Raw genomic sequence first — 70,610 nt, forward strand, 5'->3', positions numbered from 1 at the left:
CAGTTCAATCCTTTGTCTATGACCTAGACTCAATTCTTTCTTTTAGCTTATACTGGAGTCTTCTATGACTGTATGATTATCAACATATATGTATACTCCAAAATCGCAAGTGCGTTCATAACGTAACTAACTATGGATTATTGATCGAAGAATTCCTTTCATTCCTTCTCAACTTCTTTAAACGTAAGCTATTACTTTTCCTGGTCTTTTTGCCTCCTTGCTGCGTGCATACTAAGCTTATATTAGTACCCACACATATTGGAATTCCATACAACTCATATGATCTTGAATATTACTTTTAATTTTACTTCCCGTTCATTAGCCACGGTAAGTGCCACATTCTTTTAGAGTGCTTATAATGTTGTTTTGAGACTGTTGTTATACGACCATTTCCTCTTTAGGTCATTGTACTTAGATTGAAGCCTCCTTCCTTATTTCCTTAGCTAGTCTTTCGTTGTAGTACTTAGGGAAAACCCTTGACTTTTGTAAAGTTGTGAGCTTATTACGGACTTTTGGATGTCCTTACTTGCCTATAATCATCTGTAGTTGCTCACCTCCGTGCCCTTGTGCTTGTAGGGTTGCTTCTGAACTAATATTTTGACTGCCTTCCCAATGGCACTTTATTTCATCCCCGTAACACTCATACGCTACCTTTAACTACCCCAACTCCTATTTGAATATATCTCAAGTATTATAATGATATTACTGCGAGGCTGAATTCTCCATGTTGGGGTTTACTACATTTATCTTGCATGATATGCTGATTTGTCTTTATCCTCTTGTCTAGCTATAACTGGGATCTTCCTGAATCAACTACTAACTACTCGTTGGCCCATTTTCATATCGATATTCTGCGTAATCTTTCTTGGGTTATTCCTTTTGTCTTAACTTACCTCTCGCATTGGCTCCTTATTTCAAAAACAACCCGGTTTGGAACCCTTACTTCATTTCCTTGATGTCATGCTTGCATAATGTTCTGGAATCATAGTATATCTATAGGATTTGGATAAGTGCAATCTCATCCCTTTCTCATTTTTATCGCATTCTTCGTTTATCATTGCATATTCCCCCCTTTAGAGGAGTACTAAGACTTGGAGCTATGACGACCTGCCTATAAATATTTTTCCTCTTCATCTTTGACATCCTTTCACATCATCAATGACCTTTACTCGCATTGCGGTAATCCTTTTGTACCAAGGATAACAAAGTTCCTCACTCGCAATGGTGAGGAACTTTGTTATCCCTTAAGCTTAACTTTGCTAATATTTCTTGCTTTAGGGAAGCGTCTCCCTGAATGACCATTCTCTAAATTTCTCATGAATCTTCTTCTATTGTCCATTCTATTATCGCCGGAATGAAATATGAAATTCTCATGATGTTGACCATTATCAAATCATTCAGTCCCTAATTCATGTTTAGTTTATCTTGTTCACCAGTCCATACTGATTGCTATTACTCCGAGGTCTAACTTTTCCTTCTGTTAACCATGTTAGAGTTGCGAACGTATTTCTCGAAATGAGGATGTAACTGTATGGCCTATACTTTTTTGTTGTCTTAAGGCCCATCACCTCTCGTCTCTTTCTTCATTTAACTATAGATTCTATAACACTCTACCGTTGCCATCAATGTATCACATCTCACTCATAATGCTTCATTATCCCTCTTCGTACTTCCCTGTTAATATTTCTACCTATCATTTTATTCTGAAAACTTTAACAAGACATTCTTTCGCTTTTGCCTCCCCTTGCTCCATCTACTGCCTTTTCGGGCTGCCTAACATTCTCCCTTTACTAGGGACGGGATCCATATTAAGATAATATTTATCCCTTCCAGGCTTCCCGTGCCTATCTTTGTAGTATTCATATCAAGCTGTACTATTTTAGAGGGCACCATCTGGGTGTCTCACAAGGTGATCTATTAGCACCTTTGTAATATCCTTCGGAAATGTCAACTAACGCAACTAATTCATCAACATTTTGGGTTACTCTAACCCCATCCAGATCATGATATCTTCTCCTTCTCTTATACTACTTTTGTTGACCCCCTTGGGGCATAACTGGAATGGGTGTGACCAATTGTACATACCTCTGTTACTATTGAAGGTAACTCAAAATGCTTATATCTCTCCGCCTGAGTTGAAAATACCGACAATTTTCATTATCTGGGTACCTCGTACCCTTTTTCACCTTGCTTCTTTTACTTTCTGGAACTTATGTCTACTTTTCGATTCTCTTATTCCTTTTTACCATAAGAGTGAATAGATATTCCTGCCTTAGGGATCCTTATCAAGAAGTTTACACATCTTAGTATCCACATGTTCTGCTGGTGAATATATATTTACTCATTATAAGCATAATGCAAAATCGAGTTCCTCTGACTCAACTCATCAACAACCATATTCAATCCCCTACCAACCGTCTTTCTAGATGTAAGTATCATTGTATTAGGAATATAATAGAATTTAGGAATCTGAATTCTTACAAGTGAGCCCTACCGCACGATCTAGATTAAGAAGAAAGAGTGACAGTCCTAAATGCCTTGTAGCCTCCTGCTTATAAGTGTGGTGCACGGCACACCCATAAAAAAGAATTTTAACGGAAATGTCGAATTCTGATGTAAAGCCTGATGACCCTATTTATACTATGGTTATCGACGGCTTCTGTAAGAAGGGAGATGTTAAGATGGGTTTTAAGTTGCTAAGGCAGATGCAAAGTAATAGACATGTGCCTAATGTTATAACTTACAACGCGCTTTTAAGTGGTCTATGCAGACAAGGACAGATGAGAAATGCTGAAATGTTATTACAAGCCATGCTTAATCTTGGTTTGAATCCAGATGACATTATAACATACTATTGGATGGGCATTGCAAGTATGGAAATCCTGATGATTATGATAAGCTACGTGGTGAAATGGGGCTTGTTCATGACTATGCTACTTATACTTCACTAGTTGGTAGCTTAAGTAGGAGCTCGAAACGTCAGGCCAGGAAGTGATGCATTTAATCAGAGAGCCAAAGACTACCATCTGTAACTGCCTTTTAGTAGGCGGATTTCATTCCATAAGTTAATTACCCTGTGAATAGTATTGAATGGATTGGCGGAAGTTTCTCCTGGCTTGTGAATGATGCTGTAAGATGGATTCGAACTAATACAATTTTGGATAAACTGATGAAGATGATGTTAGGTGAATTTTCATTACCTCACAGAACTGCTAGAAAGAGAGTAACTTCCCTTTATTTCTTCTTGTTGTTAAACCATTCTTTGTCTATAACACCAAAAAAGATTTAGTCAAAAGTTTTTATGAACCGTTGTATGCATACAAGTTTTATCTTATCACAAACGAGTCAGTTGATTCAAAGAGGCAACAATAAAACAAGGAAGATCTTTTGCAATGTAGACCATGAACTATCTTTGGTGACATATTTTTGTTTGTTTTGTTAGTACTATTCATCCGGTCTGGTTTTTCATAACTAGTGGTGGTAAAATGGTTAAAAAAAAAGCAGTTAACCACTCATATTATTCATTAAAAAGTGGATTGGATAATGAACTTTTTAAAAATGGGTCAAATATGGATAAGAACCATATTATTCATTTAGAAAATGGGTAACCAATGGATAATCAATAGTTTAACTTTTACATTTATAAAGGCTCAAATTGGGAGTTTCTCAAGTTTGGGAGACTAGGAATTCTCCCAAAAGTAGTCATATTTACCCATATTATCAATCGGTTGACCCATTTTTTACCCTTCCTTTCCTTTGTAGCTTCATATATCGGCTTGTACGTTTAGTTGTCCCTAATGTACATATTATTGTGGAATTTTGGAGCAGGGGTGGGTGGGTGGTTTTTGAAGGAATTTCCTGCTTCGTTCTATTAAATTTCAAAGACAAGAGGGGTTGTTTTGATGATAAACAACCTCCACTTCCAACCAAGAGGTTGTGAGTTCGAGTCTCCCCAAGAGCAAGGTGGGAAGTTCTTGGAGGGAAGGATGTCGGGGGTCTATATGGAAACAGTCTCTCTACCCCAAGGTAGGGGTAAGGTCTGCGGACACATTACCCTCCCCAAACCCCACTAAGTAAGATTATACTGGGTTGTTGTTGTTGTTCAATTAAATTTCAAAGAAGAATTTTCCTACCACATTTAATGTTACAATAGAATCCTATAAAGTGGGGTTTGAAAAGGGTTGTGTGTAGGTATATCTTACCCCTATCCCGATGGGGTAAAGAAGTTGTTTCCGATAGACCCTCGGCTGAGAAAGACGGAAATAAAACAAGAAGAGACAATTCGTCAGTATTGTCTACAGAAACCATAGAAATAGTAACAACATCATGAAAATCATATAATAGATGACATGTAGTAACAATAATCAATAATTAAGGCCTGAGGCTATGAAAAACAGAAAGAATAGTGTGGACTCAACATTAACCACAAGCCGTGTAAGATCAAGCCTATCTAACCCGCCTCACCTCCGGTATGAAGTAGAAAGAGCTCGACTACCCCTAGCCTATAACCTTAATGCTCGACTTCCAGACCATCATGTCAAGGATCATATCCTCGAAAATCTGCCGCAATTAATGACATCCAAATTACAATCAACAAGCACCATGAAAATCGATTAGAAAAGGTAAATTATTTTTAAAATATTACATATCCTTGTTCACATGTAAGGTTAATATATACAAGTAATTTAAATTTCAAGACTTAACTGTTAGTAAAACTATTGAGATTTTACTTTCTTGGCATGGGAAAAAGATAAAATTAAAGCCAAACCCATAAGGGCCACCTAAAGTTGGCTTCACTTTTTATTTTGACACTTTTACTTAGACCTTTTTCATTTTGACACTTCAACTTATAGTCTTATGTGTCACTTAAACACAAAATGCACATCAGTCAAAAATATGAAGAGAGTGTAATTCACAGCTTATGTGGCAAAGTAATCAATGGAACGATGACATGTGACTTTTGTTACCAAATAATTTTAAAATGGATTTTGAGCAAAAAAAAAACGAAAAAGAACTATTTTCAATCAGCCCTCCGTCATCTTCTCCGGCCACCCCACCCTCTGGTTCCATCATCATTTTCCCACAATCACCAGATCTCTCACAACTAAAATCTTCAGTGGCTTTAATAGCATTAAAATCTAGTATAGTATTAAAACGAGTATAACTCTTTAACCAAAAGAATGACTCACTACAAAGTTCTAATTAATTTGCACCCACGTGATTTTGCTCGCATAAGAGTTAACCAAAAATCAGTTTAACTCTTGATGATGTAAGGAGAATTCTTCTGGCGAAGGATGGACATTTTACGAAGTATTTGACGGCAAATCTCTGGGTCTCTGTTGCCGTTGACGGCTTTGAAAGTGTAGATTGCAGAAGTGCACTGGTGTTGTTGGCAGCGGAATTGGTAGTGGAGGAAGCAGAAAGATAAAAAATTAAAAAGCAAAAAATCTCAAAATTTGCCTAAAGGCCGCATCGCATACAATAAGATCTCAAAATTTTGTAGTGAATTATGTTTTAGTATAACCTAAAGCATGATCGTTCGGAATATCTGAGGCATCAAAATTGGGAAGGATACCAGACTTGACCTGGTGAAACATTGTAAGTTTTTGGCAAAACTATATACAATGATGACTGCATAGAACATTTGTCTGAATTAAAAAGAGATCTTGATATGCATACACTCTCAAATGTTTGCCTCTATTTTCTGGTACTTGCCTCATTCGCAAGGGTTTGTAGAAGGCCTTCTAAAGAATAATAAGAAGAAAGCAACACCAAACAACCATGACTTTTCCTTCTGTGGAAAAAATGGTGTTGGCGGCGAAATTGGTAGTGGAGATGGAAGGAGGAAGCAGAAAGATAAAAAAACTAAAAAGCTAAAAATATTGGAGTGTATGAGATGATGAATTGGAGTGTCAAAATAAAAAAGATTGTAAAAGTGTCAAAAATGAAAAGCGAAGCCAACTTTAGGGACCGGTTTGGCCTAAAATTAAAGAGCCTTTATGAAACCTTATCGAACGTCTAAAATTTTTCACTTTCGATTCTCCTGTTTTCCATACACCTTTATTTCTAGGCCCACTTTTGTTTTCACTGTATGCACAAAGAAAATGTAAGGTAGTGCTTTTGATTGGTTATTATATTCAATTATAATGAATTCAAGTCGTCGTGGGTTGTTAGTGACAAAGAAATAACGCGAATATTATCTTGCTTTTCGTCATTAACCTATTTTACTATTCAAATAAACAGGTTTATAATTTGTTGAGTAACACATTTTATTTAGGTTATTTTTATTAATCGAGTATGTTGAAGACTCGTGATGTGTGTCTAATGATCAATAAAGTAAGATGAAAGCTATGAAATTTTATGTTCAAATTACACTAGAGGCAAAAACATTAGTTGATTAATTTTTATCTACCTTAATATCCAATAAAATAGTTGAGATGGAGGGAGTTAACTCGGACAATATAATCATATATAAAAAACTGAGAAATATTTTGCTAGAGGAAGAAATTCAATCAATGGTGTGCTTTTTCTTTTGTAGAGAAGAGAGAGAGGGACATTTGTGTTTGTGCTTTGGAGCAATAATTCAATTCAATGCATCCACTTGTACTTTTAGCTGACCATTGCGTATATACAGTGATCTTTGTAGGAGTTTCCTACTTCCTTCTATTAAAGTTCAAGGAAAGCAAAACAACAATAATTCAAATCAACTACAGTAAAGCATTAAGAAGAAGCTTCACAATAATTTCCTACCGCATTAAATCTTACAGTATGCATCAGTTGACAAATTTCCTACTTACTTCTATTAAAGTTCAAAGAAAACCCAGTACCAATAATTCTATCGAGTAGAGCCATAGCTATTTCTTATTTGAAGTGCCAATAGCTAGTTGTCTCTCCAATTATCATCAGCTGATCTCTTACCACAACTACAACTTATCCACATACATGTTATTTTCTTTTCAGATAATTAACTGAATCAATGGCATTATCTTCTGCTTCTACAACTACTTCACAGTTTCGGTGGAACTACAAAGTCTTTCTAAGCTTTAGAGGTAAAGATACTCGAAGCAAATTTACAAGTCACCTCTTCAAAGGCTTGGAAAGCAGTGGAATATTCACGTTTCAAGATGATAAAAGGCTAGAGCATGGTGCATCAATATCAGATGAACTCCTGAAAGCTATCGAACAGTCTCAAGTTGCCCTTGTCGTTTTCTCACAGAATTATGCAACATCGAGGTGGTGCTTAGATGAGTTAGTAAAGATCATGGAATGCAAGGCTCAATGTGGACATACTGTCATACCAGTCTTCTATGATGTGGATCCAGCACATGTTCGATACCAGAGGAAGAGCTTTGCCAAAGCCTTTAAGAAACACGAAACAAGATATAAGGATGATGATGAAGGAATGCAGAAGGTCCAAAGATGGAGGAATGCTCTAACTGCTGCCGCAAATCTAAAAGGATATGATATCCGTGCCGGGTGAGTTAAGAACATATAGTAATTTCTTACAATGAAAAAAAATGGAATACTACAAAGAGAGGTTTGCTCAAGTGCTGAGGAATAATTTAGGTTGCTTATGTGAAGAGTACATATTTTACTATAGAAAAAGAATCTATACCTCAAAAAATGAATTAAACAGAAAAGACACTAAATAAATTTATCATATTTACAAAATAAAAATTAAAAGGTGGAACCTTAATCAATTTATTTTTGTTAAGAATACTGCTTACACAATCTAATTTCATTGATTGTCATTTAAGACGTTAAAAATGTTTTTATCTTTATTTTCCTGAAAAAAAGGAATGATGGTTGTTATATATGTCTCTATCAATAAGAAGGTATTGTTCCTATCAATATAATTAGAGAGAATAAATAAAAAGCATCTTAAGCTATTCACGTTTTGATATTACTCCAGAAGACACTATAGTTCCTATCACTACATTTCCTCAATAACACTCTTGCACGTATAATATTTTGATTGCTCCTTCAAGCGTTTGTTTTATGTGTGGTGTCTTTTAATCATTTCTATGTAAATTAACAATATTTAGTAGCTCAGCTTGTTGGCTATTTACCTAGTTGATGAGAGTTAATTTGATTCCTAACCTAGCAATCTTCTCTCCCTTTCCCCTACCCCTATGTAATAAAAAAATTAATTATGAAATGCTTACTAATACTTGACTTTCTTACATTTATCCACAATTAATCCTCTTATTTTCGTAGGATTGAGGCAGAGAATATTCAGCACATTGTCGACCAAATTTCCAAATTGTGCAATAGTGCTAGTTTATCTTCTTTGCGAGATGTTGTCGGGATAGATACTCATCTGGAGAAATTAAAGTCCCTACTTAAGGTAGGAACCAATGATGTTCGGATCATATTGGGGATCTGGGGCATGGGGGGTCTAGGGAAGACGACAATAGCAAGAGCCATTTTTGACACTTTATCTCATCAATTTGAAGCTGTTTGTTTCCTTGCGGATATTAAAGAAAATGAAAAAAGACATCAACTGTATTCTTTGCAAAACACCCTTCTCTCTGAATTGTTAAGAAGAAAAGATGATTACGTCAATAATAAGCATGATGGGAAGCGGATGATTCCGGATAGACTTTGCTCTAAGAAGGTGCTAATTGTGCTTGATGATATAGATCATAAAGATCATTTAGAGTATTTAGCGGGTGATATTGGTTGGTTTGATAATGGCAGTAGAGTTGTTGTCACAACTAGAAACAAGCATTTGATAGAGAAGAATGATGTCATTTATGAAGTGACTGGACTAGCTGACCATGAAGCTATGCAGTTATTCAGTCAACATGCTTTCAGAAAAGAAGATCCAGATGAGTGTTTTAAGGAGCTCTCATTGGAGGTAGTAAATTATGCTAAAGGTCTTCCTTTAGCCCTCAAAGTGTGGGGTTCTTTGCTGCATAACTTAGGCTTAACTGAATGGAAAAGTGCTATAAAGCACATGAAAATTAATTCTAATTCGGAAATTGTTGAAAAGCTCAAAATCAGTTATGACGGATTGGAGCCCATCCACCAAGAGATGTTTCTAGATATAGCATGCTTCTTGCGAGGGGAAAAAAACGATTACGCCGTGCAAATTCTTGAGAGTTGTCATTCTGGAGTTGAATACGGATTGCGTATTTTAATTGACAAATCCCTTGTGTCTATCTCTGAAAATGATCGAATTCAAATGCATGACTTAATACATGATATGGGTAAATATATAGTGAATTTTAAAAAAGATCCTGGAGAACGTAGCAGGCTATGGCTCGCCGAGGAAGTCGAAGAAGTGATGAGCAACAATGCAGTAAGTAGCATAAGCAATGCAATAATTTTTAATATCTAATGTTTATATTCCAAAGACACATAGGACAGTCAATTCCAATTATTTGTTCATCTTGCTTCATATTTAGTTGTTTATTTTAGTTAGTAGGAAAAGCAAAAGTAATATCAATTGCCTAATTAGTTAAAAAAAGATATTAATTGCCTAATTCGTTAAGTAACCTCTTTATGTTGCCTAATTAGTTTTTCTTATATTTTTTTAGTGATTGATTAGTCTAGCTAGTAGCCACTTAATCTGTTTGATCCAATTTCATTCTTTGGATTAACTTGAAAATTTTATGACATGTTATTACATAATAACTCAATCAGAGATTCACTTTATCATTGTTTATTTTTATTTTGTTTTAAAAAGTTACTACAATTTATTGGTATTGTTTCAATTGCAGTTTCTTTCTATCGCAACATGAAAAGCTTATAAACTTAACTCTAATGAACTTCTAAGAGAAATGTAATATTAGAAATAGAACTATAGAATTAATTGCGAAAAGTATTTCTATGAAGTAACATCAGTATATCCTAATGATCTTCTTACCAGGGGACCATGGCAGTGGAAGCAATTTGGCTTCATGGTAATTTTAGTACACTACGCTTTAACAATGAGGCCATGAAAAATATGAAAAGGCTTAGGATATTATACATAGACAAAGAGTTCTATGATTTCAATATTTGGGATGATGGCTCCATTGAGTATCTGTCCAACAACTTGCGTTGGTTAGTCTTGGATGGCTATCCTTGTGAAACATTGCCATCTACATTTGATCCCAAAATGCTTGTTAAGCTTCAACTCCACCTTAGTTCACTGCGTTATTTATGGACGGAAACAAAGGTACAATAGTTGAGTTTTATTTTTATTTTATTTTTCTCTCTAACTATCTTTGTCTTTTTATTTAGTGATAATGAACAAATATTATTGCTTTTGTCACGTATTATTTGAGGTACTTTCTATTTTTGCTAGAATTACAATGCTTGTCTTTAAATGAACAAAAGTTATTAATTCCATAAGCTCAAGTTAATGTATTTCCATCTCAAAAAAATTATTGTAATTTATATTATTTGGGGTTGTTCCAAGTATTATTGTAAGATCTTGTTGTCTTTTTTTTTTCTCCAAGTCTTCCCATCATCATTTTAACTAATTCAGTTATTTCTCATAGTAAAATTAGATTCATATGAATCTCATCCTAGGGCTGTACATAGTGAGACGGAAGGAATACCTATTAGTAAAACAAAAGGAATTTATTGTGTACAACTATTTTCTTGAATGACATATATGCTTTCATACATTGCTTCTGGATTTAACATTTGGGTTTTCCCATTTTATATTACACTTTTTTAAAGAGAGAAACACTTTTCTCTTTGCTACAGTTTTTTTCAATCATGTTAAATTACAATTAACAATATTTTATTTAATTTATAGTTTACTTTTATTCAGTTTCTTAACAAGTATTTTTTCATAGATAAAAAATAAATTTCTAATTTCGCACAAAAATAATGTGTTGTCCCTCATAAATCAAATGCTATCATTCATTTCTTGTCGATGGAGTAATAAATACTTTTAGGAAAGCTAGCAATAAGTCATTAAGAAAACAGAGGTCATTTGATGTCCAAAAATACAAATGAAACAAACAAGGTTTCTACATTCATAGATAGCCAAATATTTTATTATTGGAATCCAGTGGAGGAGCAAAATAGGTTCTTTTTTTCTTCTCTATCTCATTCTGTTTGTATTCTGAACAGCAATTGTCGTCTCTACGGACGCTAGATCTCAGATACTCTAAAAGCTTGGTGCGAACACCAGATTTCACGGGGATGCCAAATTTGGAGTATTTGGATCTGTTTTGGTGTTATAATCTTGAAGAGGTTCACCATTCCCTGGGATGTTGCAGCAAACTCATTTGGTTAGATTTGAGTTGGTGTCAAAGCCTTAAGAGATTTCCATGTGTTAGCGTGGATTCTCTTGAATATCTGAGTTTAGATGGTTGCTTTAGGTTAGAGAAATTTCCAGAAATCCACGGGAGAATGAAGCCGGAGATACATATTCGCATGGGAGCCTCTGGGATAAGGGAAATACCATCATCTATTTTTCAGTACCAGACTCATATTACCAAGCTAGATTTCAGCGGTATGAGATGAAGGATTGCGTATAGTGTTGGGATATATACTATTAACCATGGATTTTGGTTTGGATATAGTATTTATTATAGAATAATTATTTATTTAAGTTTAACAAAGTTTTAAATAGATCATATATTGGTTTGTGTCCTTTACTTATATAGTAGATGATTTAGTGTATAGAGTTTAGCTTAGTATAGAGAGACTAAAACAACATCATAAATATTGTGTTCTCTTTTTCCATTAAATGTTCCTGAAAAGGAAAAATCTGTTTCGTTTGGAACTTCAATCGTAGAAGTACATAAGAGTTGTTTTTCCATTTGCAATGTTATCTAAATATGCATAGGGAAAACAGTTCCAGGTGTTTGCATTTCATCAGTTAGTTTTTGTGGGGTTCGGTAGGGCGACTCTTTGACGCATAATAGTTGCAACAAAACTCAGGCTGCTTCGAGTTTTGACTGACAAGTGCAGATGAAAAGCTTATTTGAAAAAGCATGTGTACATGTAAAAGAAAACTCAGGTCGCAGCCAAAATACATAAAGAAAGGAGACTTTTTTCAAAGTGGTTAAGGTAGCTCAATTAGACTGAAAATCATCGCGTGGTTTAAATTCACAACGAAGAAAGAGAATACGAGGTAGAGGAATTTGTCAACTCATCAGCCTCACGACCTAAAAGGCCATTTTATCGTCTACACAATTGATCAAAGGCGCTTTGTGATTCCCTTGGCTTACCTTTAAAATTAGGTCATTAGGCAACTTTTAAACATGTATGAAGAAGAGTTCGGGCTACCAAGTAATGGCGCTATTACATTACCCTCTAAGTCGGTCTTCATGGACTACATCATTTCACTGATCAAGAAAGGTGTAGCTGCCGGAGATCTTCGAGCGTTTTGATGTTTTGAGAGAACAGGGCCCATAAAGCAATGCTCCTATCGATTCGTTCATGTTGTTGTACTTCATCTTCTAATTTGCACCAAGAAAGTGGTTAATTATTTTCTTTTAACTATTTTGTCACCCCTAGTCTCAGATAATAATTTGCAAAAGGTATTAAACTTATCATTTTTTATACATTTGATTTCCAATATCCACTGATATATCCAATTAAAGATCAATTCCCTCTACCCCTTCGCCAAAAACTCTAATGTAATATGGCTTCCACTTTTTTAGTCGGAATGATTCATATATTTGTAAGTTTTGATCAACCAAGTTATCGCCCGGGATAAGATAGTAGAGTCATTCCATGATGATAATGTTAAGAACTTCTTAGTTTCAAAATTGAAAATTGAAAGCTCCATTTCATTTGTTGTAACACATTCTTTTAGTTTCCTACTTTACAATCTATTTTGAGCTATCATTTACAAAACACTATGTCATGACTCAACAAACAAGAAGCTGCTGATTTTCACTTTCTTGGTGCAAAGAATAAGCTGAACAGAAACATGAAGGAATTGAGAGGAGCAATGCTTTGTGAAGATCTCCAGCGGCCACACCTTTCTTGATTAGTGAAATGATGTAATCCATGAACGCTGAATCACAGGGTAATTTAATAGGGCCGCCACTCGGTATCCCAAACTCCTCTTCAGACATGTTTAAGAGTTGCCTAACAACCTCATTTTCAAGGTATGCCAAGGGAATGACAAATCGCCTTTCATCAATTGTATAGACTACAAAATGACCCTTTTCAACTATAAAGGATGAAGATGTACTACAACTATCTTCATCACTACCATTTCTTGGAAACGAAATCCTTTTCTGCTGCATGGCTGCAACTTCTGCCATCTCCTAGCCATTTTGATGAGTTTCTTGGCATTGATCATTGTCTCTCTCTTTTTCTTTTTTTTTTGGAAGATTGAAACAAGAAAGTAAACAAGAAATTTAGAGTCTTTTTGAGGGTTGAATTGTTAATGCTTGTCTTGAATTGGTAATGAAAAGGCTCATGAAAGGGGGATTATTTCTTCATTTCTTCACTTTGGTTGACAATAGATTGGACCTATTAGGTATGATATCAGCTCATACTTAAATAATTTGAAGCCATTAAATGAAGAATAGCTTGTAGAAGGCAAAACCATGTGCTACTCCTTTCTTTGTCATGTACATAAGGGATCTTTAAATTGTCATCTTGTCTAGTCCTATTCTGCTTTTGTTATAACAAAATCTTTTGACCTTGAGCAACTCTGTTGACAGATTTTACTCAAAAGATATGTTAGCAGTAAGAAAACTGAACCATTTTTTGGTTAATAGTGTCAAAACAAATTAATCAATTCAGGAACCAAAGAAATTAGTCATTTGCAATTAAATCAGAAATCTCTTTTCTTTATTTATTTCTTCTTTTTGGGAAGAAGGATAAAAAGATCATTTGTCACAGTTTTCGTCGAGAGACAAAAACTATGATATTAACCAACACAAAATACAGCTTAAATTCTTCTATTTGAAGTATTATGCCTCTTGACTTTTGTTTCCACCTTTGAACAAATTTTTCCTTTTATCTTATTTGAAAAATTGGTTTAATGCAGCTTTTGACGTAACTTTCTTATGAATTAGGACTAGAAATTTGGATATTCTACATATTTAGAACCCTATTTTGGTAATTTATGCAGGATCTTGAGGCTATTTTGTGCTTACTGATTGTTCTGTGAATACTTTTGAGGCCAATCTCAAAATTGACAACATAACATATGATCATACTTCTCTGTTATTCATTGGTTGCTAAATATTCTCATTGTTAATAAAGTTCAATTTGAATTCATAGGACTACTAGAAAGCAACTGAAAGAAATCAGATATAATCACAAAGTTAAAGAGTGTTGACAAGAATATGAAGTTTTGATGAATAATTAGATGTTGAATATTCTGTACACTTGTTGAGTATCATGTATCTATTACAAAACTTATCACATTAAGGTCAATAAACTAGCAATTCCGGGTTTCTTAGTTCTTGAAGGTGTAGAGATGATGAGCATTGACTAGAAGCAACTGATACAAGCAACGCATTCTGAAGATCGATAGCTGCACCTTTTCTAATGAGTGATATGATGTAGTTCATAAATAGTGCATCACACGGTAATGTAATAGGGCCATCACTCGGAAGTCCAAATTCTTCTTCAGACATGTGAAACAGTTGTCTGATTACCTCGTGTTGTAGATAAGCCAAAGGAACTACAAATCGCTTTTGATCAGTTGTATACACCACAAAATGCCCTTTGCCAACTATAGAATAAGATGTTCTACAACACTCTGCGTCATGGTTATTGGATCTTGGAAAGGAAATTCTCTTCCTCTGCTTGACCGCAAACTTCTTCCATTTCCTTGCTATCTTGATTAGTTTCTTAGCACTGATCATGTTGATTTCTTCGGTTTATAGGAAAGAAAATATTGTTTGTGTTTTTAAAAGGTTTGATTGAGTTCTATCTGCTTGATGATCAAAATGTTTCATGGAAGTAGTTTATTTATAGTTGAGGCTAGAGAATGAATTTGAAAATTGTAGTTCTAGTTGTCAACCTGAGCAGGTATTGAAGGCAAAATCATGTGCTGATGTTTTAATATGGGACCTTAGAAATTGTGGAAATGGCTGGTCGTCTTGTTTTAAGTAAAGAGGTTGATGCATTTATTGAATTATTTGTCACTATATCTTTAAACCAAGTGGTCCATGAATAACTCATCAACTTCATCCATTCTTCTGCATTTTATTTTAAGGGTGTCTTTCGTTCCAAATCATTAGAAGCAATGGGGCCTAATGTTGTTCAACAAAATTTATGGTCTGAATACTTTGACACTAGCAGAATAAGCAAAACCATGTGAAACTTCATGTGTTAGTTGTTGTCTCTCAAATTTCTCTTCACCAAAAAAAATATTAAGTATATGTAACTTACCATTATTCAGGCTAATCGATTCCATTTAGAGTTACATCATATTCCTTGAGACAATGGGTATCAAAGTGACTCCATTTATTTAGTCTAATCGATTCTTAAGAAGGTCTTCAATCTCTGAAGGTGTTCCAAAAGGACATTGTGCAATATATGTAGGAGAGAGCCGGAAGAAGAGATTCGTCGTGCCAATATCATACTTGAGTCAGCCTTTATTTCAAGACTTGTTAGCTCAAGCTGAAGAAGAGTTTGACTTTGATCATCCGATGGGCGGTCTCATAATACCTTGCAATGAGGATGTGTTCACTGATCTCACTTCCCGCTTGAGGAGATTATGAATAGGACCATGGTGCAAATTCTTCTGCCCGTGAGATTTTGTAAAGTAGGATTAGAAATGAGAAAGAGTAGATTGTAGAGAGAGGTCATGTATAGCCTGGGCATTGTATAGAACATTCCCATTGTATTATGATGAAGCCATGCAAGATACTCACAAAGATCAGTAGATCGAAGCGATGGAAGATGAGATGAAGTCACTCCATGAGAATGACACATATGAGTTAGTGAAATTGCCGAAAAGTAAGAGAGCTTTATCTAACAAAGGGATGTTCAGAATAAAGCAAGATAATCATACCTCTGCGCCTAGATACAAAGCGAGGTTAGTTGTTAAAGGTTTTGGCCAGAAGAAGGGAGTTGACTTTGATAAAATTTTCTCCCCTGTTGTGAAGATGTCTTTTATTCGTGTGGTTCTAGGCTTAGCTGCAAGTCTAGATTTAGAGGTTGAGCAGATAGATATCAAGACTGCTTTTCTTCATGGTGATTTAGATGAGGAGATTTATATGGAGCAGCTTGATGATTTTGTAGTTAAGCTTGCAGATAAACATGAATTTTGTAGAAAATTGGCAGGCATGAAGTCTGTCAATAGTTCATCTACTTGAAGACACATTTGGCCCCTTGGTTGGAGGGGGAGTTTGTTGGGCACATGCCCATGTTGTCCAGCCAAAGGCCCAATGGCTTAATCCTATTCTCTTTTGGTTTCCAATCCTATTCGGAATTAGATTCGGTTTATTCCTATTTTGAGTGGATTTTGGCTTTAAGAGAAAGCACCACTCATGATCTATAAATAGGACAACCTTGGAGAATTATTCTATGCTCATTGATACAAGTCTTTGAAAGACTTAAGCACATAAGAGTGGTTTTTGAAAGAGCTTTCGTCAAGAGAGAAGAGAGAAACTTTACGGGACAAGTGTTAGTGTGTCACTTGTGTTTGCCTCTTCGTGAGGTTGTTCTCTCGATATTTTATACTCTCTTTTTATATAGTGGATTGTTCATCTCAGCGTTGGACGTAGGTTAGTTGACCGAACCACGTTAAATGTTTGTGTCTCTTTTGGTATATTTCTCTTTTGTTGTCTGACTTATCGTCGTTCAAGGTTTGCTTTGTTAGTTTCCGCATGACACCTGATTTTTTCGGTCCTAACAAGTTTTAGGTAATTTTCGTTGATTTATGAGTATTGTTTTTACCAAGTGTTATGTCTCCAGGCTTAGTTTTAAGAAAGTGATATATATTTTATTTGTTAATGAAATTTTACAATGCAATGTGTAAAGTTTCTACTACTTTGGCGGGAGTTATGTTCTAAAAATAGGAAGAATGAATGAATGAAGAAGAAGAAAATATATGTCCACTAATTGGATTTCATCAAATTAAAATTTAGCCACTATTTCCAATGCAATAGGAAATTGCCTACTACATGGTTTTAAGATTTAAGTAGTGTAATGTAATATGTTAAAGCAAGTTACTTATCATTTATTCTGGATTACCAATCAATGCTATTAAATAGATTACATGTGATAACCTTTTAAGTTTTACGCTTTTAGTGCATAGAACTTAAACTCATAATTTGAAACTATTTCACGATAATGAATGCTATAGATCCGGTTAATTTCAAGATAAAGCTCTATTCCATCTGTAATAATACAAGCTTTCACTTGCCTATTTTTCAACTACTATACAATCTATTTTGAGCTATTATTTACAGAACATGATATCATGACTCAATGAACCAGAAGTTGCTGGTTTCCACTTTCTTTGTGCAAATTAGAAGTTGAAGTACAACAATATGAAGTAATTGAAAGGAGCAATGCTTTGTGAAGATCTACAGCAGCTACGCCTTTCATGATTAGTGAAATGATGTAGTCCACGAAGTCTGAATCACAGGGTAATGTAATAGGGCTGCCACTTGGGAACCCGAACTCTTCTTCAGACATGTTTAAAAGTTGCCTAATGACCTCATTTTCAAGGTAAGCTAATGGAATGACGAAGCGAGCTTGATCAGCTATGTATACTATAAAATGGCCTTTCTCAACTATAGTAGATGAGGATGCACTACAATTGTCTGCATCGCTGTCATTTCTTAGAAATGAAATCCTCTTCCGCTGCTTGACCGCGAACTTTTGCCATCTCCTCGCCATCTTGATGAATTTCTTAGCACTAATCATCGTCATTCTCTGGATGGTAAGTCAAAATATATAGATACCTTTGATGACTTAATTGATATTGCTTGTTTTTATGATGAAAAGGCTCATGGAAAAGGAGATATATATACAGTCAAATCTTTCTATAACGACCTCGTTTGTTCCGGATATTTTTGGATGTTATAGAGAATTGCTGTTATAGAAAACATATATTATAATAGAACATGAGATTTGGTTCCGGAAAAATTTGGCTTTTATAGAGAAGTGTTGTTATATAAGGATGTTTTTATGATGAAAAGGCTCATGGAAAAGGGGATATATATATATATATATATATATATATATGTAGACAGGCTTTGAGTTGGAGCTGAAGTTTTGTGAAGGCAAATTCATGTGCTGATGTCTGTTGGTCATGTATATATGGGGCCTTAAATTGGTGAAAAATTCCTCTCTGCAGTTTGGTAGACAACAACTTGGACCTATTAGTTAGGCTATCAGCTTAAACATTAATGAATGAAGAATGTGCAAAGGGATCTTTAAATTGTCATCTTGGCTGGTTTTTCTTTATATAAAAACCACTGCATTAAATGTGATTAAAACCAGTGCAACATATTTGATCACTCACTGCTAGCTATTGGAATGCAGGATTTAGAAGAACCTGATCCAATATAAATAGAAGTATAGTGCTGAACTAGTACTACTTCTCACCTTTAGTTTTGTTAAATGGAAAATACAGGCTAAGTCTTCTATTTGAAGAGTCATAGTTCTTGACTTTTGTTTCAGGATATAAAAAGGGCAGCCCGGTGGACTAAGCTCTATGCGGGGTCCGAGAAAGGACCGTAACACAAAGGTTTATTGTATGCAGTCTTACCCTACATTTCTCCAAGAGGCTGTTTCCACGGCTTGAATCCGTGATTCCTGGTCACATGCCAACAACTTATGAGGAATAAGACCCTTTGTCCCCTCCGGGCAAACATTTATACTCTCTCCGTTTCAATTTAGATGATATAGCTTGACTCGGCTCGGAGATTAAGAAAAAAAAGAAGGCTTTTGAAACTTGTGGTCATAAAAGCATAAGGGGTAAAAACTTTGTGAGTCATGACATTTATGTGGTTATAAAAGCTTCTCATTAAGGGTAAAATAGGTAAAATGAAAAGTTTAAAGTTGAATTATTTCCAAATTTAAAAATATGTTTTGAAATAAATTAAAAAGGAAAATATCTCGTCTAATTTGAAATGAAGGGACTAGCAACTGAAACAAGAGCACAAACATCCTTTTTTGGGGGGAAAAGGGTAAAAATTGCCGCTCAACTAGTGAAAATATAGCAATTATACCCTCCATTTAATTTTGGTATCAAAAAGTCCTCGTCGCTAATATTTTGACTTAGTGGGCGTTTGGACGTAAGAATTGTAAAATTTCCAACAAAAAATAAAATAAAATAAATTTTCAAGTGAAAATGGTATTTCGAAAAAGTGAAAAATTTCTTATGTCCAAACGGGCTCTTAACTATGCCCCTATGAAGTCTGAACTAACCGATGTCCAAGTGTGTTTTCAACCCATTAAAAAATATTTCTTTGCTGACATGGCCGCTCAAAATCAACGGGAGGGGTATTTTTTTATTTTTAAAAAGGCCACGTGGAAAAAAATCACAAGATTTCAGAAAAATTAAAACTTAACCTTCCATTTGTTTTGATTTTTGATACCAAAATCAAAACAGAGGATACAAATATACAATCGCTCTATTTTCAATATGAGGGGCAACTTTAACCTTTTCTGCATCCTAGCCCCTAGGTTTATATCAACCTCGTAAGGCATGTCACTTTAATTGAATTTTGTCGGGTTTTTTATGGTCCATAATATTTGATTTTTTCGGATAATAAAAAAAAATTAACCTCTTTTTCTTTAAATTTGCCCTTGAAGTAAAAAAAACTATGAATATTTCTTATATTTTTAATAAACAGATTAAAATTAATACAGTCAATTTTATTATTAATTAATGTAGAAAAGATTGATTCATTAATATGTGTGAAACCAGTTAAAAAATCAGTAAAAGTTGACCGAATGGAGTAGTTAACTAATACACATTTTAACCTTCATATTTTATTTAATTTAATGCTGAATAAAATAATAGGATTTGAGGTAAATATCATATATGCCGGTAAAATTTTGTTAACTATTTACTTGGTCAAAGCAATGTACTGTAATGATAAGCAGCCGTCCAAATTGTAGCATTTACTTGGTCAAAGTCAAAGCAATGTACTCTTTAGTATGAGACAATGAGCACATAAAAAAATTTCCTTTTTTCCCAAAAAAAAAAAAAATTATTTTGAAATTATTGTTTGGCCATACAATTTCTAGTTTTAAAATTTTTCAAGTTCTAAAAATATTATTTTTTCAAAATTTTTATTCAATCACTCACAAAATTTTAAAAATAATTCAAAATCGTATTAATGTCCAAATATAATTTTAATTTTCAATTTTTTTTTTTTAGAACTTTACAATTCTTATGTCCAAACGCTACTATTGAGTATGGGAATTCAACAGTCTGTCTACTGAAAATTAAAAAAAAACGAAGAGAAGCAGAGGATAATGATGGAGGAGGGAACTGTATCAAATCAATCGGAAACGTTATTGGTGCATCCGGCAGTGAAACCTTTATCTTTTCTGCTTGGGACATGGAGAGGTGAAGGCCAAGGCTTTTTCCCAACTATTTCCTCCTTTAATTACTCCGAAGACCTCCAATTTTCACACTCTCCTAACAAGGTTAGTTTCTGGTTAAGCTCTTAGAATGAAATTAATTGGCATAGGCAGCACGAATCTGTATTAATGGGTGCGGAGTTTAAGAAATTTTAAAAAAAAAGACTTTTAAACTTGTGGGTGTGGAACAAGTTATAAATCATTCCATTTAAGATAAAAATGACAACTTTAAAATTAAATTGTTTGTAAGATATAGAAAAGTATCATTTTTCGGGACAAACTAAAGAAAATGATAGAGATATTGTAACAGTCCAACCCACTAGTTATAATGTCCGCTTTGGGCCTTAGCCTGCACGGCTTTAAAATACGTCACTAGGGTCTAAGACTTGTTTACTTATATACACAGCATATCTCCCCAACGTGAGATTCGTCTAGGGTTTCACATACACGCCACTTAAGGACTCAGCGTCCAGGTTTGCCCCACGATCAGCCTGCCCACTAGTGATATTATTCGCTTTGGGCCTAGGCCCGCACGACTTTAAAATACGTCACTAGGGTCTAAGACTTGTTTACTTATATACCCAGTATATCTTCCATGTTTTGTCAACGTGAGATTCGTCTAGGGTGTCACATACACCCCATTTAAGGACTCAGCGTCCAGGTTTGCCCCACGATTAGCCCGCCCACTAGTGATATTATCCGCTTTGGGCCGAGGCCCGCACGACTTTAAAATGCGTCACTAGGGTCTAAGACTTGTTTACTTATATACCCAGCATATCTTCCCTGTTTTGTCAACATGAGATTCGCCTAGGGTGTCACATACACCCCATTTAAGGTCTCAGCGTCCAGGTTTGCCCCACCATCAACCCGCCCACTAGTGATATTGTCCGCTTTGGGCCTAGGGTTGCACGACTTTAAAATGTGTCACTAGGATCTAAGACTTATTTACTTTATACTTTATTTACTTGCGGATTTGACTAGGGTGTCAAAGATACCTTTGGTCTAAAATTTGCTTTTTCTGATAGTCAGCCTGTGATAGCTTATTCTCAAAAGACATGGAACTTGAAATCCGGACAACCTATGCATTCAGAGAGTGGATACTGGAGACCTAAACCCGATGGAACAATTGAAGTCGTCATTGCTCAAAGCACTGGTCTTGTTGAAGTCCAGGTGATTTTCTCCTTATGAATAATCATATGCAACTTTTGACATAGACATTTTACATAGAAACTTGTTTCCGCGGAGTTTAAGTTCTGTGCACAGACATATTCACACAATTAGGTTATTTATAAGGTGCTATAGGTAAATATCTATAACAAATGTTAATTGGGAAACTGATAAAAACGTTAACTAACTTATCAAAGTTAAAAGTTCAGTGACCGTGTGTATAACTTAAATCCATTTTTGTGATTCATGGGTCATGCCTCGGAATTTCATGTTATCAGATTTTTTAGATGTGCTAAGGACTATGTGGGTAGTTCTAATATTGAGCTGGTAATTTGAATTGACTTATGATGTTAAAACACAAGACTTGTTAACAGTTCTAATATTAATACATGTTGGCGTGTTCGGTTGTTTATCCAGTTTGGTCAACCATAAGATCATAATACTTCTGCTTTGATTCTACAGAAAGGAACATATGACATGAAAGAGGGAGCTGTGAAGCTTAACAGCGAACTGGTTGGCAATGCTTCCAAGGTAACCTCCTCTTGCAGCAGTGTTTATCTAACTAGAGATTTCATAAGAGAAGAAGAATCCTTACATTAAACAAATTTTCAGTCTAATGAGAAAGCATGTCATAGTTGTAATAAGTTTTCTTTTTTGTGCTTTGAATTGAGATTGACTTGGTCTTTAGTCTACCCTGATGAAACCTAAAATACTGAGAAAACATTTCGTAGTTGCAATAAGTTTGACTAATGTGATCCTTCACTTACCTGGTGGACAGGTCAAGGAGATCAGTCGAGTTTTTAAAGTGGAGAATTGTGAACTATCTTATGTTGTGGAAATGGCCACCAGTCTAATTGGTCTTCAGCCGCATCTCAAAGCCTCGCTTAAGAAGCTCTAGGCAGCCAGCTCATGACAGGAGACATCAGTATCTATACTATACCCCTGATGCACTTGTTCACTGGTCTTTGTGTGTATTGACGTTGTATCTTTTGATAACCGTATTGACATTTTATCTTGTCTTACCATAAGTATAATATTGAATGTTAATTTCAAGATAAGGCTCTATTCCCTCTGTAATAATACAAGCTTTCAGTTGTCTATTTTTCAACTGCTATACAATCTATTTTGTGCTATCATTTACAAAACATGATGTCATGACTCAATAAACAAGAATCTGCTGATTTCCACTTTCTTGGTGCAAATAAGAAGTTGAACAGCAACATGAAGTAATTGAGAGGAGCAATACTTTGTGAAGATCTCCAGCAGATACACCTTTCTTGATTAGTGATATAATGTAGTCCATGAAGTCTGAATCACACGGTAATATTATAGGGCCACCACTCGGTAGCCCAAACTCTTCTTCAGACATGCTTAAAAGTTGCCTAATGACCTCATTTTCAGAAGCCAAGGGAATGACGAACCGTGCTTGGTCAGCTGTATATACTACAAAATGACCCTTTTCAACTATAGAAGATGGGGATGTACTACAACTGTCTGTATCATGGGCATTTCTTGGAAATGAAATCCTCTTCCTCTGCTTTGCCGCGAACTTCTGCCATCTCTTGGCCATATTGATGAGTTTTTTAGCACTGAGCATCTTCATTTCTCTGGAAAACTAGAAAAAAGAAAGTAAATTAGAACCTTAGGGATCTTTGATAAATGAACTGATAGTGCTTGTTTTATGATGAAAAGGCTCATGAAAGGAGGATTATTTATACAAGAGGCTGTAGACGGGCTTTGAGTTGGAGCTGAAGTTATGTTACTAACAACAAAAGGCAAAGCCATGTGCTGATGCCTTTTGGCCAGGTTGATATGGGGCCTTAAATTTGTGGATGAAGTTAGCTTGAAAGGATTAAAGATGATAAGTTTCTTCCTTTCTTCACTTTGGTCGACAACTGATTAGGCCTATTAGTTATGTTATTAGCTCATGCTTGGGACTTCTCACCAATGGCAATAATTTGATACAATTAGATGTTGAATTGCTGGTGGAAGGCAAAACCATGTGCTACTCCCTTCTTGATCATGTAGATGGGGGACATTTATATTGTCGTCTTGGCTGGTTGTGCTGGAATAACCACTGCAGTATAGTTGTTAGATAGGGACACAAGTATATTAGTGTAAATGTTTGTAAATTCAAAATTTGGTGAGTTAACACTGCTCACAAATTTTACTCAAAGACATATTTAACAGTAAGAAAACCCAATCTGTAGTTGATAGTGTCGAAACAAATGAGGGGATAGCAACCAACGAAAAATTAACTTTATCAATTAATTCAATAAGTCTTTTTCTTGTTCTTTTTCTTTCCTTTGGTGGAGGGAGAGGTGTGCATATGAAGAAGATCAAAAGATCAAAAGATGATATCTTACAAAATAGTATGGTTTATTTAGAAGATAGTGAAGGATGTAATAATTGAAGGGATATTGTTCCCTTGAGAAAAAATAAATGCGATAAAGCCACTGCAACATAGATGTACGAATGGCTCTTGACTTTTGTTTCAGTATAGAAGTTTGCTCTTTATATTACTTGAAAAGATGGCTTTATTCAGCTCTTGACACAACTTTCCGTTTGATTATGCAACAATCTGATATTAAGGGTGTGCGACCTACAGAGATCTATAACCCTATTGGTTAGAATATGAAAGTTCTGTAATGTTATAGTCCTTGTCATGTAATATTCCAAAATCAAAAGATTGTGAAAATTTTCTAGGCTGGTCCCAAAATTGACCGCATAAAAATTTGTAATCCACATCATATTGTCTGTTCGGTCATTGTCACTTAATGTTGTCATAATTAGTGGAGTTCAATCAAATTGTAGGACTACTAGAAAGAAAATAAAAGAATCAGATTCTCCTAAATGATCAGAAAATTAAAGAGTTTGGAGACAAGAATATAGAATTCTGATGAATAATTGAGATTTTAATATGCTGTACACTTGTGGAGTATTTTGTATCCTAGACTACTACAAAACTTATCATAGGTCAATAAACTAGCACTTGGGGATTTCTTTGTTCTTGAAGGCATAAAGCTGATGAGCATTGGCTCAAAGCAACTGATACAAGCAACGCTTTCTGAAGATCGGCAGATACACCTCTTCTGATGAGTGATATAATGTAGTTCATGAATAGTGCATCACATGGTAAAGTGATAGGGTGATCACTTGGAATTCCACACTCTTCTTCAGACATGTGCAACAGTTGTCTGATTACCTCATGTTGTAGATAAGCCAACGGAACTACAAATCGCTTTTGATCAGTTGTATAGACCACAAAATACCCTTTCCCAACTATGGAAGTTGGTATGCTACAACTTTCTGCATCATGGTAATTGGATCTTGGAAAAGAAATTCTCTTCCTCTGTTTCGCTGCAAAATTTTGCCATTTCCTTGCCAGCTTGATCAGTTTCTTAACACTGATCATATTGATTTTCTTTGAAATATAGGAATGAAAAAAACTTGAGGATATTTTTGAAGGTTTGCTTATGCTATCTGCTTTATGATCAAAATGTGGCTCATGGGAGCAGTTTATTTATAGTTGAGGCTAGAGAAATAAATTTCAAATATAAGCTGTGGTTATCAACCTTAGTTAGGTGTGCTAGGCAGAATCATGTGCTGCTGTTGAATATGGGACCTACTGCATTGTGGATATCGCTGGTTATCTAATTTTTCAGTTCTACCATTTTGCTCTGTAGTATAAGAAGAAACACAGCCAAGCTTGAGTAGGACTAATTAAATGTAACAGACATCATGAAAGGGACCTAATAATTGTGGTATTTGTGTTGATATGCCTATCTGGTTATCCTTCTTTGCTGAGTCTGTGTCAAGCCAAGTGGTCCAGAATTTTGTCATGAATTATATCCATTCTAGTGGCTTTTAATTTTAAGTTTGCTGAACCATGTACAAATTGTTTCCCTTAAACAATTTGTGCACTAGTAAAGCAGGAATTATAGCTTGTAAGTTGAGGAGTTAGAGATATTCACTAGCACTCCAAGCTTAGGAAAGGAAAGGCTTGTTAGTACCGAAGATGAATGAAGAAGCTTTATCCAAGAGAAGGAATTTTATTCCGGGGTTTTTGTTCGAAGAGATGCCAGGACATTCTTTTACTATCAAATGTTTTCATTTTGACTTGAAAAATAAGAACTTCTGCAATTCATTGTTTCATCCTCTTCTCTTGGTGTGAAATTTGGCAGTAGTATATTACTGCTGCTATGACTAGAAAATATCATGGGAGTAAGAGACGCTTAAATTTTCACTTTGGTCGACAACAGAATGGACCTATCAAGTCACACTTTAGGACTTCTCGCCAATTTGAAGAGTTTGAGACCTTTGAATGAAGACTAGTTCTCTCGGTGATAGATGAAGTTTGCTTAACAACTCTGCTGGTGTGAGCTTGCTTACATTGCCGGTCCCAAGCCCGAATAAAGGAGGAAGATTGCGTTAGGTTAGCAGCCAGCGTAAAACTTGACAATTCATGATGAATCCTCATAATTTCACTTTTATTTTTTTTGGTAATGATAATGATATGAGTTGAGCTTAATGAAAAGAATGAGGATTCATATTGCCAACCCCAACTTGTTTGAGACTGAGGCGTAGTTGTTGTTGTTGCTGTAGATTAAGTTTGCTGAACCATGTGCTGCCTGCCTGAATTGTCATGTATGTAGGGGACCTTCACATGGAATGTTAGATATCAAGTCTTCCTATGTGCAAAAGGAAAGGATCAACTGCCCTTTCCACTGTCCAAAATTTGCTAATTTTTCTTGGGCTTTAATATCTACTGCTATTGTTCATGAAATTGTTTATAATTTGAAAATGGCAAGTTAAAAATTGTTTACAATTTACTTAGAAGGCAACATTAACAACAAGGAAACTAAATCATCTTGGTTGAAACTAGTCTTTTGCGGAAGCCCCTGGTGCATACTCTTACAATCAAGTCAATAGTCTTTTTTTTTTTTTTACTTCTTCATGCTGGAAAGAATGATTTAATGAAGCTTTTGACATTACGTTCTTTGAATTGAGCTTATCAACCTACCCGCTGATTGTGAAAGCCACAAGCTATATATTCTAGGTGCAAGACTAATAGAGAGCAACGAATATGCAATCAGATTTTTCCAATTTATAAAGAATAAAACAGTTTGGATAAGAATATGGAGTTTTCATGAACAATTAGATGTTAACATTCTGTACACTTGTTGAGTATCATGTATCCATTACAAAACTTATTGAAGTTAGCTCAACAAACTAGGAATTGTCGGTGACTTGGTTCTTGAAGGTATGAAGCTGATGAGCATCGAGTGGAAGCGACTGATACAAGCAAAGCATTCTGAAGATCTACAGTTACACCTCTTCTGATGAGTGATATGATGTAATTCAAGGATAAGGCATCACATGGTAAAGTGATAGGGCCATCACTTGGAAGTCCAAACTCTTCTTCAGACATGTGCAAAAGTTCTCTGATTATCTCGTGTTGTAGATAAGCCAAAGGAACCACAAATCGCTTCTGATCAGTTGTATAGATCACAAAATGCCCTTTGTCAACTATAGACGATGATGTGCTACAGCTTTCTGCATCATTGTAACTTGATCTTGGTAAAGAAATCCTCTTCCTTTGCTTAGCTGCAAACTTCTGCCATCTCCTTGCCATTTTTATCAGTTTCTTAACACTGACCATATTGATTTCTTTGGAAGATAGGAAAGAAAAAAGGTTGGTTACTTTTTAAAAGGTTTGAGTAATTGCTATCTGATTGATGATCAAAATGGCTCATGGAAGCAGTTCATTTATAGTTGAGGCTAGAGAATGAATTTGAATTGTAGCTAAAGTTGTCAACCTGAGTTAGGTAGGCACGGCAGAATCATGTGCTGCTGTTGAATATGGGACCTAATGAATTGTGGATATGGCTGGTTGTCTAGTTCTGCGATTGCAGAAAAGAAAGTTAATGCATTTCTTCCCTTTTTATGTGCAGAATAACAACAAATGGGCTAAGCTAAACAACAACAACAACATCCCCACTTAATGGGGTCTGGGGAGGGTAGTGTGTACGCAGACCTTACCCCTACCCTGAGGTAGAGAGGCTGTTTCCAAATAGACCCCCGGCATCCTTCCTCCAAGAACTTCCCACCTTACTCTTGGGAGACTCGAACTCACAACCTCTTGGTTGGAAGTGGAGGTTGCTTACCATCAGAGCAACCCCTCTTGTCTAAGCTAAAGTAGAATAAAAATAATTGTTGCAGCCATATTGAAAGGGACTAGAAAAGAGTGAGTCATATAATTTTTCTTTTTTATTGAATTGATGAAAATAGCAGACAAGTTCATTTAATTGGATTATGAGTATTTTGTTGTTATTCCACAAATATGACATTTTTTTCCAAGTGATTGTCAAAGAGTTAGAAGGCAATGGCATGTGATATTTCATGTCATGTTATCTTTCTTTCTCTTGTGGTATTTCTGTTGCTTATTCCTATCTGGCATTTTTTGTCACCTCACCTCTAAACCAGGTGGTCCTGGACTAAATCATCAAATTTATCTATTCTTGTGGATGTTATTTTAAGGGTGTTTTTTTCTGCTCCAAATAAGAAACAGTAGGGCCTAGTGTTGTTCAACAAAATTTTTCTGGTCTGAATACTTTGACAATAACAGAGTAGGCAAAACCATGTGAAACTTCATGTGCCATTGTCTCTCACCAGTAGCCACCAATTTCTCTTAACCACTAAACTTTTGGATATGAAACTTGTCATAAACTTGTATATAATCAGACCCAAAGCATTTGAGCAAAACACAAGTACCCTGACATTCAAAAAACTTTCATTTTTGTGCAATTCTCAAAGTTCTTGTCCTTTATTTTCCTTCATTTTTTACAGTTACATCATATTCCTTGAGACAATGGGTATCAAAGTGACTCCATTTATTCAGGCTACTCGAACCCTAAGGAGGTCTTCAACAACTGGAGGTGTTCCAAAAGGGCATTGCGCAGTATATGTAGGAGAGAGCCAGAAGAAGCGATTCGTCGTACCAATATCATACCTGAGCCAGCCTTTATTTCAAGACTTGTTAGCTCAAGCTGAGGAAGAGTTTGGATTTGATCATTCAATGGGCGGTCTCACAATACCTTGCAAAGAGGATATGTTCGTTGATCTCACCTCCCGCTTGAGGAGATTATGAGTAGGACCATGGTGCAAATTCTTCTGCCCATGAAATTTTGTAAAGCAATAGCTTTAGAAAAGAGAAAGATGAGAGATAGTAGAGATGTCACTTCCATTTAAGTGGGACTTGACAATGAGGGAAACAATTCCTTGTTTTTGCTTAACCATTTTGTATAGTAGTAGTAGAAAACAAGGATTTTCGGCTTGTAAAGTTAGTTAAAATGACTAACCTCCTGTCAAATGAATATAGCCAATTTTTATTCAAGCAAATTTTTTTAAGTCACTTGATTGGAAGACTCAAAAAACTTTTATATGTTCATGTTTCCTACTTCAGTAGATGAATGTGTGTAATACCCTATATTTAATAATAATAATAATAATAATAATAATAATAATAATAATAATAATAATAATAATAACAACAACAACAACAACAACAAAAATTATAAGAAAATAACTTTACAATAAAAAAAAAAGGATAAGTAAGGCAAAAAGGGCCGAAGCCCATTTGGCTAAAAGAAAAGAAAGGTCTGCTGAGTTCGACGAAGCAGAAGCTTCAAACGAAACAAAAAAAAACAGAGAAGGAAAGAAAGGTAGAAGAAGAAAGAGGCTAGAACCAAATCTTGAGAAATCTTAAATACGCACTGATTTTTACGGGTAATACTCGAATTTCTCATCTGGGTTATTTTCTTCTGATAATTCTTTTTATCTCAGTTCATATATTTGAAGGGCTTCACGAGGTATAAGAAATTAAATACCAATAATAATTCTTCTGGGCAAATTAAGAGTCAAACATGAAACCTCGAGGGTTGGGTATTCTAAAATAGCTATGAATTAGCCTAAATAAGAAAATTAACATGAGATCGATATTATGTAATTATAGATTGATTGGAGGAATTTGTACGTGTTGCTTGAGGTGAAGCAGTTGATATTTCGGCACGAGTACTGTGAGTAGTAATCTTACCGCAATTTGTGTTTTCATAACTTGCATGATTTACACATGATTTTTAATATGAATGTGTTACCGATTATTTTGAGTTGCATGTGGGACAAGTTTTTTACTCGATATGATACCGAAATAGTTATTTGAGATGAATACTGTGGTTTTAAATATTTTCGTATCACTAGATCTGTTTGACCGTTTCTTGAATTTACTGTTATCGAAAGGAAATTATATAATTTGATAAGAACCGAAATGTCCTATATTGTTTTAAAATAGTTTCTACGAGTATATACGGATTACAGAGACAAGTATAAATGGGAGTAGACATTAAAGGATCTCGTAGCTAACGGCGGGTTCGTTAGACCTGGTGCACCTTGTAATTACAGATTACCGTTATAGCCCTCGCTAGTGGAAAGGTAGAACTAGCATACCATTACTGATTTCCCTCGAGTAGGGACTACCTTTATATTTGACTTCTTACGAAGAAGTCCACAGTTATACCGATTACATGATCCGTTCATTAAAACCTCCCAAATGTGAATATTGAAATTGTACAGTGGTTACCGAGCTTATTACTAAATTATTATTTGTATTATACTACAAGAAGAACATGATGAGACTGAAAATTATTTATTGTTTCTGAAAGGGAATTTTTATGTTATCTTCTATTTGAGATACTAGCATGTTTTCTGACTTGTTCCCAATAAAAACGGTTGTGGTTAAGTGTTATTACTCACTGAGCTAGCGACCCATTCCCCGCTAATTTTTTTTACAGAGACAGCAGTTGACGCAGGCGAGGATTTCGTTAATTAGAGTGCACAGATTGATATTTCTCGGTGAGCCTCGCACTTGTTCGCGTGGGCAGAGATTTTATTTATTGTTATGGTCTTTTTTTTGAACTCTTAGAGTCGCTCCATAGTCATTATTTTAGTATCATGAGTATTCTTTTGTTATTATAGTCTTATGTTGAGTATCGTTCTCATTTATCAAAGTTGGAGATAAATTAGTATTTCTAGTGGTTAGTTTGTGGTTTAGTCATGGTGGAGACTTGTATTGGTTAATTGACATGTTGTCAATTGTTTGGTATGATATTAGGATGTTTGGTTGTTGATTTGAGACAGGAAAATTTTAGGGATGGTCCAAAAAAGGGGAAATTCTACCGAATTTTCTGTAAAATTACCGATGAGGCTTACTTGGGAGCACTTGCTCCTAAGAGCCGGTCACAATCCTAAATTGGGTAGTGACAAAGTTAGTATCAGAGCTTAGGCTTTAAGTCCCGAGTCATGGAGCAATGTTTAGTAGAGTCTTGTTCATGGGTATGTAGGCGCCCATACTTATGATCTCGAGGATACTGAACATTTAAGAATGTTTTCCCTTCTTTCATTCTTTGATCGTGCATTGAGATAACTTGAGATTGACTTTGGAATATTTCTTTCGCAGATGGCTAGGACACTTACACCCTCATATGCTGGACGTGGTACTACCCGAGGTGGAGGTCAAGTTGGGGTTCATCAAACTAGAAGACAGACTGCTTCTCAACCTCAAGTTGGGAACATGGGTCAAACCCAAGTTGTTATGCTAGATCAAGTGCAAGAGCAGGGAGTTCAGAATGCTCCACCACCAGTGCCAACTGTTGTACCTATTGTTGCCTTACCTGCAGATGCAGTGGCAAGGTTATTGAATGTGTTAGAGGCATTGGTGCCTACTCAGGACGGAAGTTCAGCTCCTCATGCTACTTTACAGACACAAGCACCTACACAAACTCAGCCTTTCGGGAATAATGAAGTATCCCTACACGAGTTCCTGAAATTGAAATCACCAAAATTCACAGGTTCCGATAATTCAGCAGATCCTCAAAGTTTCTTGGATGGGACACTCAAGGCATTATGTGCTCTTGGATGTTCTAGTGAGAGAGTCGTGGAGCTCGCAGCATACAAACTAGAGGGTATGGCCAACACATGGTATGAAATGGTATTGCTAGGAAGGCCAGCATGAGCACTACCATTGACATGGGACGAGTTCACTAAGTTGTTCAAGAATTATTTTCTTCCAGACATTCTGATGCAACAATATGCTAGAGACTTTGAGAGATTGGCTCAGACTCCAGATATAAATGTGTCAACATATAACACTAAGTTCTGTAAGCTGGCTATATATGCTCATCACTTAGTGTCTATCGAAGAAGCTCGAGTTTAGAGGTTTGTTGATGGATTGGTTGGTCGACTATACACTGCAGTAACCCCACAGATGAAGACTTTATCCTACTCTGATGTAGTCGATCTTGCTAGAAAGATTGAAAACAAAGGACGTGAGGAGCGTGCAACTAGTGATTTACGTAAGAAGGCCAAGACAGGAGGGGCTTTCAGTGGTGGTTTTAGTGAAAATAGAAGAGCAGGAAATCAGGGACAACAACAACAACAGGGTTCTCATATAGGGACACACATGTCTTCACAGTCCACATACAAACCACATTATAGACAAGGTAATAGGGGACCATCATCTTCTGGACATCGTTCTGGGCAGATATATGCCACTACTCCAGTCTGCCAGACTTGTGGTAGATCACATTTGGGCCAATGTCGTGTTCTAACTAGAGAGTGCTTTCGGTGTGTCCAGTTGGGACATCACTTGAGGGATTGCCTTCAGCCTCCGAGAAATTTCAACCAGGCTTCTATTCAGTCAGTTGCACCGACTCAGACTACTCATAATACTTCAGGTGCTACAGGTACAGGAAATAGAGGTCGAGGTGTTGGAGACCGTGCTACTGTGAATCAAGGACAAGGCAATGCTGGTAGAGGTTAGGCGAGAGTTTTTGCATTTACTAGACAAGATGCTCAGGCCTCGAATGCAGTGGTTACAGGTATTCTTTCTGTCTGTCCATTTGATGCACTTATGTTGATTGATCCAGGATCTACCCACTCCTATGTGTCTTCGTACTTTGCTTTGAGATTTAGTTTACAGCCCGAGCTATTGAATGATCCTTTTCTAGTTGCTATTCATGTTGGAGAGTCTCTATTAGCTAAATACATGTATCGTGCTTGTCAGATTCGGGTTGAGGGTAGAGATACTCTAGCTGACCTTATTGTACTTGATATGATTGACTTTGACATGCTGATGGGAATGGATTGGTTATCTTCTTGCTATGCTATAGTCGATTGTCATGCAAAGATAGTTAAGTTTGAGATACCAAATGAACCCAGTTTTATTCTAAGAGGGAGTCAGGTTCCAGAGACTTGCAAAATTGTATCTTTTATGAAGGCTCAACGACTTCTGAAGAAAGGTTGCTTGGGTTTCTTAGTTATTGTAAATGACACAAGAAAGGAAACAATTAGTATAGAAAATGTACCTGTAGTGAGAGAATTTTCTGATGTATTTTCTGAAGATTTACCAAGTTGCCTCCAGTACAAGAAATAGACTTTGGTATTGATTTGCTACCTGACACACAGCCCATATCGATACCCCCATATCGAATGGAACCAGCAGAGTTGAGGGAGCTAAAGAAACAGTTACAAGATTTGTTAGATAAGGGTTTTATTAGACCTAGTGTATCACCATGGGGTATACCAGTACTGTTCGTAAAGAAGAAAGACGGATCCCCGAGATTGTGCATTGACTACATGCAGTTGAACAAGATAACAATACGCAATAAATATTCTTTGCCTCGTATAGATGACATGTTTGATCAGTTACAAGGAGCTGCCCACTTTTCAAAGATTGACCTCCGTTCTGGTTATCATCAACTTAGAATCAAAAATGAAGATATTTCTAAGACTGCTTTCAGGAGTCGATACGGGCACTATGAGTTTCTTGTGATGCCTATCGGACTGACAAATGCTCTAGCTGTATTCATGGATTTAATGAATAGGGTGTTCAAGTGGTTTCTGGATATATTTGTAATAGTATTTATTGATGATGTCCTGATATATTCTCGTAGACAAGGAGAACACGAGAATCATCTCAGGACTGTGTTGCAGACATTGCGAGAACATTGACTTTATGCTAAGTTCTCGAAGTGTGAATTCTGGCTAGACTCGATAGCATTTTTGGGGCATGTTGTATCCAAAGATGGAATTATGGTAGATCCTAAGAAGACCGAAGTTGTGCAGAAATGGCCCAGACCTACTTCTCCTGCAGAGATTCGCAGCTTTTTAGGCTTAGCAAGCTATTACAGGCGTTTTGTGCAGGATTTCTCCAGAATAGCAGCTCAACTGACCAAGCTAACACAGAAAAATGCAAAGTTTCAGTAGACGGAGGAATGTGAGCAAAGCTTTCAGAAACTCAAAACGTGTCTGACAACTGCACCAATATTAGCCTTACCATCAGGTTCTGGAGGATTTACAATATTCTGTGACGCCTCGAGGGTGGGATTAGGATGTTTTCTCATGCAAAATGGTCGTGTTATAGCTTATGCTTCGAGACAATTGAAAAGGTAAGAGCAAAACTATCTTACACATGATTTGGAGATGGCTGCAGTGGTATTTGCTCTAAAAATTTGGAGGCATTATCTATACGGCGAAACTTGTGAGGTTTATACCGACCATAAAAGTTTGAAGTATATCTTTCAGCAGAGAGATCTGAATCTTCGGCAGCGTCGGTGGATGGAACTACTCAAAGACTATGATTGTTCTATTTTATATTATCCTGGAAAAGCCAATGTGGTGGCTGATGCATTGAGCAGAAAATCTATGGGGAGTTTGGCACATATAGACCCTGCAAAGAGACATTTGGCCAAAGATATTCAGAGACTAGAAGATACAGGTATCAGATTTAGTGTTGGAAATTCAGAGGTATTGTTGGCTTGTGCTCAGGCTAAGTCTTCATTAGTTGAGCGCATTAAGGCCACCCAATATAAGGATGAACGATTATGCAAATATAGGGATGAGGCCTTAGCTGGTAAAAGCAAGGATATGACTGTTGAAAGTGATGGTGTTCTTCGAATGGGTGAGAGGCTATGTGTAGCAGACATAGATGGGTTGAGACATGTTATTCTTAAAGAAGCTCACAACACTAAATACACTATACATCCTGGATCCACAAAAATGTACCATGACCTGAAGTAATTTTATTGGTAGGAAGGTATGAAAAAAGATGTTGCTAACTTTGTTTCTAGTTGTTTGACTTGTCAGCAGGTCAAGGCTGAGCATCAGCGGCCCGCAGGACTACTACAACAAATTGAGATTCCAGAGTGGAAATGGGAAATAATTACTATGGATTTTGTCATCAGGCTACCACGAACCCTTAGAGGTTATGACTCGGTATGGGTGATTGTAGATTGACTGACAAAATCAGCACACTTTTTGCCGGTAAAGACTACATATGGTGGAGTCAGGTATGCACAGATATTTATGAATGAAATTGTCCGACTTTACGGAGTTCCAGTATCCATCATCTCTGATAGAGGATCACAATTCACTTCAAGCTTTTGGAAATCTTTTCAATAAGCATTGGGTACACGAGTAGATCTTAGTATTGCATTTCATCCACAGACAGACGGGCAGTCTGAACGTACTATTCAGATCTTAGAGGATATGTTGAGAGCTTGCATTCTTGAGTTTGGAGGTAGTTGGGACACTTATCTACCGTTAGCTGAATTTGCTTACAACAATAGCTTCTAGTCCAGTATTCAAATGGCACTGTACGAAGCATTGTATGGTAGAAGATGTCGTTCTCCTATCGGATGGTTTGAAGCTGGTGAGACTAACTTATTGGGACCCGACCTAGTACAAGAAGCTATGGACAAGGTCCAGTTGATCAGACAAAGATTGCTTGCAGCTCAAAGTAGACAAAAGTCTTATGCTGATAAGAGAAGAAGAGATTTAGTGTTCACAATTGGGGACAAAGTGTTCCTACGAGTCTCCCCTATGAAAGGTATGATGCGGTTTGGGAAAAGAGGCAAGTTGAGCTCTAGGTTTATAGGACCGTATGAGATATTAGACCGAGTGGGAGCGGTGGCTTATCGTTTGGCACTTCCTCCTGAGTTGTCCTTTATTCATCCAGTGTTTCATGTCTCAATGCTGAGAAAATATATATCAGACTCATCTCAGGTGATTGAAGCACCGACTATACCACTCGATGAGAAGTTGTCTTGCGAGGAGGAGCCAATGGCTATTGTTGATAGACAAATAAGAAAACTACAGTCAGAAGAAATCGTGTTCGTGAAAGTCTTATGGAGAAATCATACAGTTAAAGAAGCTACTTGGGAAATAGAAGACATTATGCGAGTCAAGTACCCCCATTTGTTTCAGTCTACAGGTACGTACTTGAGTTAAATTCGGGGACCGAATTTCATAAGGTGGGGAGGATGTAATACCCTATATTTTTAAATAAGGGTGTATTAATAATAATAATAATAATAATAATAATAATAATAATAATAATAACAACAACAACAAAAATTATAAGAAAATAACTTTTTAAAAAAGGATAAGTAAGGCAAAAAGGGCCGAAGCCCATTTGCCTAAAAGAAAAGAAAGGTCTGCTGAGTTCGACGAAGCAGAAGCTTCAGAACGAAACAAAAAAACAGAGAAGGAAAGAAAGAGGCTAGAACCAAATCTTGAGAAATCTTAAATATGCACTGGTTTTTACAGGTAATGTGAGCACGTGATTTTTGCTTCACGAAAACTACTCCAAAAGAAATAAAAACAAATTTCATCTGGGTACAATTTTGAGAATTTCCATGACATTTTGGTAATTATTTTGTCCGTAAATGTTTACCTTTGTTGTGATTAATTAAAAAGTACAAAAATACGTGTTGCATGCACATTCAAGATTTAATTGTACATTTTGGAATTAATTAAACCATGTTTTATTTTAAAAGAAAGAAAATCACAAAAAATATGTATTTTATTGCATTTTGTCATTTATGTGTGCCGTTGTGTAATTTTCTTTTTTTAATTAAATGTTTGACCTTGTGCGTTAATTATTGTTAAGGTTTAATTAACATTTTGTAGTCTAATTTTGGTTTTACAAATTATTTTTAGAATTTTATTGATTGTTAATTAAAAGTAGAAAAAGAAAAAGAGTTGAAAATAATAAAGAACATTCGGTTTTGGGCCAAAAAATTAAAATGTAAGTAGGCCCAAACGAGTTGGCCCAGGGCGTAAACCGGTCCGTCTCCTCAGAGGTTCCCGAACGGCACCGTTTTGTCACAGTTGAGCGGGGCCGTTGATCTCAAACGGATCAACGGCCAAGATCACCTCTTTCATACCCGTTCCCTATACCCGACCCATCACCCGGTCAAACCGGACCCCCTGTTAAACCAAACGACACCGTTTCCACTCAAGCCAAAGATCCAGGCCGTCGATCTCGTTTGATCAAACGGCCAAAATCAAAACCCCCACCCACTATATAAGCCTAAAACACCTACCCAGCCCCCCATAGCCAAACCCCCATCTTCGTCTTTGTGTTCAGAGAACCCTTCCTAAAACCCTAGCCGCCACCTTTTCCTTCGCCAGAAAATCCGACGGCGTCGGCTCCGATGCCCGCCAAAATTACACCCCTGAACCACCATGATCCCCTCTCTCCAAAATCCACACTCAGCTTACCTCGAATCTTCCCCGAACGTCTCGAATCTTCATTTGAAGGTTCGAGCAAAAACCTGATCTACACCAACCGACCCCAGATTCACACCAGTCACTCCCCTGGCCTCACTCGTAACCAAACCAAGCTTGGTTTGGTTCGAATCTAGGTAGAGACCTTCGAGCCCCAAATAGGACCGTATAAACCCTAGAACTCAAAACCATAGGGGTCTGTCCAGTTTAAAGGAAGAGTTGGGGTCTAATAGACCTTAATCGAGGTGTTCTCAGTCGAGGACACTTCGATTAAAGTCCGTTCGACCTCAAAGAGGTCAAGTCCAGTTCGAGCATGGGTCATTTTGTTCTTAAGCTTCCGAGGTAATTTCTCCTTACTTTCCTTCTGTTTGTGTGCTATTTGTGTTTGTTTACATGTTAGTTTAATTTGTTTGATTTTTCTGTCATTTTTTTCTTTTAATTATGTCCGTCTTCATAAGACCTTTTATCTGGTCGATTCTTTTGTTTATCTGTTAGTTGTACCTATCGTGATGGACTACGTGTTTAATCTGATTAATGTCGTCAAGTGGTTCATATAGGTGCCCTGTTGAGTCTAATAGTGTATCGATTAATTGTTATCCGTTATAGCATGTAATCGAATGTTTAAATATCGTCGTTTAGTTTGATTAAAGGAATAAGGAAGCATGACAATAGTTTATCTCTTTGACTCATTCCAGTGTTTGTCATTTCTGTTTCTTTTCTGACCTTATGTGATTGAGTTGAAGTTGTTGAATGTATCCAATTGCTTTTTTGAACCAAGCTGGCTCGCTTATTTTAAGGCCACATGAACCTCATTCCCTCATCCCTCCTGCCTGAAATCATTTTGTGTGTTTGGATAGGATTGAATTGGTTGTAGCTATATAATCTGATAGTTAGTAATTAGTGATTAGTTTGAATTTAGAAGGGTTTATATACTGGCTATTAAGAGTTAGGGCATAACAGTAATCTTCAGGGGGTTAAGGGTAGTTTTGGCATTTGACAAGGTTTTATCAGAATTAACTTAAGGGTCTGTCAAGTGGTTAATTAAAATACTATTAATTTAATGACAATGGGGAACAAGACATAAGAGCATGTGAGTTTAAAATGAATACTCTAAACTCATAACTCTTGATTAAAGCAATAGGACAAACATGGGGAACAATATAGTGGGCATCAAGAAAAGACATTTAGGCATGGGAAATTAAGGGGTATGGGCAAAATTAAAGGCTGAAGGTATCAAGGCAGCCTGGTGCTTGCCTACTTTGCCTATAAATAGGCTCATTTAGAACAAAATAGGGGCTAGTTTTTTTGATCCTGAGAAGCCAGAGAAAAACAAGAGTGTTGAAGCTGGAGGTTTAACCTAAAACTCTAGAGAAATAGAGGTAGTAGGCTAAAGATTGTACACTAAAGTTCAGTGGGTTTGAGATTTAAAGAAGAAAAATCTGCTTCCCTTTTACTGTTGAAATCAGTATTTACCTCTGTTACTGTTTCATTGAGAGTTGTGGGAATTTTCTGACAGTCTGCTGGTCTATCTATTGTTGCAAACTCAAGTTTTGGTCATATTGTGGGTGTTTATATTGCTGTTGGTATTTGGGTTGCATTCTTGGATTTTCTGGTGCATTTGGTGCTGTTGCTTGGTGTTTTTCTGAAGTTACTGCTGGGTTTTAATCTGTTGCTGGGCTATTTTAGCTATTGCTGTTGTTGTGTTGCTGTTTGCTACTGCCACTGATCCTCACCTTCCTCTGTTCTTGTTTCCAATACCAGGTACACGACTTTAACATGGTTGTTGTAAGCTGAAAATGTGAAGCATGAATTTATGTGAAAAGTTGAAGTTGAAATGAAAACCAGAAAAGCAATCTGTTTGTTTGAAACTTGTTGTTACTATTTTATTAAGTTCCTTAAAGCATTATTGATTTTGTAATTTGTAAAAGATAGTCTCGTCATTTTAGTTATTTGGGCTGCAGAAAACTGCTATGTGTTAGATCATGTTATCGGAATAACGTAGTTTAGCTCGTATTCAATCAGAACTTGACCATGTAATGGATGTTGGATATAACTTCCGATAATTTGTAAAGTAGCACTTGTGATTTGATCCCTGAAATATCTAGTAGGTTGTTAACTAATCTTGGATTATAACATGATTGTTTGAGTTCTTGGTCAGCTAGATCTTAGCATTAATCTTACCATCAATTGTTACTTAAAAAAAAGGGTACTGCAACATTTTAAAGGAAAAGAAGCGTGGTTGTAAGTCTAAGGTTGTTAGTTAAAGTAACAAGTAAGGATAGACAGGCGTGATTTGGTGAGTTAGCGATTTCTTGTAGCTCGAATCATGCCAGGATTCCTGTATGTTTTTACTTTGTAACGACATTTCGGGACTAATCAAACATGCAAAAATTATTAAAAGGCCCGGACTTTTCAAGCATGTAAACTAATTAGGACTTTGTCTTCTTTCATGTTTAGAGACAAATTTAATAGAAAACCATAGTCACTTTTAAGATTGCCCTTTTAATAATAAGAACGAGATGAGCCTCGCCGAGTAAAACGCGAAGATTGCAGGGCCCTCGCAAAGGTATATATACTAATTACTTAGATTCCGGGACGGTCCAGTTAGCGAATTTCACGGCCCTACCCAAAACAATGATACGCTAGTCGCTTTAGGCGCGTATTTAATAATTCTACCTTCTTAAACTCGGGTGCACATTTATGTGACCCAATTCAAAATCTCAACGGAGTCGAAATGTGTCGTTAATCACGGGTGCATTGATTGTGACGTGGTTCGAGATGCATGTCCATGACGTTGCAAATTCCTTTAAAAAATAATGAATGAGACGAGCCTCGACAAACTAGAATACACAAATTGCGGGGCCCTCAACGGATAGTTATGTTTAGATTTCGAGACAGGCCGCATAGCGAACTTTACGGCTTTTCTCAAAATAACAACGCGTTAGTCTATAGGCGCGTATTTAATAATGTCATTTTCCTAAACTCGGGTGCACATTTATGTGACCCAAATCCAAATCTCAACGAAGTTGGAATGTATCAAAAATTGCGGGTACATTTATGTGGCGCAATTCGAGATGCATTCTCACGACGTTGCAATTCTTTGAATAAATAATAACAAAGCGGTAAACAGTTAAAGTTTGCACGTAGGTTCATAATTGTATAAAATCAGATAATCAAGCCGAATATGATAGTTGAGCGACCGTGCTAGATCCACGGAACTCGGAAATGCCTAACACCTTCTCCCGGGTTAATAGAATTCCTTATCCGGATTTCTGGTGCGCAGACTGTTAAACAGAATCATTCTTTTCCTCGATTCGGGATTCAACCGGTGACTTGGGACACCATAAATCTCCCAAGTGGCGACTCTGAAATAGATAAATAAATTCCGTTTCGACTGTCCTTTAATTGGAAAAACTCCCTTCTATGCCCTTTGAGGGGTGTAGGTGAAAAAGGAGGTGTGACAGGTAATACTCGAATATTTCATCTGGGTTCTTTTCTTCTGATAATTCTTTTTATCTCAGTTCATATATTTGAAGGGTTTCACAAGGTATAAGAAATTAAATACCATTAAGAATTATTCTGGGCAAATTAAGAGTCAAACATGAAACCTCGAGGGTTGGGTATTCTAAAATAGCTATGAATTAGCCTAAATAAGAAAATTAACATGAGATCGATATTATGTAATTATAGATTGATTGGAGGAATTTGTACGAGTTGCTTGAGGTGAAGTAGTTGGTATTTCAGCACGAGTACTATGAGTAGTAATCTTACCGCAATTTGTGTTTTCATAACTTGCATGATTTACACATGATTTTTAATATGAATATGTTACCGATTATTTTGAGTTGCATGTGGGACAAGGTTTTTACTTGATATGATACCGAAATAGTTATTTGAGATGAATACCGTGGTTTTAAATATTTTCGTGTCACTAGATCTGTTTGACCGTTTCTTGAATTTACTGTTATCGAAAGGAAATTATATGATTTTATAAGAACCGAAATTCCCTATATTGTTTTAAAATAGTTTCTACGAGTATATACGGATTACAGAGACAAGTATAAATGGGAGTAGACATTGAAGGATCCCGTAGCTAACGGCGGGTTCGTTAGACCTGGTGCACCTTGTCATTACAGATTACTGTTATAGCACTCGCTAGTGGGAAGGTAGAACTAGCATACCATTACCGATTTCCCTCGAGTAGGGACTACCGTTATATTTGACTTCTTGCGAAGAAGTCCACAGTTATACCGATTACATGATCCGTTCATTGAAACCTCCCAAATGTGAATATTGAAATTGTACAGTGGTTACCGAGTTTATTACTAAATTATTATTTGTATTATACTACAAGAAGAACATGATGAGACTGAAAATTATTTATTGTTTTTGAAAGGGCATTTTTATGTTATCTTCTGTTTGAGCTACTAGCATGTTTTCTGACTTGTCCCCAATAAAAACGGATGTGGTTAAGTGTTATTACTCACTGAGCTAGCGACTCATTCCCCGTTAATTTTTTTTTACAGAGACAGCAGTTGACGCAAGCGAGGATTTCGTTAATTAGAGCGCATAGATTGATATTTCTCGGCGAGCCTCGCACTTGTTCGCGTGGGCAGAGATTTTATTTATTGTTATGGTCTTTTCTTTAAACTCTGAGAGTCGCTCCATAGTCATTATTTTAGTGTCATGAGTATTCTTTTGTTATTATAGTCATATGTTGAGTATCGTTCTCATTTATCAAAGTTGGAGATAAATTAGTGTTTCTAGTGGTTAGTTGGTTGTTTAGTCATGGTGGAGACTTGTATTGGTTAATTGACAGGTTGTCAATTGTTTGATATGATATTAGGATGTTTGGTTGTTGATTTGAGATGGGAAAATTTTTGGGATGGTCCAAAAAACAGGGGAAACTCTGCCCGATTTTCTGTAAAATTATCGATGAGGCTTACTTGGGAGCACTTGCTCCTAAGCGCCGGTCACAATCCTAAATTGTGTCGTGACAATGTGCCTGACATTTTGCATAATTGTGCTGCTGGATCTATTGACACCACAATTAAGTACTACTATAGCTATTTACAGCTCTTCGACCCTCCTTTGTGTGTCTGTTAAAACTCCTAAAAGTTTAAAAGTTCCAGATCTCCAGATGCTTTCTTTTGTGTTTTCTGTCTCAATTTCTAAATTTAGCAACCGATGACTTCTCTCGGAGAAGCAAGGGAAATGTTTGTTGCTCAACAAAGATGAAAAATTCTGTTTCATTGAGCGATAGGCCATAGTTTCGGTGCTCCATAATTTGTCCAAAACTGAGGCTGCTTTACTCTTCAATTCCACTAAGCCTATCAGAGACCATGTCTTGTAAGTCTAGAGAAATGCACTATTCAAAGTCTTTTTGAATCATTGCAACTTACTAAACTACTTGTTCTTGGCAGGTGGTTTGTCTTGCAATCTTTCCAGATATTATTACTTATGTACGTCCGAGCTATAAGGTAATTGAAATTACACATGTAAATATCTTCACATATTTGTGAGCATGTCACTATCACTTAAGACCTGCACTCCGGTATTATGGCCTGAGGAAAACTTGTAGGATCCATTAGTACATTTTGATATGAATGACTTATTACCAGAAACAATAATCAAAGTGGTGGCCAATTAGGGTGGTGTAGGATTAACGTTATACTGATCAAGCATTAACGTTAACTGCAAAGGAAGTCTGGAAAAGGAACAGTTAATGATTTCACTTCATTTAAACTAGTTACAATTAATTTTTCATGTCATTTAGACTTGTGTTGTTTTGATTCATACGTCTCTAAGTTTTCGATAGACAAAGTCAATTTCCTGCAATAAAATAATAGTGCTACTCCAAGATGAGAATGTTAAAGCTCTATTCCTTCTCTAATGAAACAAATTTCAGTTGCCTATTTTTCTTCTGCTGTACAATCTGTTTTGAGATATCATTTACAAAATATGACCGTTTCATGTCTCAATAAGCAAGAATCTGTTGATTTCCACTTTCTTGGTGAAAGGAAGAAGTTGAACAGCAACATGAAGGAATTGAGAGGAGCAATGCTTTGTGAAGATCTCCAGCAGTTACACCTTTCTTGATCAGTGACATGATGTAGTCCATGAACGCCGAATCACAGGGTAATGTAATAGGACCACCACTTGGTAGTCCAAACTCTTCTTCGGACATGCTTAAAAGATGCCTAATGACCTCATTTTCAAGGTAAACTAAGGGAATGACAAAACGTGCTTGATCATCTGTATATACTACAAAATGACCCTTTTCAACTATAGAGGATGAGGATGTACTGCAACTGTATTTATCACTTCCATTTCTTGGAAGTGAAATCCGCTTCCTCTGCTTGACCGCAAACTTTTGCCATCTCCTTGCCATTTTGATGAGCTTCTTAGTACTGACCATTGCCTTTCTTTCCATTTTTCTTTTTCTTGAAAGTCTGGAAGCAAGAAAGTAAACAAGAAATTTAGAAACTTTTGATGGCTGAATAGATAATGCTTTTACTTGATGATGAAAAATGTCCATAGAAAAGGGGGTTATTTATACAAGAGGTTGTAGACAGGCTTTGAGTTGGAGCTGAAGTTGCTACTAACAACAAAAGGCAAAGCCATGTGCTGATGCCTGTTGGCTATGTTGATATGAGGCCTTAAATTGGTGGATGAAGCTAAGTTTCCTCTTTTTCTTACTTTGATCGACAACCGGGGCCTATTAGTTACGACATCAGCTCATACTTGGTACTTCTCACCAATGCCAATAATTTGAAACAATCAGATGAGCTATTGCAGGTTAGAAGCAAAACCATGTGCTTCTCCCTTCTTGGTCATGTAGATAGGGGACCTTTAAATTGCCATCTTGGCTGGTTTTGCTATAAGAACAAATGCATTAAAGAAGTGCTTTTCAAGGAGTTAGAAGGCAATACCATGTGATACTAAGTCATCAAATTTATCCATTCTTGTGGATGTTATTTTAAGGGTGTCTTTTTCTGCTCCAAATCATAACAAGCAGTAGGGCCTAGTGTTGTTGTTCAACAAAATTTATTGTCTAAGTTATTTGACAATAACACTGTAGGCAAAACCATGTGAAACTTCATGTGCCATTGTCTCTCACCAGTAGCCACCAATTTCTCTAAACCACTAAACATTTGGATATGGAAATTGTCATAAACTTATTATATATAATCAGACCCAAACATTTCAGCAGAACACAAGTACCCTGACATTCAAAGAAACTTCCATTTTTGTGCAATTCTCAAAGTTCTTGTTCTTTATTTTCCTTCATCATTTACAGTTACATCATATTCCTTGAGACAATGGGTATCAAAGTGACTCCATTTATTCAGGCTAATCGAATCCTAAGGAGGTCTTCAACAACTGGAGGTGTTCCAAAAGGACATTGCGCAGTTTATGTAGGAGAGAGCCAGAAGAAGCGATTCGTCATGCCAATATCATACCTGAGCCAGCCTTTATTTCAAGACTTGTTAGCTCAAGCTGAGGAAGAGTTTGGATTTGATCATTCAATGGGTGGTCTCACAATATCTTGCAAAGAGGATGTGTTCATTGATCTCACCTCTCGCTTGAGGAGATTATGAGTAGGACCATGGTGCAGATTCTTCTGCCCATGAAATTTTGTAAAGCAACAGTTTTAGAAATGAGAAAGATGAGAGATAGTAGGGATGTCACTTCCTTTTAAGTCGTACTTGACAAAGAGGGAAAACAATTCCTTGTTTTTTCTTAACCATTTTGTATAGTAGTAGTAGAAAACAAGGATTTTCTGCTTGTAAAGTTAGTTAAAATGACTAACCTCCTGTCAAATGGATATAGCCAATTTTTATATATGCAAATTTTTTCAAGTCACTTGATTAGAAGACTCAATACTTTTATATGTTCATGTTTCCTAATTCAGTAGACTGATGTGCCTGACATTTTGCACAATTATGCTGCTGACTCTATTGACACCAGCAATTAAGTACTACTATCACTATTTACAGCTCTCCGACCTACTTTGTGTGGTTGTATGATAAAATTCTTATATTTACATTCTCCAGATCTCCAGATATATAATAAATCTGAACATGCTTCTGAGCAGATGAACTCCACCTCTTGTCCAGTGGAAGCGAAAACGAGGTATTAAATCACATGATTGTGAGTGCAGTGTGAGAAAAGGGCATGTTCAGCTTAGTTTCTTGACTTGAATATCTGGAAGCTAGGGGAAGTGCAGAATTTGATGCTTTAAGCTAATTTAAAATACACATGTAAATATCTTTGATATATTTGTGACCATGTTGCCATCTCATTAGAGTTGGGCTCTGTTATTATGACCTGTTACTAGAAATAAGAACTGAAGTGGTAGCCCTGTTAGTGTCCTATAGGAGGAATCACTGAGCTTTATTATTACACTCTAAAATGGTTGCTGTAATTTGCAGCTTCCTTTTCTATATAGATTGATCCAGTATGAAATTTAACCGGAAAGAAAGTCCGCAATGTCACGACCCATTTTCTGAATAAGCCGGGACCGGCACTCGATCACTAAACATGACCGAGCGGACCACCTCTGCTTATCAAATCTATTATAACCTCAAACTTTATATGCCACAAGGCACTACTGTAACCAAATACTTTTAAATAATTTAAATATCTAAAATAAGCCAATTTCAAAATTTTATTCGTAGTAACCAATAAAATGCTGCTAAGTTATTATCAAAAACATCTGAATCTTAACCCAACGACTATGTCTATGAAGCCTCTACTGATAAACTGACGCAATGCTCAGGACATGAGATTTCCGGTCCAGTTCTCTAAGTAACAAAGAAATAACTAAATAAAGATGATTCTAAGGAATACTCCACGAACAAAAGCGGAGCTCACCAATAGCACTGGAAGAGAAGGAAGTCCTAACTCATAGCCTGCTCGCCTGCAAATCCGGTTCCTACGTTGTACCACAGACCAACGTAGGTTCCCAAAAGAGAACGTCAGTACCATCCATTGTACTCAGTGAGTCTCAACAACATGGGGCGAAACTTTAATAACATATACATTATGAGCAAAGGTTCTAAATGCATGTAAAATATAAAGCTTATAAGAATAATTCTAAAATAATTGCATAATAGCAGTTCATGAATATTCTAAAAGAAATTCTTTTCTTTTTCTTACTTATAAAAAAATACTTCACTTTATACTTTGGGAGTTCCAACTATCCTGACTTAATTCTGTCTCAGTCACCGTGTGATCGGCACGAGTTCGATCCCAACCTGATCGAATAGGCTCAATCCACGAGGTGTCACTCGCTTCATGGTTCTCAGTGCTCATGTCTCATACCTTAGCATGGCTAAGTAAGTTCTCAGCAACGAGACTCTCGGCTCGTGTGCTCCCTACTTGGCACAAGTAGTTTCAGGAAGTCAACGCCTTGGTCAGGACCCTAGGCCTGGACGATGACCCCTTCTCAGAATAAAGGATATTCCCAAAAAATATCTTTTTTTTCTAAAATTTCTTCTTGTGACTTTTCAAGTCTAAATCTTTTATACATACTTATACTGGTATCCTTAAATGTAAGGCATGACATAAGAATGAAATAAACATTCAAAAGTATTTATAAAGGTTCTTGATACTTCATGAATTTTCAACATGAAAATGGTATATAAGAATAACATAAAAATCTGAAATTTATGCACATATATCCAAATAATCACCTAAACTTTAGCTAGAAAATAATTCTAAGCTAATAGGTACTTACTACTCCCATTAAGTATATATTAACTCTTTTATGCAATTCATCAAACACTTTGTGTGCGTGCTTTTGTGAGTTAAACCACTTTAGTAGAGGGTTATATCAACTCACCTCAATACTTCTTGAGCCAATACGTAGACCCCAGTCCAATTTATACCCGTCAAACAATTGATTCTACAACAACCAGTGCATTTTAATTAATTTCAAAGTTTCACACCTAAACATGGGATTTACTGTTGATACAGAGAAAGAAGGGAATTAACTATTCAATTCTTATCTATTACTTACTGTAGGGTAATTGAGAATAGGGAATTTTATATACCTGAGTTCAAGAATAAGTGAGTTATGAAGAACCCTAGAATTTTTCGAGCAATTTCTGGCTGCCTCTGTTCCTATCCGTGCGTCTGTGTTTCTGTGTTCTCCGCCTCCTTTTTTTTTGACTTAACTAATAATTAATGACTCACTTTTAATAATTAATAATATTAAAATAATTAATATTTCCCTAATTGTATATCCAATTATTTAAGATTGTGTGTATATATATATATTCACTATAGGCAAGAAAAATAATAATAATAATAATAATTTAATTCTATAATTAGCGTATCTTGAAACTTTTATAAATTTGAGGAGTGTTACACGCAAGAGGAACACTCCATGGTCGTTTGGTTACCGGGATAAGAATATTAATCCCATGGTTGGTTGTCGGTATTAGCTAATACTGGTATAAATTTTATACCAAAATGGTGGTATTAGTTATCCCATATAGATAATCCCTTGCGTTGGTGGGATCATATGTCTGTAAATGTAAGTTTCAATGGACAAAGTTGATTGGCTGCAATAGAATAATAGTGCTACTCCAAGATGAGAATGTTAAAGCTTCTCAATTGTCAAATTGCAAAGGAGTTATAGATCTGGTTAATTTCAATCTATTCCATCTGTAATAGTACAAGCTCTCAGTTGCCTATTGTTTACTGCTATACAATCTATTTTGAGCTGTCATTTACAAAAAGAGTCTCTCATGACTCAATAAACAAGAATATGTTGATTTCCACTTTCTTGGTGAATAGAAGAAGTTGAACAGCAACATGTTGGAATTGAGAGGAGCAATGCTTTGTGAAGATCTCCAGCGGCTACACCTTTCTTGATTAGTGAAATGATGTAGTCCATGAACGCCGAATCACAGGGTAATGTAATAGGGCCACCACTTGGTAGTCCAAACTCTTCTTCGGATATGTTTAACAGTTGCATAATGACCTCGTTTTCAAGATAAGCCAAAGGAATAACGAAGCGCCTTTGATCAATTGTATAGACTACAAAATGGCCTTTTCCGGCAATAGAGGATGAAGATGTACTACAACTGTCTGCATCACTACCATTTCCTGGAAGTGAAATCCTCTTCCTCTGCTTGACCACGAACTTTTGCCATTTCCTTGCCATTTTGATGAGCTTCTTAGTACTGACCATTGTCTTTCTTTCCATTTTTCTTTTTCTTGAAAGTTAGGAAGCAAGAAAGTAAACAAGAAATTTAGAACCTTTTGATGGCTGAATAGATAATGCTTTTAATTGATGATGAAAAATGTCCATAGAAAAGGGGGTTATTTATACAAGAGGTTGTAGACAGGCTTTGTAGTTGGAGCTGAAGTTTTGCTACTAACAACCAAAGGCAAAGCCATGTGCTGATGCCTGTTGGCCATGTTGATTTGGGGCCTTAAATTTGTGGATGAAGCTAAGTTTCTTCTTTTCTTTAATTTGATCGACAACCGGGGCCTATTAGTAATGATATTAGCTCATACTTGGTTACTTCTCACCAATGCCAATAATTTGAAACCACTAGATGAGGAATTGCAGGTTAGAAGCAAAACCATGTGCTTCTCCCTTCTTGGTCATGTAGATCGGAGACCTTTGAATTGTCATCTTGGCTAGTTTTGCTATAATTACAAATGCATTAAAGCTGAGTTTTAGAGGAGGGACACTGGAGAATAGTTTAGGTTAATAGGAGTAAGAGAAACCTGCTGGCTGCTGTTATCCACAAATATGGCCTAAAATTCTAAGTGCTTGTCAAGGAGTTAGAAGGCAATACCATGTGATACTAAATCATCAACTTCATCCATTCTTGTGGCTTTTATTTTAAGGGTGTCTTCTGCCATATTAGAGGTGGCAAAATGGTTAAAAGAAAACAGTTATCCATTAAAAAATAGGTTGGATAATGAACTTTTTAAAAACGGGTTGAATATGGATAAAAACCATATTATCTACTTAGAAAATGGTTAACCAAATGGATAACCAATGGATAACTAATGTGTTTAACTTTTACATTTGTAAAGCCTCAAATTGGAGGTTCCTCAAGTTTGAGAGACTAGGAATTCTCCCATAAGTGATCATATTCAAGAAGCCATGGATAAAATGGATATCCATATTATCCGCCGGATAACCCATTTTTTAGCTGTCTCAAATACTGGTCGGGTCGAATAATTTATTTGTTTTTTGAATTACCCGTTTTTAACCCGCTCATATCCGATCCGCCCATTTGCCACCCCTAGTCCATATCATGAGAAGCATGGGGCCTAGTGTTGTTCTTCAACAAATTCATGGACTGAATACTTTGAAAATAACAGAGTAAGCAAAACCATGTGAAACTTCATGTGCCATTGTCTATCACTAGTTGAGTATGAAACTTGCCATTAACTTATATATATATATACTCGGACAACAAAGGATTTGAGCAAAACACAAGTATCCAGATTACAAATAAAAACTTCCATTTTCTGTACAATTCTCAAATTCTGGTTCTTTCTTTTCCTTCACCATTTAGAGTTACCAAATACTCCTTGAGACAATGGGTATTAAAATGAATCCATTTATTCAGGCTAATCGAATTCTAAGGAGGTCGACAACATGTGGACGTGTTCCAAAAGGACATTGTGCAGTATATGTAGGAGTGAGACAAAAGAAATGATTCGTTGTGCCAGTATCATACTTGAGCCAGCCTTTATTCCAAAACTTGTTAGCTCAAGCTGAAGAAGAGTTTGGATTTGATCATTCAATGGGCGGTCTCACAATACCTATCAAAGAGGACGTGTTCATTGATCTCACTTCCCGTTTGAGGAGATCATGAGTAGGACCGTGGTGCAAATTCTTTTGCCTATGAAATTTTGTAAAGAAGTAGGACTAGACATGAGAAAGAGGAGATTGTAGAGTTCATTGTATAGTTTAGAACCACAAGAACCTTTGGATGGAACATTTCCCATGTAAAATTTATGACTAGACAACTCTTATTGTTTCACAGTCTTACAGTTTTTCAGTTTTTACATATTTAGTCAGCTTTATAGCCTGCTGTTTTTCATTCTTATTTCTTTCTATCAAACAAGTAAATGGACTTTAAGTGCTGAAAGAAATGTGTAAACAAGCAGAGAACGCGCAGGATATATGAATCATCATTGATTATTGAGTTTGTCCTTGAAAGAATCGAGTAACACGTGTAACGACAGAAAAAAAACACAGAAAAACTGCACAAGTATATGACTGACTATACAAATTCTTGTCCTAAGTGAATTGCCACTCTCTGCCCCTAACTTCAGTATATCAGGTCCATGCCAAATTCAGAATCACAAGGCACTAATGATGTCGCATAAAGACCATACTCAAAGCTGTTCTGTGCTCTTGGTGGTGCAAGTGAAGTGCAACAAGCCTCACACACAAACAACGGTGGCACAACCTCAGAATCTTCGATCCCACAGCAGCGAGTGTGCTGCCATATCTCACATATATCACACGAAACCATCCTTTCACCATCATCGTCTCGAGCCCCACATCTACAATTCACTGTCCAATTATCAGCCCCTCCTTCATTTTTCAACTCACTTTCCAAATCCAACCCGAAACCCCTCACCCAAAGTTCTGAGCCTGACTCTATAATGCCAAAGAGCACTTCACAATCTTCCATTGTTTCCATCCCTACAATGTCCGTTACCATAAAATTGTCCATAATGCAATATGTGTCCCTCATTGCAGACTCAATAGCTGTTTTTAAATCACCAATTGTCGAATGTAGAGGAACTTCAACCATCTCTCCCGGGGGATATCCCTTTCTAAGTACAGCTTCCAAACCACTAGAACTTGGCAAAATGCAGCAGATGAACCTCAACAATATGTCATCTGGATCATCCCTAAATGGCCATTCCTTCACAAAATGCTTACTATCCAAAACTGTCCTAACAGCTAGCTTTAGCACATTAGATTCTGCAAAGCTCAATAGCAGATTATTATACAAGCATAAAACATCACTGTAAACATCAGTTCCAGGATTAACAGCATAGTTCTGAACTGGCTCAGGGAGCTTTTCTTGTTCAGACTGATCACAATTCCGAAGCTCCTGAATCGTGTACTCCAACACCCTAGTAGCTCGATTCACTGCACGACGAACTACATAGCCTCCAACAATCACATTATTCATCGATTTCAGAACATAATCAATCAACCCCGTATCGCCAATGTGGAGACGAGCAGCATCACGTGCCTCCTGCCTACTCATACCACAACTCCCAAATCTGTTTGTTGCTTTCTTTTCTTTCAATGCATCAACAATCACATCTGCAGTGAACTCAAGTCTTCTCACTGGCCATCTACTGTCAAGAGATGCTGCAATGTTAGAAAACTTTCTATACCTTGCTGATTTTTCCTTCCCCTCAGACTTGCTTGGTGAAGCATTTCTTATCAAGTATCTCGACGAAGAACATGCTCGTACGACAGGAGCAACATTTGGCTTCTCCTTAATTGAATTGCAGGACTTCACAGCAAGCATGAATCTGAAGAGGTCACGAATCGTGATCAAAGGAGCGTCGCTCAAACCTCTATAGCAAACAACCATCTGTTTCATTACATTGGATCTGCTGCTGTATCTGAAATCTTCAATCACCTGATCAAGTTCAATTGAGCTGAGCATTTCAATAGCTCTTTCATAATTGTGCTCCATTATCCCAAAACTTCCATGGCTAAATTTGTAATCCCATCGGCCAAACCATGTATGTCCATAGGCAACCCCATACAACAAACGTAAATCCATCGAATGCTTCTTCGATAGATCTTCAACAGTGATTTTCCTTCAAAAAAACAGATGAAAATATTTCAAGAACTCAACTAATACATTCAAAACCAGAATCTGATACATCAAATACTTTAGAGAAATGTTTATTACCGAGCTCTAAGATTAGTGCAAATGCGATCCCAAAGGTCCATAACTTCGCGGCCACAAAGAAATTTGGATCCACCTTCATTTCCATTAATGCAAATCAAATGCCCAAATCCATTACAATGAATCAAACCATGCAAAATGTGAGTTTGATCATCAAAAACACCATCATTAAGATGCTGGTTCCATTCACAGTCAGCTGGTATAATCAAATGGTATTTCCTCTTTGAAACAAAATGATGACTCCAACCTGAAAAATCACAAAATCCTCAAAAATCCTTAAACCCCAAAATTCAACTCCCAAAAATAAAATAAAGAAACCCAAAGTAAAAAACAGGAAATTTCCAAAACACAATTCACAAATAAATAGAATGACGGAAAGGGTGTTCAAATTCAAACTGAACGTACCAAAATTAAAATATCAAAAACACAAAAGATAATCCCAAAAAAAAAAAATCACAAAACAAAAAAACTGACCAAATTTCAAATCTGAAATAATTCCCGAAAACTTAAATTCAAACATCAATATAACCAAAAGGTGTTCAAATTCAAGATTTACGGGCACAACTAAAGTGATTAAAATCCATAAACCCCAAAACTCAAAATCTCCCGAAAATGAAGAAATGCTTGAAAAAATAAAAGAATTCATAAAACCCAACTTTCAAAAATAAGTAAATAACCAAAAGGTTGCTCAAAAACTCAAATCCTACCAGCATATAAATAACAAATCCCCCCCCCCCCCCCCCCAAAAAAAAATATGAAGAAATGCCTTAAAAATATAAAAAAAAATAAAACCCCAAATTTCGAAAATCAATAAATAAATAAAAACCAAAAGAGTATTAAAATTTTCAAGAGTTACCAGCACATCTACAGTGATCACAAAAACTTCTACTATCATTATTCTTCACGTTTTCTTCAATGGTATAAAGAGGAATCGCAACGCCTCTGTTTTTATGCACTAAAAATGTACTCCAAATTTGCATTCCTTCTACTGTATACTCCTCAAGCTCAGCACACTGTTGAAGAAAATACCGAACGTTATCGCGAAACGGACCCGTTGGTTTAATTGGACAACCCGGATCAAGAAAACTATGAAAGCCATAGAAATTTGGTGTTCTTTTACTCTTCTTGTAAGCTTCAAAAATCTTCGTAGACATTTTTGCGAACTGAAATTTTTTTCTGATTTTGAGTTTTTTTCTCTGTTTTGAATTTTGTTTTGGGGGGTGGGTTTTTTTTTTTCGGGGGGGGGGGGTGGTAAGTAACAGTTTGGAAGTTGAAGTTTGTTGAAGAAAGAAGACTGTTATAGCTCTGTGTGTTGTTTCAAACGGTTGAGTATTTTTTCAGGTGCGCGCGTTAGAGATTGTGAAAAGACGGGAATAACCTTTGGGTTTAGGAATTTAAAATTTGAAAATGAAATGGACGGTGATGATGAGGAATTTAGGGCATTTGTAGCCGTTGATTTAAGATTTCGTTTGACTGAGAAGTGACGACCCGAAACAGATTACTGTCTTTTGCTTACGTGGCTTAAAGGGAAAAGAGATTTTTTTTTCTCTGTCTTTTCTAAATTCTCTCTCCAGTTTTTATATTATTTTCTGATTGTTTTTGTTATTAGCATAACTAGAGGGAGTAAAGAAAAATCTAATACTAAACCAAAATAATTAGGAAAATGACATTGTATAGCCGCTTTCAAAATAATATCCGAAAATATATATTTTTTGTATATTATTTGTGTGTGTGTGTGTGTATATATATATATGTATATATATATATATATGTATATATATATATATATGTATATATTCTGTATGTTATATACAAAAATTATATAAATTTTATACACTTTTTTGGCTACCAAATGTAAATAGTTTCTGGTGGGAGTTAAAAATGAAAAAAGCCCAAAATAGTTGCATTTTTTAAGGTATATGCATGTTTTTTCAAATTTAGCTTTAATAATGCGAGGTTAATATTATTCTCTTCTTTTGTTATCAATATTACAAGTTGGACATTTAGCACATGTAAAATGTATCGCACATTTCAAAGTAATGAATTCAAGATAGTATCTTGCTTATAAATATTTATCATTTAACTACATGGATGTTTACATTAATTTTTAACCGCAAAAATTAAATTATTTTGTTTGATGCAAGCAACGCATGGGAGTAAGTATTTATCGAGTATGGCAAAATTTGGACTATTTTTCTCTTAATTTCTTGCTGAATTGAATTTCACTTTGTTATTTGAATATATATATCTTGACTTTAATTTTTCAATATTACTAACCACGCAGTTTTATTAGCTCAAATCAGAGTTACCTCAATCAGTTGTTAGCTGTTGTTGCATAAATATGTAATTTGGAGTTGTTCTTCTGGGTCAAAAATAAAAAAGAAATTTGGGTATTAAAATTGGGGATAAGTTTTACGTTCACGTGTCTTTCCATTTAAATTAGAGGTATATCTGTGCAAATGTATAGCTGTGAAATCTGATTGAACGAATATTCAAACGAAGAATAATTTTAAATTATTCTCGATAGTGTTGCGGAAGCCAAATGTATATAGTGTGAATAAGTCATAATTACTATACCAAAAATTATGACAGCCACCAAATAATAAATAAGACAATAAAGCAACAATAAAGGGAACACCAGAATTTACGAGGTTCGACTAATTTTGTCTACTCCTCGGACACAACCAATATTTTATTCTACTCCAAAAATACAAAGTGAAATAATACTAAAGAGAGAAGATACAAATGCCTTAAACAGATGAGAAGGCAAATGAGAGGTGTGTTTAAATCCTAAACATTAGGCCTTCTTTTATAGGGGGAAAATCCCCCCAAAATTCAAGAGCCCACCGATGTGGGACAAATTTGCCATTTTGCCAAACTTCAACAAATCTCCACCTTGGCAAAATTCCACATCTTCAATTTTCTCTCAATAACAAATTTTGGTTGTGTCTTCATCTTCAATCTTCAGTGTTCAACAATGTTGATCAAATCCAAACAATGTTGAAACTTGATCGCAGTCACCACCTTTGTCAGCATATCAGCAGGATTCTCCGTAGTATGAATTTTCTTCACCGTGACTCCTCCTTCTTCTATGATTTCTCGTACGAAATGATACCGAACATCAATATGCTTCGTCCTTGCATGATAAACTTGGTTCTTCGCTAATTGAATAGCACTTTGACTATCACAAAAAATTGTGATACCTTTTTGTTCAACACCAAGCTCCTTTAGCAATCCTTGAAGCCAAATTGCCTCCTTCACAGCCTCTGTAATAGCCATGTACTCTGCCTCTGTTGTAGACAAAGCAACTGTTGACTGCAAAGTAGACTTCCAACTAACTGGTGCTTTTGCAAAAGTAAACACATAACCAGTAGTTGATCTTCGTTTGTCCAGATCACCCGCAAAATCTGAGTCACAATATCCAACTACAGACTGATTGTCTTCCTGCTCAAAAACTAACCCGACATCTACAGTATTATGAATATACCGTAGAATCCACTTCACAGCTTGCCAATGCTCCTTCCCTGGATTGTGCATATATCTGCTAATAACTCCAACAGCTTGTGAAATGTCAGGCCTTGTGCAAACCATTGCATACATCAAGCTACCAACAACATTTGCGTATGGTACCTTTGACATATACTCTCGTTCAGCTTCATCCATTGGCGACATAGTAGTACTTAGCTTAAAATGGGAAGCAAGTGGAGTACTAACTGGCTTAGTCTTGTCATCTATGCCAAAACGTTGAAGTACTCTCTTCAAATATTCCTTTTGAGATAAACAGAGTTTCTTTGAACGTCTATCTCTAATTATCTCCATGCCAAGAATTTTCTTTGCCTCACCCAAATCCTTCATCTCGAACTCCTTCTTCAGTTGAATCTTCAACTTATCAATTTCTTCCGAATTCTTGGAAGCTATCAACATATCATCAACATATAGGAGAAGATATACAAAGGAACCATCTTTAAGCTTGTGCAAATACACACAATGATCGTATTTGCTTCTCTTGTACCCTTGCCGCAACATAAACTCGTCAAATCGCTTGTACCATTGTCTAGAAGATTGTTTCAATCCGTACAACGATTTTTCAAGTTTGCACACCATATTTTCTTTTCCAGCAACTTTGAATCCTTCTGGCTGAGTCATGTAGATTTCCTCCTCCAAGTTTCCATGTAAAAATGCAGTTTTTACATCCATCTGAACTAGTTCCAAATCCAATTGTGCTACCAAAGCCAACATAATTCTAATGGAGGAATGTTTTACAACTGGAGAAAACACTTCATTGTAATCAATTCCCTCCTTTTGAGCATATCCTTTGGCCACCAATCTTGCTTTGTAGCGAACATCTACTTGGTTAGGAAATCCTTCTTTCTTTGCAAATACCCATTTGCACCCAATTGCTTTCTTTCCCTTCGGGAGATTGGCCAATCTCCATGTATGATTCTGATGAAGGGACTGTATTTCATCATTCATGGCAATCCTCCACTTATCTTCTTCTGAACTTTGGACAGCATCTTTATAAGTGGTAGGAACATCATCAGCTACAATTGAGGTTGCACAAGCAACTGTCTCTATGAGACGAACAGGTTTCGTTATTGTTCTTTTTGGCCTGCTGGTTGCTATTGATTCAAGTTGTTGTTGAGGTTCCTGAGTTGGAATCTCCTCTACTGGCTCTCCTTCCAGAGGGTAATCTTCATTTGTTTCCTCCTCTGCTTCTTGTGTAGGAAAAATAAATTTTCCCTCAAACTCCACCTGCTTAGAAGCACCTTCATTTTGTTTGGTATCTTCTGTTACCTTATTTACCATAGCAAATTCATCAAAGGTAACATCTCTGCTGAATATTACTTTCTTTGTCATAGGACACCATAAGCGATATCCTTTGACTCCAGAAGTAATTCCCATAAAAATAGCCTTCTTTGCCCTTGGATCCAATTTTGACTCCGTCACATGATAATATGCAGTTGAGCCAAACACGTGCAAAGAGTTATAATCTACAGCAGGTTTTCCATACCATTTTTCAAATGGTGTCTTGCCATCAATAGCAGCAGATGGTAGACGATTAATGAGGTGGCATGCATATGTAATTGTCTCAGCCCAAAATTCTTTGCCCAAGCCAGCATTGGACAACATACACCGTACCTTCTCCAGCAAGGTCCGGTTCATACGTTCTGCCACTCCATTCTGTTGTGGTGTATGTCTGACAGTGAAGTGTCGGACGATGCCATCATTTTGACAGACCTTATTGAAATGATCATTTTTGTATTCACCTCCATTGTCTGTGCGAATACACTTGATCCTCTTGCCTGTTTGATTCTCCACCATCGTCTTCCATTTGAGAAAAATTCCCAACACTTCATCTTTGCTCTTCATTGTATACACCCATACTCTTCGGGAAAAATCATCAACAAAGGTTACAAAATAGTGCTTCCCACCCAATGAAGGTGTTTTGGAAGGACCCCAAACATCAGAGTGTACATAATCCAAAATGCCTTTAGTATTATGGATCGTTGTACCAAATTTAACCCTTGTCTGTTTCCCTTTAACACAATGCTCACAAAACTCCAAGTTGCAAGCCTTTTACTCCTTTTAACAATCCTTGATCTGATAGAGTTTTCAAGGATTTTCCTCCAGCATGTCCCAAGCGCATGTGCCATAGCTTGGTTGCTTCTGCCTCTTTGTCGTCACTGGATGTCACTGTCGCTGTCCCAATAACTGTACTGCCACGATAGCGGTACATATTATTATTCTTCCGATTAGCCTTCATTACCACTAGTGCACCGGAGCATACTCTCATCACTCCATTTTCTGCAATGATTTTGAACCCTTTTGATTCTAGGGCTCCTACAGAGATGAGATTCTTCTTCAAATCCGGTACAAATCGAACATCTGTTAATGTTCTGATCATTCCATCATGGTTCCTTAATCGTATTGAACCAATGCCATATGAGGTAAGAGGGCTGTTATCCGCTGTGTGGATGACTCCATATTCTCCTTCTTGAAATTCCACGAACCAGTCCCTGTTGGGACACATATGATAGCTACAAGCCGAGTCCATCAACCATATGTCTGATGATGTTGATGACTCTGTTGTAACTAATGAGAAGTCTGAATCATCACAATCAGCTACATTTGAATCCATAATGGCCTTTCCATTGTTATGTTTGGCCTTATTCTTCAACTTCGGACAGTCTTTCTTCCAGTGCCCTTTTTCTCGACAAAAGGCACATTCATCTTTGCTGGGTCTGGATCTTGACTTGGATCTTCCCTTCTTTGTCCTCGTTTGATTTTGAGGACGACCCCTCACAAATAGTGCTTCTCCTTCTCCGCCCTTCTGTTTTTCTCGCTTTCTTTGTTCATAGCTGTACAAAGCCGAACAAACTTCTCTAAGAGAAACTTCGTCATTTCCATGGAGTAGAGTAGTTTCAAGGTGCTCGTACTCATCAGGAAGTGACGCCAACAACATCAAGGCCAAGTCACCATCATCATAAGTTGTATCCATATTTTGCAAATCTGTGACCAACTTATTGAAACTGGTGATATGTTCATTCATCGTGGTACCAGGAACATAGGTGAAGTGAAACAGTCTCTTCTTCATGTACAATTTATTTTGACTATTTTTCTTCAAAAATTTATCCTCCAGTGCTTTCCATAATTTACTTGCAGAAGTTTCCTTTGTGTATGGATATTTCTGCTCTCTTGCAAGGAAGGATCGAATGGTACCGCAAGCAACACGGTTGATAATTTTCCAATCTTCTTCTCCAATAACATCTGGTCTCTTTTCTTCAATGGCAAGATCTAGCCCTTGTTGAAAAAGGACATTTAGAACCTCGCCTTGCCACATCCCAAAATGCCCGGACCCGTCAAAAATTTCTACCGCAAATTTCGCATTTGACACAATTCTTGTCATAAGCGGAGATGCCAATGATGACGTATTGTTGACACTTGATGTAGATTCTTCTTGTTTATTGTCTCCCATATTTGACACAAATATTATTTAATAGCTGATGACACAAATCAAGATTATTTCCTTTCTGATGTAGAAGATCAGACTAAGCTGCAACCACAGAGCATATTCAGACAAAACCTTGACTCAGTTACCAAAATAAATCTTTTCTGGTGTGGAAGATCAGACTATGCTGCAACCACAGAGCATACTTAGATAGTACCTTGGCTCTGATACCAATTGTTGAAGTTTGGCAAAATGCCAAAGTCCCACATTGGTTCGGCTACCAGAATTGTTGCGGATACCAATTGTTGCGAAAGCCAAATGTATATAGTGTGAATAAGTCACAACTACTATACCAAAAATTATGACAGCCACCAAATAATAAATAAGACAATAAAGCAGCAATAAAGGGAACACCAGAATTTACGAGGTTCGGCTAATTTTACCTACTTCTCGGACACAACCAATATTTTATTCCACTCCAAAAATACAAGTGAAATAATACTAAAGAGAGAAGATACAAATGCCTTAAACAGATGAGAAGACAAATGAGAGGTGTGTTTAAATCCTAAACATTAGGCCTTCTTTTATAGGGGAAAAATCCCCCCCCCCCCCAAACTCAACTCCCAACCAATGTGGGATTTGGCATTTTGCCAAACTTCAACAGATAGCACATAAATATATTTGACCTTTGTTCGTATATATAACATGAGATTGAGAAGCATGGGAATGAAGTAGTAAATCAAAGGCATTTATTGCGAATCAAATACGTATAATTTTTTTTCCTAATCCCTTATGTAAGTTTCGAGTCTTAAATTCCTGGAAATGCCATTAATTTTGAGCTGCGAAAAGTTTGTTCATATTATAATACATCACATTAAACAATTTCTTGTTATCTTTACGATTTAGTGGATGGAAAGTGATATGCATAAACAATTGGATAAGATAATTATTCTATTTATTCTATTACCTAATTAATTCCTCTTCAACTTGCATCACCACAGAGTTCACTCAATTAAAGAGACGATGAGAAAGAGAATTATATTAGTTTAAGTTTTTTAAGTTTTATATGTGCTGACAGAGGTGAAATTAAGATTTTAACTTAATTTATGGTTCTGACTTTAGGAAGACGACTTCAAGTCCTAATAACTAAATTCTAAATTTATATTTGTACATATATATTTAACACAAATATATTTGAGTAAAATCTATTAGATTCTGCCAAACTCAGGGTTAATTTTACTTATGGTCACCCAATTATGTTTTAATTTCACTAAAGTCACTCAACTATTTTTTGTCACTTAAAAGTAACTAAACTTTCACATTGTCACTTAAAAGTCATTTTGGCTCAAATCTCTACCATAAATATGACATGACATAAAATTTAATGAAAAAAATCAAAAAATAAATGTCACTACTTAAATGGATCATACCCACTTTGGATCCATTTCTTCCTTAATGCGATTTGACCCATAACCCAAATGGGTTTCAATAGGTGAAGGAGTCACACAAGAGGACCAAGATGAGATAATGAACTTCCTGGGAATACAGAAGGGAGAATTACATGTGAGATATCTAGGAGTTCCATTAGGCACAAAGAGAATCTCCATAACATAGTGCCAACCTTTGATTGAGAAGATAGTAGGAAGAATAACATCATGGACTGCCAGATTTTTATCCTATGCTGGAAGAATTTAGCTTATCAAAAGTGTCCTATTTTCTGTGCAAACATACTGTGCACAAATATTTGTGTTGCCTAAAAAGATTACAAAGCTAATAGTGGCTATTTGCAGGAGTTTCCTGTGGACATGTGAGAGCAATGTGTCTAAGAAAGCTCTATTGGCATGGGAGAAGATTTGCATGCCCAAGACAGCAGGAGGTTTTAACATCATGAATATAGGACTGTGGAATAAAGCAGCAATATACAAGCATTACTAGGACCTATGCAGAGAAAAGAAAAAGTTGTGGATCCAATGGATTCATAGCTACTACATTAAAGGCAGAGATATATGGGGTATTCAGTTGAAACAAGCATCATGGATGGTGGGAAAGATACTGAAAGCACAGGGAACACTTGTTAAGGCAGGATTCAATTATGAAGATGTTTTGAAAACCAAAAAGTACAGTATCAAGGAAATATATCACAGGGTGCGTGGCACATTTGAAAAGGTGAGATGGAAAAAAGTAGTATGCCAGAATGCAGGATGTCCTAGATGGACTTTCAAGCTAACACTGACTGCTCATGGTAAGCTATACACGAAGGATAGACTGCAGAAATGAGATATGCATGTAGAGGTTGAATGTGTACTTTGCAGAACAGGGAAAGAGAGTGTTCAACATCTATTTTTTGAGTGTAAATGTACAAAAACACTATGGAACAGTATGTTAGCTTGACAAAGAGTTAGTAGGGTAATACAAAGATGGGATCAAGAGCTGATATGGGCTGAAAACATAACCAAGAAAAGGAATCCAAAGTCAGAACTTTTTAAGATGGTATTAGCTGCAATAGTGTATTATGTGTGGCAAGAACGAAATGCAAGAATCTTTCAGGCAAAATCAAGGGGATGGGAAGCAATATGCAAGAAGATTGTGCAAGAAATTCATTGTAGAAGCAACAAAGACATAAAAACAAGGTTGAATAGACTTAATTGGTATCCATGTAATAGATAGATATATGATTTACGTCAAAGGAGGGGAGGGGAACATAGAAGAGTAGGATGAAATGTATGGGTTTCGTATTACTTGTAAATATTTTTCCCTGGTAAATTGGAAGTTTAATTACCGAAAAACAAATATCATTGGGAGAGCGCCAAAAGAATAGTTTAGTTACTCAAAGACAAACTAAAGAGTCCAAAACAATTGTCATTATAGTCATATAAATTTGGTCCATAAGTGTTGAGATTAAAAAAAAATTATACAAATGTCCCAAATAAGTCTCAACTTACCAGCCTCTACCCATTAGTCATAGACTTACCAAAACTAGTCAAGTACGTATAAAATTGAAAAACCAAATAAATAAGGTTCTTTCTCTCAAAGAATCACATGCAAAAATCACGTTCCATATTTTTAAGGAATTTTTACGTTACTATAAACTATATGAAACTATATTACACTCCCTACTCAAGTTTTACTATAATTACATTTTATATACCCAATTACCATTTATGTACATTTTAAGGGAATTAATGATAATAATTAGTGTCCTAAAATAACTCTAATGTATCTTCCACTCCCCCCACGTTTCTCTCTCCACATCTCACTCCCTTCCCCCACGTATCTTGCACTCACCCACGATTCTACCATTGACAACCATTAAAAACCTTTGAAGCTTTCAATTCGAATTTGGATTTTCAAAAAATATTATTTGTTTGAATTGGGTGTTGTTGCAAAGAATTGGGAATTCTCTCTACGTCTCTCTCTATCTCTCAATCCCTAATTTCAGTAATGTAAATCAAAGAAAAAGATAGCATCAATTCCACCATTGACAGCCATTAAAAAGCTTTGAATTCGAATTTGGGTTTTCAAAAATCATTTTTTATTTGGATTTGATGTTGTTGCAAACAATTAGGAATATTATTAGGAGTTTATATTTCAATTTTGAGGGTGTTTTGGTGAAGATTAGACTTGATTTTGGTTGAATTTCAGATTAAAACTAAGAAGAAGAAAAGAAGAAGAGAAGACATGTTATACATTATATTTACGAAATTGTAGTAAAATTGTAGAAAATTTATAGAAAAATTGTATTATATTGTTTATTTATTTAACTATTGTATGAAAATTGAACAATATTGTATAAAAATTATATTTAAGTTTTATGATATTGTAGTTGTATATAACTAAGTAGAAATAATATATAAAAATTGTAGATAAGTTGTATAATATATAATCAGTTGTATGAAATTTATTTTACTATGTATAAATCAGATACAAAATATACAAAAGACATATTGTATAAATTTTGCATAAAATTTGTATTTAAGTTGTATGTTATTGTAGTTGTATTTAACTAGGTAGAAATAATGTATGAAAGTTGTAGATAAGTTGTAGATAAATTGTATAATATATAATTAGTTGTACGAAATTTTATTTTTACTATGTATAAATCAAATACAAAATATACAAAAGACATATTATATAAAATTTGTATTTAAGTGATATAATATTATAGTTATATATAATCGGATAAAAATAATGTATTTACAATTTGTACCTTCAATTAAGGGCATTAACGCTTGATGAAGTGGGGAAGGATTGTGTTTTTGGTTGGTTGATTGATGTGAACTTTGTGAGGTGGATACTAAACATATTGAACATAACAGATTGGTGAAAATTAGTTCCTCCTTTTGAGAAGGATGAACATAAAAATCAGTAGTCACCAAAGTCTATGGCATTTCTTGTAAAACTTCCTGCACACGTCTTCTAATAATAATGGATTGAGAGTCTTTTAAAATGGATTGTATATATTTTATAAATAAAATTTATTTATGTCAGGTAATTAACTAAACATGGACATTTAGGGTAATAAAGTTTCAAATAGTGTATAGGAATGAAAAAAACCCTATTTTTAATCGTGAATAGCAACATTAGATGTGAGACGGAAAGGAAATTTCTTGGATGAGGTAGCAATTAAGCGAAATAAAAAAAAAAGAAAAAAAAGAAATACAATAGTCCAAAAATCTAAGCAAAAAAAGAATTTTTTTTCCATGGGTATAGTTGAAATTCATGGACTCAATATACAAAATTTGAGGAAGATTGGAGGTGATTTGGACTGGTTTTGTATCAAAATTCGTAATTAAATCGAGTTCAAAAAATTCTTCTACGACACATGTATCACGCATATATCTCACATACATGTATACATGGATATACATGTGATACACAATTGATAGAAATATGATACATATATGATGCACATATTATTTTTTTCATGTGCAATTTGTACTTCGAATTTTCAATTCAAACCACCTCAAAACTTCACCAAATTATGTCAAAACTGAGATTCAAGCTCCTTAATATGTACCCAATCTATTCTAATAACACCCACTCAAAAAAAATTGATATATTTTTTTTGCTACAAATAGCTAATGGCTAATATTAGTAATATTTTATGAATTGGTTAATTTTTGTAATAAACTACTTATAAATGGACATAACAAGTAGTTTCCCAAAAAAATACATTAATTATTTATTTTAAAGCTAACCTTGCTCTAATAATTGATCTAAAAACTGAGGAGAGATCAATAAAAGAGTAATTTAATCAAATTATTTTAACATACACCAATTATTTTGAACCGGAGGCAGTAAAAACTTTAATCTGCTTAATTTTATGATAGATTCACTAAACTAATTAATGAATGAAAAGATAATACATATACATAAAAACATCCATTTTTTTTTTCTTCGGAGAATCCTATAGCTTAACAAAACAGTCAGTATACGTGGATTCAGAATTAGAAGTTCTGCCGTAATCTTAGATTAATATATATATACAATAATAACTAAGTTTACAGTTAGAGATTTATAAATATTTAGTGAATTTCTAATAGAAATAAAGAGTATACACAAAAATTATTGGATTCTTGAGAACCCATATACAATACTCTAAATCCGCCACTGCTTCTACACCTATGCTCCAATAAGTACCAAATACTTATTTTGCTATTTATAAATTTCGCATCACGAAAGAATCGAGGAATTAAGGACATTTCCAATACTGACAGCAACTCCCGCTGAAGCAATTGTGTAGCAGCTCTATATTAAGCTCCTCGGAAATGTTGAAGTTGCCTGAAATGTTTCTGAGCTGCTACATTACCAGCAGTTGCTGCATCATTCTCCTTCTCATTTAATTCCATCTCATCTTTAGGTTTGGAGTTTTTAGTATCACATAAAACATTGAAAAGGGTGTGTAGAACACAGCCCAAAATTGGGATTACAAAAAAAATAGCTACACTTTGTTTCAGATTCATTGTTGTAGCCAAGAAATGCTTAGAATTAGGTTTCTATTAAGAAAATAAGCAGACAAATGCAAGTAATTCTTGAAATATAGAAGGAAGGTACTGAATTTATAGTTGAAAATAGTGGGACCTGTGATTTTGAAATAACATTATATTTTCTTGGCACCCAAGTCGAATATCTAGTCATCTTGTCATCTTTTTTTTCTTTTTTCTTTTTGGAAGAACAAAATATATAGTGGCCGCCTTTAATTGACCCTATGTCTCAAGAATTTACTATATTCTTTTTTAATAATCGAGAAATCTGCGTACACGTAATTTTTATTAGACCCTATTGATAGGATTATACTAGGTTTTTAATTATTGTAATCGAGAAATTTTCGGGAGCTAGTGGCATATGGTTCGTAACTATCCTTATTTAATGAAGTAATAGGTTCTTGTTTGTAACAGAATTCGAACTTGTAACATACGCTTAGTTACCTATACATTATTTACTCGTAAAACGGTATAGTTGAATTTGTACCGTGGTTCACAGAAGCGTAAATTGATTTAATCCAAGAATAAAATAACGAAGAACAGAAATAAATTAATTAAAAAACTTTAAAAAAATACAAGCCTGATTGTGAAATGAGCTTCTGCAGAAGCAAGAATAAGAGCAATGTCTTGATTCTTGACCAAAAAAAAAGAATGTTGTTTAATAGAATCGGAGTAACTTTAGCCTTTTTGCATAAATGTTTTTGCGTGCAACAATGAATACAAAATTTTCTATTTATAATTCAATTTAAGGAGACTAGAACCCCAAATCAATCTCTTCTTTAATATGAATAAAAGCTCTCTGGATGGTTGTATAATTGTTGAGTATAAATGCAAAGATTCTTTCTAACGACTGTTCATTGAATGATGTTCTTTTTACATGATATCTTCCTTTCAGATCTTCATCCCAGGTTCCAGCGCCTTCGAAACTTACTCATCACCGGTCACATGCTCGTAATCAGTGCCAGCTATTTGTTGACTCACATCTTATTTGTTTTCACTTCCACGTGCCAACTCGACGAATATCCACTTATCGTTCATCAATTTTACCCCATACATACATCACGTATTGGACTCGCAGCAATTTACTTAGATAATTAAATTGCACTATAAGATGATAGTGAGATCAATCATGCATTGAACTTGATTTATTTGATTGTTACACAAAAGGAACAATAATGACAATTAATTAATCATCCTGAAATACTTCATGCATGGATGAGATTAAAACACGAATGAGTAATTGGTAAAATAAGTAAAGATTAGAGAGGAAAGTGACATCCAACTAGAAAAGTAAGAGGAGATTATATTATACTTTTGCTGAAATAATTTAAAAGTGTTCCCTGTCAAATACACTTTTTATCAAGATAGAATTAGTGGTGAATGTCACAATGAACAATTTGTCTTTTTGTGATTGTAAATTTTTTATAGCTCTACATGGAATATATGGATTAAAGGTTGTGGTCTAATGATCAAATAAAGTTTCATGTTCAACTTCTAATAGAAATGAAAATATAATTTCTTTATAAATATCTAAGCCTTACAGCTTGTTTGGATAGTTACGCCGGTTGAATTGTATCATACTGTTACTTTAAATACGATGTTTGTTTTGATGATTACTGTAAGTACGTGATTTTTGCCCTATATGAGAATTACTCCCAAAAAAAATTCAAAATAAAACAATTTTCCTTTGTGTGCAATTTTTGAATTTTCGTGACATTTTTGGATAATTATTTGTATTTTGTTTGTGCATGTTTAATTGTTATCTTAGTAAAAAATATAAAAATATGTCGCATTTGCATTTTAATATTTAAGTTTATAATTATTAGTAATTAAGTTTGTTTTACAAGAATGAAAGTTACAAAAATAGGCATCTTTTGCATTTTTAGCATTTAATGTCCAAATTGTGTGATTTTATTTTATTAATGTTTAAATTTTGGGTGATAATTATTATTAGAAGTTTAATTAGTATTTTAAGATAATTTTGGTTTTTATAATTTAATTTTAGTTTTATCAATAAGAAAAGAGAACAAAAAATAAACGAAAATCGGATTGGGCCTCTTCTTCAATTTTAAACCACAAGCCCAAAGATACCCAACCTTCCCCTACGACCCGGTCCATTTCGACCCGGGTCGACCCAGTCCACCCCATAACCAAACCACCCGCCTAACTCCTTTTCTTCATTTTTCATTTTTCATCCCCCCCCCCAATCCTAAAACCTATCCGCCCCACCCCCTCTCTCTCCTTCTACTTCACATCCAAACCACCCCAAGCTCCCCTCCTATGGTTGCTCGTCGACCACTGCTGCTGCTTCATCTTCTTCATCACCTTCTCCGCCGGCGACCACCAACAGCACAGCAACTCCAAACAAAAGCCAAGAAGGCTGCTTTCTTCTTCGTCATCGAGCTCGAGCTCGAGCTCCCATGGCTGCCTTCCTCGTCGACCAGTGGCGATGACCAGCACCCCAGCTTCACCTACTGCTTCTTTTGCTTCGTTTTCACCAATCCATCGACCTCCAGCCTCACGTCCAAACGACCCCTCCAGTCGCCGGAAAAACCAGACGACCACCCCATCCCAAGCAACCACTCGTTGAACACCCAACTCACTCGTCCGACGCACAGCAGTCCGTCAACCACACTGCCATGGTCCGCCATGACGAGCATGCAGCACTGCTGCGTCGACCAGCCGCACCCAGCTTCATCGCCGTCTTCGTGATCGAGTTCTTGGTCGTCTTCGTCGTCCAGCTTCATCGCCTAAAATCAACCAGAAAACATACAAAAATTTCGGGCAGATTTGTTTCCGTTCGAGTTCATCGTTGTTCCGAACCGGTACACAAACTGATACACTGGTACATCTTGTAAGCTACTCGAAGCATGAATGCAAAAAATGGAAAAGATTTGAAGCTGTAGTTTAATGTAGTCTTTTCTTTCTTTTACTGTCTGTATGTAGAACATTCTATGCGCTGCCCATGTAAACTCTTTAAACGACTCACTTTCGAAACTCAACTATAATAACTCGTGAGCATGTAAATAAATTAGAATTCTTTTTCTTTCATTATAGAGACAAACAAAATAGAAAACATAGTCACTATAGGTCGATCCTTTTAAAACAAAAATGAGGCATGCCTTGCCAAACCAAAATGCAAATTGCGGGGCCCTCAATAATTGGTCATAATAAAATACTTAGAATTTGGGATGGGCCGTTTAGCGAATTTTACGGCCTTCTTCAAAAATAACAACGCGTTAGACTTTTAGGCGCGATTTTTAATTAAATTACATTCTTCAATTGGGGTGCGCATTTATGCGACCCAAATCCAAATCTCAGCGAAATCGGAATGTATTAACAACCATGGGTGCATTGATTGCGACGTGGTTCGAGATGCATTTTCATGACGTTGCAATTCCATACAAAAAATAATAAATAATAATAAAAGCGGTTTAAACCTAATAAAAGCACATAAGTTATAACATGTATTAAAATCAGATATTTAGCCATTATAACAATTTAAGCGACCGTGCTAGAACCACGGGATCCGTGGGTGCCTAACACCTTCCCTCAGGTCAACAGAATTCCTTACTTAGAATTTCTGGTTCGCAGACTTCATTTGGAAAGTCGAAAATCTCCTTGATTTGGGATTCAAGATAAACAGGTGACTTGGGACACCAAAAGCCAAATCTTTCCCAAGTGGCGACTCTGAATTAAATAAATAATCTTATTTCGAATATTGTCACTTAAATTGGAAAAACTCCCTCACGCATTTATCCTTCGGGGTAGGCGCGCAAAAAGGAGGTGTGACAGCTCTGTCGACTCCGCTGGGGACAGAACCCAGAACATTTTGTTTAGGGTTCAGAATTCAAGCTTAGATAAATTATTGTATTTGGTTATATCTGATTTCCCTACATGTTTCATGCTAGTTGTGCTAAATGCTTTACCGCTTTGATATTTTGTGAACTGTATATAAACTGTGCCGAGACCCATCTCCTCTCTGAGTCTTCTAAATCATGAAGAAGGGTGCACTTTGTGTGACTTCTTTTCTGTTTAGAGTCAATCCCATTTTTAGAACGAGGTTCGGATAAGTTGCAAAGCCGGGTTGAGCTTCTGTATCCCCGGTACGCTGCCCCTCGGCTCGAGCTGTCCGCTCGGGTAAGCCAGGTCTAGAATAATAAACCCAGGTTTTTAAACCTAGTATAACAAGCCTCATGTCGGATCCCTAGTAGGAACGCTTGTTTGCATCATGTGCATTTGACCTTGGAGACTCAACACAGGGGTTGGGTCTGTCTAGGACATGTACTCAAATGAAAAGACCATTCTGATGCATCTTACGTGTTATTTGCGCATCTTTTGTTTCGGCTTGCATGTTGACTGGCTTCTAGAACAGAGGAAGAAAATCAAAAAAAAAATCAAAAGAAAATAAAATAATAATAATATAGGTGTAAGAGGTAGGTATTTAGAAAATTCTGAAACTCTACCAAAATTCCGGAAAAAAAAAAAGAAGTCATCTCCAAATGAGCCAAAGTTTTCAACTGCCATGTTCTGTCAAATATACCGAACTACGCGGGTCTGATTCTCACCAGATGTGAGATACGTAGGCAAACCTCATCGGTTCCGACCCCAATTTTCAAAAAGTAATCCAAAAATATTTTCTTCCAGTCCCTTCTTTGAAAATATTTCCTTAAAAATTTTAAAAACAAAAAAAAAGTAGTTTTTAAACTCAAAAAAAAATGGTTTCCTTCTTTCTAGCTGTCTTTATTTTGTAAATATCCATAAAAACTTTGAAAATATGAGTCCAAAAATATTTTCGCTTTTCTTTAGAAGTACTTTTGTAAATAAATAAAAAAACTCAAAAATCCAAAATATTTTCTTAAAAGTGTCTCTTTCGAAAATTAAGAGGCGACAGCCAAAATCCAAAGAAAATATTTTCTTTCTTATTTAGAAAAAGAGAGAACAAATGAAAATTCAAACAAAAATATTTTCTTTTTTATTTCTAAAATTCTCAAAGTTCCAATCAAAAGAAAAGGAATTTTTAGAAGTCTTTCTTTCAAAAAATAAAAATAGAGTCAAATTCAAAAATCCAAAAAAATATCCTTTTCTTCTTTTAAAGCATTTTTTTAGAAAAATCCAAAGGAAACAAAAATCCAAAAAAAAAAAACCTTTATTCTTTTAAAGCATTTTTTTTATTTTAAAAAAAAAATTATTCCAAAAAGAAAAAAAAAGTTAGTTTACTTACTCTATTCACGATCTCCCGAACTACGCAAGATCTGATTCATGCGGGGTCATGATACGTAGGCAATCCCCATCGGATGCGATCATAGCCATAAAATAATTGAGTAAAAATGAAAAAAAAAGAGAAAAAAAATAATAAAAAAAAGAAGTGCCAAAAAAAAAAGAGCGGCAAAAACAAGATCAAGAGTGGTTAAAGAGAGGCAGGAATAAAAGAAAAGAGGTATATAGTGAAAAGGGCTAGTTAAGGCCGGGATGAAACAT

At 35.8% G+C, this 70,610-nt stretch overlaps 11 protein-coding genes across 11 annotated transcripts; 5 read left to right on the forward strand and 6 right to left on the reverse strand.

The window, feature by feature from the left end:
* Positions 1-6,763: 6,763 nt before the first annotated feature.
* LOC104245528 (TMV resistance protein N-like) lies at positions 6,764-11,731 on the forward strand. Its single transcript, XM_009801147.2, has 4 exons — positions 6,764-7,476; positions 8,218-9,304; positions 9,875-10,165; positions 11,074-11,731. The coding sequence occupies exons 1-4, from the start codon at positions 6,977-6,979 to the stop codon at positions 11,467-11,469; spliced, it is 2,274 nt and encodes a 757-aa protein (XP_009799449.1). The 5' UTR covers positions 6,764-6,976; the 3' UTR covers positions 11,470-11,731.
* Positions 11,732-12,824: 1,093 nt separating this feature from the next.
* Positions 12,825-13,226, reverse strand: LOC104245527 (auxin-responsive protein SAUR67-like). The gene has a single exon (XM_009801146.2). The coding sequence runs from the start codon at positions 13,224-13,226 to the stop codon at positions 12,825-12,827; it is 402 nt and encodes a 133-aa protein (XP_009799448.1).
* A 1,122-nt stretch (positions 13,227-14,348) lies between these two features.
* Positions 14,349-14,786, reverse strand: LOC104245526 (auxin-responsive protein SAUR68-like). The gene has a single exon (XM_009801145.2). The coding sequence runs from the start codon at positions 14,784-14,786 to the stop codon at positions 14,349-14,351; it is 438 nt and encodes a 145-aa protein (XP_009799447.1).
* A 2,572-nt stretch (positions 14,787-17,358) lies between these two features.
* LOC104245525 (auxin-responsive protein SAUR68-like) lies at positions 17,359-17,808 on the reverse strand. The gene has a single exon (XM_009801144.2). It carries the CDS (start codon positions 17,806-17,808, stop codon positions 17,359-17,361), a length of 450 nt encoding a protein of 149 aa, XP_009799446.1.
* A 2,489-nt stretch (positions 17,809-20,297) lies between these two features.
* On the forward strand, positions 20,298-22,829 carry LOC104245523 (peroxynitrite isomerase Rv2717c-like). The gene is made up of 4 exons (XM_009801142.2): positions 20,298-20,541; positions 21,505-21,645; positions 22,105-22,173; positions 22,421-22,829. The coding sequence occupies exons 1-4, from the start codon at positions 20,368-20,370 to the stop codon at positions 22,538-22,540; spliced, it is 504 nt and encodes a 167-aa protein (XP_009799444.1). The 5' UTR covers positions 20,298-20,367; the 3' UTR covers positions 22,541-22,829.
* A 4,037-nt stretch (positions 22,830-26,866) lies between these two features.
* On the reverse strand, positions 26,867-27,277 carry LOC138869717 (auxin-responsive protein SAUR68-like). Its single transcript, XM_070147367.1, has one exon. The coding sequence runs from the start codon at positions 27,275-27,277 to the stop codon at positions 26,867-26,869; it is 411 nt and encodes a 136-aa protein (XP_070003468.1).
* Positions 27,278-28,513: 1,236 nt separating this feature from the next.
* On the forward strand, positions 28,514-28,792 carry LOC104245522 (auxin-responsive protein SAUR21-like). Its single transcript, XM_070147368.1, has one exon. The coding sequence runs from the start codon at positions 28,514-28,516 to the stop codon at positions 28,790-28,792; it is 279 nt and encodes a 92-aa protein (XP_070003469.1).
* Positions 28,793-31,156: 2,364 nt separating this feature from the next.
* LOC138869719 (uncharacterized) lies at positions 31,157-33,130 on the forward strand. The gene is made up of 4 exons (XM_070147369.1): positions 31,157-31,661; positions 31,770-31,856; positions 31,953-32,513; positions 32,625-33,130. Exons 1-4 carry the CDS (start codon positions 31,157-31,159, stop codon positions 33,128-33,130), a joined length of 1,659 nt encoding a protein of 552 aa, XP_070003470.1.
* An 11,458-nt stretch (positions 33,131-44,588) lies between these two features.
* On the forward strand, positions 44,589-44,867 carry LOC104245519 (auxin-responsive protein SAUR21-like). Its single transcript, XM_009801135.2, has one exon. It carries the CDS (start codon positions 44,589-44,591, stop codon positions 44,865-44,867), a length of 279 nt encoding a protein of 92 aa, XP_009799437.2.
* Positions 44,868-48,028: 3,161 nt separating this feature from the next.
* LOC104236948 (auxin-responsive protein SAUR68-like) lies at positions 48,029-48,484 on the reverse strand. Its single transcript, XM_009791001.2, has one exon. It carries the CDS (start codon positions 48,482-48,484, stop codon positions 48,029-48,031), a length of 456 nt encoding a protein of 151 aa, XP_009789303.2.
* Positions 48,485-49,741: 1,257 nt separating this feature from the next.
* LOC104236949 (PHD finger protein MALE MEIOCYTE DEATH 1) lies at positions 49,742-53,363 on the reverse strand. Its single transcript, XM_009791002.2, has 3 exons — positions 53,053-53,363; positions 52,200-52,443; positions 49,742-52,104 (listed from the first exon to the last, which is right to left on the reverse strand). The coding sequence occupies exons 1-3, from the start codon at positions 53,348-53,350 to the stop codon at positions 50,580-50,582; spliced, it is 2,067 nt and encodes a 688-aa protein (XP_009789304.1). The 5' UTR covers positions 53,351-53,363; the 3' UTR covers positions 49,742-50,579.
* Positions 53,364-70,610: the final 17,247 nt, after the last annotated feature.

The sequence above is a fragment of the Nicotiana sylvestris genome, chromosome 5 (assembly GCF_000393655.2).
Source record: "Nicotiana sylvestris chromosome 5, ASM39365v2, whole genome shotgun sequence".
Taxonomy (NCBI): Eukaryota; Viridiplantae; Streptophyta; class Magnoliopsida; order Solanales; family Solanaceae; genus Nicotiana; species Nicotiana sylvestris.

What these genes read in the sequence shown, in the direction of transcription:
- LOC104245528 (XM_009801147.2), top strand. Translation starts at nt 6,977, where the DNA reads ATGGCATTATCTTCTGCTTCTACAACTACTTCACAGTTTCGGTGGAAC. An exon ending in GGATATGATATCCGTGCCGG is followed by an intron (nt 7,477 to 8,217) that starts GTGAGTTAAGAA and finishes TTATTTTCGTAG; the next exon opens with GATTGAGGCAGAGAATATTC. An exon ending in ATTTATGGACGGAAACAAAG is followed by an intron (nt 10,166 to 11,073) that starts GTACAATAGTTG and finishes TATTCTGAACAG; the next exon opens with CAATTGTCGTCTCTACGGAC.
- LOC104245527 (XM_009801146.2), bottom strand. Translation starts at nt 13,226, where the DNA reads ATGGCAGAAGTTGCAGCCATGCAGCAGAAAAGGATTTCGTTTCCAAGA.
- LOC104245526 (XM_009801145.2), bottom strand. Translation starts at nt 14,786, where the DNA reads ATGATCAGTGCTAAGAAACTAATCAAGATAGCAAGGAAATGGAAGAAG.
- LOC104245525 (XM_009801144.2), bottom strand. Translation starts at nt 17,808, where the DNA reads ATGACGATGATTAGTGCTAAGAAATTCATCAAGATGGCGAGGAGATGG.
- LOC104245523 (XM_009801142.2), top strand. Translation starts at nt 20,368, where the DNA reads ATGATGGAGGAGGGAACTGTATCAAATCAATCGGAAACGTTATTGGTG. An exon ending in TTTCACACTCTCCTAACAAG is followed by an intron (nt 20,542 to 21,504) that starts GTTAGTTTCTGG and finishes TCTGATAGTCAG; the next exon opens with CCTGTGATAGCTTATTCTCA. An exon ending in CTGGTCTTGTTGAAGTCCAG is followed by an intron (nt 21,646 to 22,104) that starts GTGATTTTCTCC and finishes TTGATTCTACAG; the next exon opens with AAAGGAACATATGACATGAA.
- LOC138869717 (XM_070147367.1), bottom strand. Translation starts at nt 27,277, where the DNA reads ATGGCAAGGAGATGGCAGAAGTTTGCAGCTAAGCAAAGGAAGAGGATT.
- LOC104245522 (XM_070147368.1), top strand. Translation starts at nt 28,514, where the DNA reads ATGGGTATCAAAGTGACTCCATTTATTCAGGCTACTCGAACCCTAAGG.
- LOC138869719 (XM_070147369.1), top strand. Translation starts at nt 31,157, where the DNA reads ATGGCTAGGACACTTACACCCTCATATGCTGGACGTGGTACTACCCGA. An exon ending in CGCAGCATACAAACTAGAGG is followed by an intron (nt 31,662 to 31,769) that starts GTATGGCCAACA and finishes ATTTTCTTCCAG; the next exon opens with ACATTCTGATGCAACAATAT. An exon ending in AACATATAACACTAAGTTCT is followed by an intron (nt 31,857 to 31,952) that starts GTAAGCTGGCTA and finishes TATACACTGCAG; the next exon opens with TAACCCCACAGATGAAGACT.
- LOC104245519 (XM_009801135.2), top strand. Translation starts at nt 44,589, where the DNA reads ATGGGTATCAAAGTGACTCCATTTATTCAGGCTAATCGAATCCTAAGG.
- LOC104236948 (XM_009791001.2), bottom strand. Translation starts at nt 48,484, where the DNA reads ATGGAAAGAAAGACAATGGTCAGTACTAAGAAGCTCATCAAAATGGCA.
- LOC104236949 (XM_009791002.2), bottom strand. Translation starts at nt 53,350, where the DNA reads ATGTCTACGAAGATTTTTGAAGCTTACAAGAAGAGTAAAAGAACACCA. An exon ending in TGATCACTGTAGATGTGCTG is followed by an intron (nt 52,444 to 53,052) that starts GTAACTCTTGAA and finishes GTGATTTTTCAG; the next exon opens with GTTGGAGTCATCATTTTGTT. An exon ending in TGCACTAATCTTAGAGCTCG is followed by an intron (nt 52,105 to 52,199) that starts GTAATAAACATT and finishes GTTTTTTTGAAG; the next exon opens with GAAAATCACTGTTGAAGATC.